We start from the raw sequence: 72,089 nt of genomic DNA, 5'->3' as shown, positions 1-72,089 counted from the left end.
CATTATTAGCTAATGTCATGGTCAACATACACTACATGACCAAAAGTATGTGGACACCTGCTTGTCAAACACCTCATTCCAAAATCATGGGCATTAATATGGAGTTGGTCCCCCCTTTGCTGCTATAACAGCCTCCACTCTTCTGGGTAGGCTTTCCACTAGATGTTGGAACATTACTGCGGGGACTTGCTTCTATTCAGCCACAAGAGCATTAGTGAGGTTGGGCAATTAGGCCTGGCTCAAAGACGCCGTTCCAATTCATCCCAAAGGTGTTCGATGGGGTTGAGGTCAGGGCTCTGTGCATGTCAGTCAAGTTCTTCCACACCGATCTAAAAAAAAATAGGTTTCTGTATGGACCTCGCCTTGTGCACCGGGGGGCATTGTCATGCTGAAACATGAAAGGGCCTTCCCCAAACTGTTGCCACAAAGTTGGAAGCACAGAATCATCTACAATGTCATTGTATGCTGTAGTGTTAAGATTTTCCTTCATTGGAACTGAGGGGCCTACCCCGAACCATGAAAAACAGCCCCAGACAATGATTTCTCCTCCATCAAACCTTACAGTTGGCACTATGCATTGGGGCAGTTAGCGTTCTCCTGGCATCCGCCATACCCAGATTCATCCGTTGGACTGCCAGATAGTGAAGCATGATTCATCACTCCAGAGAACGTGTTTCCACTGCTCCAGAGTCCAATGTTGGCAAGCTTTATACCACTCCAGCCAACATTTGGCATTGCGCATGGTGATCTTAGGCTTGTGTGCAGCTGCTCGGCCATGGAAACCCATTTAATGAAGCTCCCGACGAACAGTTCTTGTGCTGACGTTGCTTCCAGAGGAAGTTTGGAACTCGGTAGTGAGTGTTGCAACTGAGGACAGGTAAGGGCTGGAATTTATTCTGGATGCTCTAACAGCGACTTGTCTGTCTTGTTTGTTGATCTAGCTAATTAGCTAGCCAGCATGTGTACACTCACTGTAATGCACAGCCGATGCGCTACTTGCATGTGCATTGGCGGGGTTTAGATTCACCACAGCTAACTGTTTTCTTAGCAAGACAATTTTTTTATCAACTAGTTTGTGTTGTGAGAGACTGGTCTTGATTGAGGAAATGTAAGCTAGCTAGCAGTGTTTGTGCTGAAACTGACATCTGGCTGCACACGTAGCTATCTAGTCAGATTGAGAGTATCATGCCGGAGCAGCTAGATGAGCAATGCCCATTTAATTTGTATTTATTAGGGAACCCCATTAGCTGCTGCCTTCCTGGGGTCCAAACACATTAAGGCACTTACATCACAAATAAAACAGTACATCATATAACATTATTACACCGCTCCATATCTACAATACAAAATGTATAATACTGTACCACCTTTCAACATTATTACAACGTGCGTGTGCTAGCGTGTGTGTGTGTGTATCACTTCACAGTCCTCACTGTTCCATAAGGTTTATTTTTACCAGTTTTTTTTATCTGATTCTACTGCTTGCATCAGTTACCTGATGTAGAATAGAGTTCCACGTAGTCATGGCTTTATGTAGCACTGTGCGCCTCCCATAGTCTGTACTTGACTTGGGGATTGTGAAGAGGCCTCTAGTGGCATGTCTTGTGGGGTATGCATGGGTGTCCAAGCTATATGCTAGTAGTTTAAACAGACACCTTGGTTCATTCAGCATGTCAACACCTCTTCCAAAAACAAGTAGTGATAAAGTCAATCTCTCTTCCACTTTGAGCCATGAGAGACTTACATGCATATTATTCATGTTAGCTCTCCTTGTACATTTAAGGGCCAGACATGCTGCCCTGTTCTGAGCCAGTTGTAATTTTCCACGGTCCCTCTTTGTGGCACCTGACCACACGACTGAACAGTAGTCCAGGTGCAACAAAACTAGGGCCTGCAGGACCTGCGCTGTTGATAGTGTTGTTAACCTCTTTTAAGAAGGCACAGCAGAGCTTTATTATGGACAGACTTCTACCCATCTTAGCTACTGTGGTATCAACATGTTTAGACCATGACAGTTACTCCAAGCAGTTTAGTCACCTCAACTTGCTCAATTTGGACATTATTCATTACAAAATTTAGTTGAGGTTTAGGGTTTAGTGAATGATTTGTCTGAAATACAATACTTTTAGTTTAGGAAATATTTTGGACTAACTTATTCCTTGCCACCCATGCTGAAACGAACTGCAGCTCTTTGTTAAGTGTTTCAGTGATTTCCCTTGCTGTAGTAGCTGACGTGTATAGTGTTGAGTCATACGGACACAGACACACTGGCTTTACTCAAAGCCAGTGGCATGTCTTTAGTAAAAAATGCCCTGGGGAATTCCTGATTCTACCTGGATTATGTTGGAGATGCTTCCATTAAAGAACACCCTCTGTGTTCTGTTAGACAACTCTTTATCCACAATATAGCAGGGGGTATAGAGCCATAATACATATTTTGTCCAGCAGCAGACTATGATTGGTAATGTCAAAAGCCACACTGAAGTATAACAAAACAGCTCCCACAATCTATCAGCAATTTCTCTCAGCCAATCATCAGTAATTTGTGTAAGTGCCATGTTTGTTGAATATCCATCCTGTAAGAGTGCTGAAAGTCTGTTGTCAATTTGTTTACAATAAAATAGTATTGTGTCTGGTATAACACCATTTTTTCCAAAAGTTTACTAAGGGTTGGTAAAAGGCTGATTGGTCAACTATTTGAGCCAGTTATAAGGTTTTTACTATTCTTGGGTAGTGGAAAAACTTTTGCTTCCCTCCAGGCCTGGGGGTACACACGTACTAGTAGGCTTAGATTGCAGATATAGCAAATAGGAGTGGCAATATCGTCCTCTATTATCCTCAGTAATTTTCCATCCAAGTTGTCAGAACCTGTGTAGTGTCAGCGTTTGTTGCTGACATGTCATGCGTAAATTTGCTAATCTTGCCAAAGAAAAAGGAATTGGCAATATCGGCAAAGAGGACTTGGTCTCAAATATCGGAAGCACCCGGATGCCAGCCCTCCTAAATCCAGGGATCCGTCCTGGAAGCGGCATCGCGTGGACATCGGTGAAGTTATTGACATAGTGGACGATTCGCTATAAGTCCTCAGAGTTTGCTGGCAAGACAACCACCACACCTCTTCCTTGGAGCCACACCATGTTCCTTTTATAACTGCAGTCAACTTACAGTATCTGTAAAAATTCTGAAACAAGAACATTTATTTAAAACAAGCCTTTAATATGTGCTGAAAGGCACAATTTATCCTCAGTTTTATTGCAGCTTGATTCAAAATATATAGCTAGCTAGTTTGTAATTAATTCATGATTTCGGAATAGGGGAGGGTTTTGATAGCACAGATAAGATAGTGCCGCAAAAGTGATGTGTTACAAGCATCTTTTTTTTCATCTATACCAAACCGATGTGAAAGTGCTCTATTGCTATGTTTCATCGTACGTTTAAGATTGCTAGCCAGCTGAGAATCAATTTAACAAATATAGACAATTTATACACATTCATCATTGCTACCAAATCACAGAGAATGAGTTAGCTATATTATATTGACAATTCTATTTTTAGTGTTTTCTAGTCAAAGTTTGAGTAGTTGGCTACCAGATTGAGTTACTCCTATTTGCTAACGTTAGCTAGCGTTAGTCACAGAAACTGTAGCACGAACAAACATGTTCACTCTGCTGAAGGTAGCTACCAGTCTTGCAGTGACTGCCATGGCATAGGTGAAATTGATTGTCAGTTTGTAGCCAAAAGATAGCTAGCTAGCTGTATGATTTAGCTGATGTATTTTAGAGTTCAATACAGGACTGTAACGTTAGTTAGCTAGCTTGCTAGCCTAGGTAAGTTAGCTAATGTTACGTTACTTCTAATCGAGAATCTTCCGTTTTGTTGTGAAGAAAAAAAAGATGGTATAAGATAACTTCTCAGCTGTCGTCGAAATGGATTCCCCATCCATTCAGCCTGAAAATCCCTCTGATCTTTGGTCACAGTAAGCATCATTCTTAATAGCCGCAAGTCACTAGCAGCTTTGGGGCAAATCTCTGGTTGGTAGAACGGTGAAAGAGAACACGTTTTTACGATTGGTTGTAATCAGCACAGCCAGACACAGAACATCACACATGCATGATGACAAACGTTAGTGAAAAATATGTTTCAAAAATATGTGTGACTAGAGAAGTTCTAAGATTACTGTGTTGATTGTTCGAAGTAAACAACGCCATCAACCAATTCTTCTTCTGTGGATTTTATATGGCAGTTGGCAAGCAACTTTAAGGTGCCGCCACCAACTGTACCAGAGACAGAGAAGGTCTCAGAATTTAAGGTGGGGGTGACGAAAAGAGCAACGGATCATTTATCTGTTTACACAATGAAGTTGTTGGCCATACTATTGGCTGCAGAGTGGGTGGTAGTCATCTGCTCTGACTCCTGTGAAGCACTGATGAGCTTAAATTCACGTGTGTCTAAGAGCAGACAGGATGTATTGTATGAGGTTTTGCAGTGCTTGTATAGGGTGAAACTGATGCGGTATTTGTTATGTTCCTCTGGGTAGCAGCTCATGTGGGAGTAGAGGAGAATGAGGAAGTGGATATTATCGCCAAGCAGGCTCTTGAATATCCTAATGTTGAGATGGAATTGTCAATCAGTAAAGCAGAAGCCAAGGGGTTAATAAGAACAGTGGTTATTAATAAGTTGCAATAGTTGTGGAACAGGGAGAGAAAGGAAAGAAAATGTAGTCACAAGGCTGAGACTGGGACACACAAGGCGAAATAGTACATTGAAATTGATGGGGAAACATCCGACTGGGAGGTGTGATCATTGTCAGGAGGAGATGGAGACAGTGGATGTTCTATTTCAGTGCCAGAAATATGTGAGAGAAAGGGAGTGATTGTTATTAGATTTGAGGAGTAATGAGGGTTGAAGAGCCAGGATTAAGTCAACTGCTGGGGAAATCTTCAGGGAATGTAGAATTTAATTATATATTTTGTTTCCTTAGGGAAACAAGATTATTGGGTAGGACTTAGACCTTAAAAGCTGCTCCTGTCCTCTCTGTTTTAGGGTCCTTAGATCCATCTGTGAATATTTTCAAGAAATTGTATTGTGTTCTTAAATGTTCACTTACAACTGAATCTACTACTTCCACAACATATCTTACCCTCTTAAGCAACCTTAGATCTATCACTGGCTGAGGGAGAAACCAAGGTGGGATAGCAGGAAAACCACAGAGGGGCTAAACTCCCTCCCAAACAACCCCATCTCTCTCGCCAGGCAATTGCCTATCCACCCAAAGCTTGTATTATATGGAACGCCGTTTGGGTCTTTGAGTGTTAAAAATATACGCGTCAAATAACACTATTTGACGCATCAAATAACAATATGTTGGCCAATCACTATATGAAAAACTTCTCATTCATCATCACCAACAAACGACTAAGTCATGTCGAACCTTGAAAACATGAGAGACCGCTTTTTCAGTTTTGCCAGCCAAGTGCAACCACCTTTGAACCACCTCCTGGGGTGGTTGTAAAGGTAGGATTAATTCTGGTAGGTTAGGAGTACCTTTTTTGTAGGATGTGTAACCTTATGTCCTTGTAGATTTACCCAATATGTCATGTCTAGCTGTTGTCTTCTTAACTTTAACGGCATCTCTCCAAACTCTACCTGCATCGCTGCCACCGGGGAGGTCCCGATTGCTCCACAACAAATTCTTAGGGCTGAGGCCTGGATTACATCTAGTTATTTAAAAAATGTCTGAGCTGCTGATCCATATGCTATACTTCCATAATCCATTGATTACCTTAACAGTGCTATATATATCCTTTTCAACACCATTCTATCTGCCCCCCCCCCACTCCATTCCAGACAAGCAAAGCATCACATTCAATATTTTCTTTCCTTTCACAACTACTCTGTTAATATACCCCGCACATGTCATTCGAGTGTCAAACCCTCCCACCTTCTCCAGATTCCTTCCATACAACTTCAAGTATAATTCCTCCCCAACCTTCCTTCTAGAAAAAAACCGAAGGGACCACTGCTCTACTTCACTAATCGCTTCTTGAACTCTTCTGGATGTATGGGTAATATTTCTCCCTCTCTTCCACATCGGTCCATCATCCGCAAACAATGACCTCCCAGTATCAGGTCTAACCTGAGAGAATACATTGTCAATCATAATGGAGAACAACAAAGGACTAATGACCCTTCCCTGGGGGGGTACAATTATATACCTCAATGCTTTCTGACATAGAGCTCCCCACCCTCACTTGTATTGATCACCCAAAAAGAAAATCCTTTATCCAGTTAAAAACCCTTCCTCCAACCCCCATGTTATCCAGCTTGATAAGTAGGCCTTCCTTCCGCATCATAAGCCATCTCTACATCAAAGAAAACGGCTACCACCACCTCCTTATTTGCCTGTTCCTTCCGTATGACTGACTCAAGGCACAGTACAGGATCCATCATTCCCCTGACTTTCCTGAACCCACTTTGATCTGGTGACGTTAGTCCTCCACTCTCCAGGATGTACGTCAGTCTTTCCGCTATCATCCTTTCTATAAGTTTACATACGTGAGATGTCAACGCTATTGGCTTATAGCTTGAAGGACTAGTAGGGTCTTTCCCAGCTTTCCGTACTGGCACCACTACCGCCTGCTTCCAACTTCCAGGCAGTTTCCCTTCCTGCCACACCTTATTCTAAAGGCCCAATACTTTCCCCATTGCAGTGTCACTGAGATGAGCCATCGTGATGTAACACATCTCATCCTTCCCTGGAGATGTTACCCCAGCTATAGCTAAAGCTCTCTTCACCTCAGCCAACATAAAAGGGCATATTCAATGTATCCCCCACCATCTCTCTCTGATCCAGGACCCCCGGATGTTCTCATCTGACCCTCTCTTTCCCACGATGCCCCTCTTCTGTCAGATTATTTGAGCTGTGCACCTTCACAAATGCATGGGCTAACATCTCTGCCTTCTCCATATCTCTCACCGCAACGATCTCCCCACTTTTCAGCACAGGGAGATCCCAATCTCTTCTGTCCCCACTCATGCTCTTAATCATCCCCCATACCTCTCCCACAGGAGTGGTCCTGCATATGTTTCCATAGAACCGGCGCCAATACTTCCTCTTAGCTGTCCTAATGACTAAATCAGGTGTTGGTATTTATGGCCCCTTTTCAACATTCTGAAAGCCCTGTTGCTACTCTTCACTGCTTCTCTACACTATTCACTCCACCAGGGGACTGCGTTACTCTTTCTCCCCCCTATACCCATAGGAATCACCTGCCTTGTGCTCCTCTTATTCCATCCTTGACTTTCTATATCTGAATTAAGATCTACCTGAGACAGCTCCTGTTCACTCAACTCCTGAAACTGACCCCACTCCGCTTTCCCAAATATAACATCTCAATCCATTTCCTTCTGATTCTTCCTCCCTCATTCCTACAGTACACATGATAGAATAGTGATCACTAGCCACTGTAGATTCCTCCAAAACCTCCCAACTACATCTGCTTGCCATTGAACTTGAGATCAAAAGTAAGATCCAGAGCAGATTCATTTCCAGTTACTGGGTCAATCCTGGTTCCCTGGGCCATCATTAAGACTCACAAGCCCTTTCTCATTCAATAGCTCCTCCAACACTCCGTAACCCTCCCCAGAGCGTACTATGTGCATTAAAATCCCCACACCACATAACCCGTCTCCTAGCTTGACCTTCTACATTCCCAAGGGCCAGCAACTCCAGTCTCTTACACAGGTTGTAAAAGTTAACTATTACCATATTCCCCCTCCCAACCACACCTCTACCAGTACATACTCCTGTTCCACTCCCTCTCCCATACACCTATATGGGATCCCCCACTTTAAAAAGGTAGCACACCCTCCTCCTCCTCTCCCTGCCACCCTACATCTACGGAATGCAACATAACCTTGTAATACAACATCTAGAGTAGGTTTTACCATGTCTCCTGGAGACATATCACATCAGGTTTGGCTGGTAACTCCTCAAGAAACTGTTAACTCTTTCTCACGGACACGGAGCTACAGCAGGACGCGGTAATTAACCTCTCCAAAAAAGACCTTTCTGATGCTCAAGTCTCAGTCTTATCTAAGGGCCTCTCTTTTGTACCTACATGTACAGATGAACCATTTGATACGAAAGTAGATCGGTTTAAATTCTTTCGCAAGATTAAACTTAAGCATGTGTTTTCACAAAACACTCTTTCGGGCCTAGAAACACATCAACGAACCGGTACCCATTTTAAGCCCAAAAGCAAATTCTGTCCCATGGTTAACAACTCCTCGATTAGTCGAACAAGAAGCCATGTCAGTGTATACGAGACAAACAAACCACATTCAGAAAAATCTCACTAGAACAGAAGAATAGGCACTTAATGAATTAATGAAAGATTCATCTTTGGTTATTAAACCTGCAGACAAGGGGGTGCTGTGGTTGTTTTAGACTATGAAAAATATAAAGAAGAAATTCAGAGACAACTCAGTAATGAACGTTTCTATAGAAAACTGAGTGTTGATCCCACACAGGTGTTCCAAAGGGATATATGCTCTAATCTGGAGCAAGCCCTATTAAACCACTTATCTCAAAACCTGAATATGAAAATCTTTGCTGTAAATGTGCCATACGTCCATGCCTGTACATTTTACCGAAATTACACAAACCTAAAACACAAGGCAATTATCCAGGCAGACCAGTGGTTGCAGGAATAGGCTCAATGCTAGAGCCATTGTCGAACTTTGTACACGCTTTTATTAAAACTCATGTGCAAGCATTGCCATCATATGTAAAAGACTCTATAGACTTCATAAACAAGATCTCACCAATAACGGGTTTAAAATAAGACTGTATTCTGGTCACATTAGATGTCGAGAGTCTAAAAACCAGCATTCCCCATGTGGGGGGGCTGGCAGCACTAGCACACTATTTGGGAGACAGAGCTACTAATGAATATCCACCAACAAACTTTATTCTAGAGCTGGCAGAATATGTTTTGAAGTATAACTATGTTAGGTTTGATGATGAATACTACCTCCAAACGAATGGAACATCGATGGGCTCCACATTCGCTCCGAGCTATGCTAACCTTTATGTGGGTCTATTTGAAGAACATTTTGTCAATAATGAAAACGAAAACCCATTTTTGAATAAAATCCTGAAGTGGTATCGATATATTGACGCCATTTTTTGCATATGGGAAGGAACTGAACAAGAGCTGTCAGATTGTATGGCACTACTCAATGACATTGACCCCAATCTCAAATTCACTATTGAAAGTGACACTCAACGCGTTCATTACCTCAATGTGGATTGAGACATCAAATGGAACCCTGTTTACAATTCTGTATAGAAAAGAAACGGACAGAAATACTCTATTACAGGGGGACAGCTTCCATCCTGAGCCATTAAAAAGAGGACTTCCAAGAAGCCAATTTTTCAGACTGCGCCGTATATGCCACTCCACAGAGGATTATCTAGAAAAAGCAGCGGAGATGCGCATTAGGTTTCTAAGAAGAGGCTATTCGCCACAATGTGTGGATGAAGCTCTTAATTTGGCATTGGGAAAAACACGAGATGAATTGTTACAAAAAAGACCCGCTAAAGCAAAACACTCCGTAATGTTCACAACCACATATACTTTGAATTCGCGAAAAGTGAGAGGTGTGGTCAAGAAACACTGGCATATTTTATCATCGGACCCAGTTTTGCCTGCTGAATTTAAAAATTCACCACTTATTGTGAATAGGAGAGGTCGTAATTTTCGCGATAAATTGGTTCCTGCCAGCAACAAAACAAAATCAGCCAGGCTCTTTTACGCCCTCTACCAAATGGTAGCTATAAATGCAGAGGATGTGCACAGTGCAACAATATGATGAAGTGTGAATATTTCTGCCACCCCCACACAGGAAAACGGTTTCAAATAAATGATATCATTACGTGTACCACCACCCATGTTATTTACATTATTAAATGTCCATGTGGGCTGTGCTATGTCAGTAAAACCTCTCGTCCTCTCAAACAGAGAATTAGTGAACATAAAAGTTAAATCAGGAGAAACGACAGGGATTATCCAGTCGCAGTACATTGTAATGACCTAAAACATGACTATTCTACCTTTTACATTTTGTGGCATAGAGAAAGTCAAGATATCAGACAGGGGAGGTGATATTAATAATACTCTGAGCAAAAGAGAATGTTTTTGGATTTTCACCCTCCAGACATTATTTCCTAAAGGACTTAATGATGAAATGCCTATGTATGTTATGTTGTGAATTTGAACATGAATTATGTGCCTATTTAAGATCACTCTGATGTTTTTCATATGATGTACCCAATGATTCATGAAAACTTGCTATGTCCTCATTGTGGTTTTATGGACGTGTTCAATGCGTCTTATTTGTACACTTTTGTAGTGTTTGTGAAATGCATATTATGTTTGGTAGCACTTATTTATTATTCCTTTGCCTCCAACCCCTTTCCATGCGTGGAATGGATGTGGGTGGGGCTAGGTCTACATAGAGGTGCTGTTTTCAGAAAATTCACAAAAACTCTGACGAAGGCCGTGAGGCCGATACGTAAGATTATTAAATATCAGTGATACTATCAAGAGCAGTGTGCGGTTTCCTTTTTCCTTCATCCTGTTTCAACTGTTGCCATGCACCTACAATAAGATTGCTCAGATGTGCGAGTGCCTTTTGAATTTTGTAACTCTTTCTCATTAGCCATCAAACTTCTGGCAATCCATTGAAGGATTAACACCATAATGCAAATTAACCAATACATGATTCCTGGCTGGACTGATTTATTATACTTTTGTAAAAAAAATGTTTACCTTTATTTAGCTAGGCAAGTCAGTTAATTAAGAACAAATTCTTATTTACAATGACGGTCTACCAAAAGTCAAAAGGTCAGCTGAGGGGACGGGGGCTGGGATTAAAAATATAGGGCAAAACACACATCACGACAAGAGACACCACAACATGACATAAAGAGAGACCTAAGACAACAGCATAGCATGGCAGCCACACATGACAACACAGCATGGTAGCAACACAACATGACAACAACATGGTAGCAACACAATATGGCAGCAGCACATGATAGCAGCACAAAACATGGTACAAACATTATTTGGCAAGATTAACAGCATGAAGGGCAAGAAGGTAGACACAACAATACATCACACGAAGCAGCCACAACTGTCAGTAAGAGTGTCCATGATTGAGTCTTTGAATGAAGAGATGGAGATACAACTGTCCAGTTTGAGTTTTTGTTGCAGCTCGTTCCAGTCCATAGCTGCAGCGAACTGAAAAGGGGACTGATCCAGGGATGTGTGTGCTTTGGGGACCTTTAACAGAATGACTGGCAGAACGGTGTTGTATGTGGAGGATGAGGGCTGCAGTATGTATCTCAGATAGGGGGGAGTGAGGCCTAAGATGGCTTTATAAATAAGCATTAACCAGTGGGTCTTGTGACAGGTATACAGAGATGACCAGTTTACAGAGGAGTATAGAGTGCAGTGATGTGTCCTATAAGGAGCATTGGTGGCAAATCTGATGGCCAAATGGTAAAGAACATCTAGCCGCTCGAGAGCACCCTTACCTGCCGATCTATTTCTCTAAATCGAAATGTTCTTTTGCCTATTTCTCTTTTCTGTCTGGATAACGCATAGATGGTGGACAATCTATTCCTAGTATTAACGGAATGTCTGTCTCTTACCAAATGAATACCGTTGTGAATAGAACTTGGCCGTTTTAAATGATGTATATTATGAAATAAAAATAAGCATGTTTTTTCAATATTTTGTAACCAACCAAGAACATTGCGCATGACTGCAACAGAAGAACCATATCTCCACCTTAAAACAAGCCTTCCTCCTTTGTTCTGTGCATTCTGCAGCCTCCAGAAAAGAGAAATAGGCAAAAGAACATTTCGATTTAGAGCAATAAAGAAATTGAATAAATTAACTGAGCAAACCAGAAACCTTTCAATATATAAATAATTTAAATAATTTAAACATGATTTTAAAACGATTTAAATATAATACATAGAAAAGTTGTGGGACTATCGCAGATGAAGAATCAATATTTTTTAGATTGAGTATTTATTGGGTCATTATGTATGTTTGTAATTGTGTGTTATATGTGAAAATGTGTTCGTATTATAAATTGATGATGCATTTCCCCAGACCATAGAACAGTAGTTCACCTGACTCAAATAATGCTTGTGTTATTTGCTTAAGAATTTTTCCTGGTAAATATTTAGCTATCCTTCTGATTATGCATGCTGTTTTAATATATATATTTTTTTACATAGATTAGTTATTTGAGACGACCATGATAAGCAGTTGTCTAATAGTTTGGTTTCTGCCACTTCTTCAATTTGTACTCCTCCCATACTGAATTGTATCCCATGCTGTTTTGGCCTTTTCCTAGTGGAACAGACCAACATAACTTTGGTTTTCTTGGTGTTTAAAACAAGTTTGTTCTGGCAAACCCACTCCCTGATATTCTCCAAATCTCCTTGTAAAGCTTGCTGTACCTGTTGAAACGATTGTCTTGCTGCATACATTGTAGTATCATCTGCAAATATAGTAGCTTGAGTTTCAGCTAAGGCATAGGGAAGGTCGTTGGTATATATTAAATAAAGAAGTGGCCCAAGGCAGCTGCCCTGCGGTATTCCACAGTTTAACACGAGGGGAAGAAAATGAACCATTGATATAGATGGACTGTTTCCTGTCAGTTAGATATGACTGTACCCAATTCAATGCTACCTCCTTAAAACCATAATGCATTCATTTTGTCAAAATTATTTCATGATCCACTAAATCAAATGCTGCACTGAAATCTAAAAATAGTACACCCACAAACTTGCCATTATCCATAGCATTGAGCCACTGGTCAGTGGAATGCAGTGGAATGGTTTTTGCGATAAGCATGCTGATTGGCTGTAATCAGATCATTCTTTTCCATGTACTCCCATATTTGTCTACTCACAATACCCTCCAATATCTTACTGAGTGTAGGGAGTAGACTAATTGGTCGACTATTGGCAGGAGTAATGGGTTCTTTGCAGTCTTTCGGAAAGGACAGTTTCGCATGCTTCCATACATTTGCAAACATCCCCTTTTCCAGTGACCAATTAAATATGTATCTCAGTGGAACAGCACAGCAAAGCAAAAAAATTGTCCATAAGACCATAACCTGTAGATTTACCATCAGGTAATGACTTCAAAAGGTTTAACACCTCCTCCACTGACACTGTTTGCAGACCTTGTTGTTCTTAGCATGATCATAAATACATTGGACAATAGCTTGTTTGGAAGAAAGTATGTTTACATTGTTGCTCAGTAAATACATTTTCTTTGTAAAAAATCTGCAAAATGATTGGCAATATCAACTGGTTTTGTTATTATTCTCCCATCAACCTCCACACTAGATGGGCATGATGAGATAGATGTACCAAGTAAGCCCTTAACTGTGTTCCATACCTTTTTAGAATCATTTTTACAATCAATAAAAGCATTGTTCTAAAATACCTTTTTTCTTTCGATTCAATTTAACGGCATAATTACGTAATGTTCTATAATTCTGTTCATCAATTTCTAATTTTGACTTGGCTGCTAAGACTGTTGCCATATTTCTTTGAGAAAAAGCCTCACCCAGTTCATCATAAATCCATGGAGATGGACGAGCACCAACTGTACTCTTTCTTATAGGGGCATGATGGTCCATTACCTCAGTGAGCGGTTCACACCAGACATCCCAAGAACTGAACTGAAACAGTTTTATAAAGAGGAATGGTCCAAAATTCCTCTTGGCCGTTGTGCAGGTCTGATCCGCAACTACAGAAAACATTTGGTTGAGGTTATTGCTGTGTTGTCGTGAACACAGGACCAAAACGCAGCGGGAATATGAATGCTCATCTTGTTTAAGAAAAGTGAACACTTTTACAAAATAAACAAAACAATGACTACACAGTTCCATAAGGCAAAGTAGCTATACAGAAAACATCTACCCACAAAACCCAAAGGAAAAACAGGCTGCCTAAGTATGACTCCCAATCAGCAACAACGATATACAGCTGTTCCTGAATGAGAGCCATACCCGGCCGAAACAAAGAAATCCCAAACATAGAAACACGGACATAGAATTCCCACCCAAATCACACCCTGACCAAACCTAAATAGAGACTCAGGTCTCTCAGGTCTATGCACTGTATTGTGACGTTTTATTGATAAAGGCCTATGCAACAAACTAAGAAAAATATTTGTAATAAATCACTTGCACTGGTAGCATCTTGGCTCTGCAAGCATCTTCCTTCCTTTAAAAAAAAAAAATCTTCCTTCCTTTTTCCCCCCTGTTGGTAAAAACTACACGGCGAGCTCTGATTGGACGTGGAGCGGCACAGCCTGCAGAGAACCAATCAGCGTGGGCCACGGTAAGATTTTGTCGCCCTCTCGTCTAGCGCTGCGCGTGACAAGAAATTGGAGAGGTGCACAGAGAAGCATGACACTTTTACTTGGTAAGAAAGTCTAAACAGCTTGTGTTCAGATGTTTTTGTATTATAACTAGGTTAATATCATGGTGGCCATAATACGATGTGTGCAATATTGCTAACGTTAGCTAGCTATTGAATCAGGTTACATTTTGCTTCACTGTAGCTAACCATATGAATGTTCGTGGCCTTGTAAACTAACTAACAATGACAGCTACAGGATGGCTTAAAAGACGACCAGCAAAATGAATACCTGATGACGGCTCAAACAGCTCCTGTATTGTAAGCTAACTAGTTAAATAGGTATTTGCAGTTTGGCTTGATGTGCCAACTTTTGTAGCGCTAGCTACCTATGCTAACAAGCTAGCTAGATAGATACTTATTTTTTCTGCTGAACTGTAGACAATGGAATTGTTCTGTTGTGTTAATTTGCTTACGTATGCAACATGACATTGTGAACAGACGCATCTCACATTCAGCTCCTTTCCTATTTCCCACCAGCTCTGTTGGGGTGTTCCCTGGTCTTTATGGTCCAAGGCTTCTACTCTGCTAGCGATGATGTGGTTGAACTCAACCCCTCCAACTTCAACCAGGAGGTTCTTCAGAGCGACAGCCTATGGCTCATCGAATTTTACGCACCTTGGTGAGTGGTCGAATCTTCTCTAGGCCCAATGAGATACTGACAACTTGCTCGAGAGTGAAATTGCCACCAAGCAGTAGTTAGTGTTGTATGAAATCTCCTTATCCCAATAACCTGTCAAGGAGGGACACCCAACACTGTTTGTAGACCTGGGGCGCATTCAGGAGGGTGTAACATTACAAAATGTTTAGATAGAAATGTCTGGTGTAGAATGGATTACGTTGTCTGTCAGGCAGAATAGGGAGTTGTCAATTACATTTCTGCAGCTTTCTGATCACTTCACCTCACTGAATTACCCCCCAGTTTATAGGGGTCAATTATGACAATGATAAAGAAGTTGATATATTAGTAAACCCATATTCCCTTTGACATGATCTTGAAGCCACTGCATGCATCCTGTCTCAAAAAACATCTGTTGCAGGTCTTTGCAAAACCAGAATTACTCACTATCCTTCAGATTGTTATGAAAGTCTTTGATAGGATTTGTGTAGACCTCACTTTGCCGATTTGCGGCTGTGTGTAGTCTGGTGCCTCAGACTTAACTGTTTCTCTCCACAGGTGTGGCCACTGCCAGAGTCTGACTGCTGATTGGAAGAAAACAGCTACAGCCTTGAAGGTAAACTGCACATTTGTTATTGCAGTGTTATGACACTGTCTTTTGGTTTAATATCACCAAAATTAGTTAAACTTAAGATGTTTTATTACAGTGCTATGTCACTAGCGACATAGACTGCACATTACTACAGTGCATTCCACATACAGCGATCACAGCTGTGCAGGACAATTTGATCACTAACTGAATTCACAATAAGCGGAGTATACCTTTTCATGACAACTGACAACTTTGTGAGATTGCTATGGTGTGGGTTTATATCTTTCTAGTTTTGAGTACAAAACAAATAGAACTCACTAGCACTCTATGAGCTATACCAATGACAATAGCCTCTCACTGTTTTCTCTTCCCTCAGGGGATCGTTAAGGTCGGTGCGGTGGACGCCGACCAGCACAAATCGCTGGGTGGTCAGTACAGTGTCAGAGGCTTCCCCACCATCAAGATCTTCGGTGCCAATAAGAACAAGCCCGACGATTACCAAGGTACGTCTAGTAGCTTTTCAATTAATAAAAAATCTGCGTTTCTTATTGGTTCAGGTAGTCCCTCCCTGTTTCAGTCCCATTTTCTTCCGTTTCGTGCCTAATGAACACAACCCTGGGTTTGTATTCATTAGTGCACACCCATAGCAAAACATTTTGCAACGGAAAACAAAAACAAGCTCAGTTTATCCATCCCTATTTTGGTTCGTTTTATTTATTTTGGTGTCTAGTGCAGTGGTTTCCAAACTGTGGGGCGTTTAGGAAACAGTGGTGTTAATAATCTTTCTCCCTCCCTCAGGTGGGCGCAGTAGCCAGGCCATTGTGGACGGGGCCCTGAATGCTCTTCAAACTCTGGTGAAGGACAGGATGAGTGGCAGGTCGGGTGGCTCTGACTACAGTAGACAGGTAACTACTACTTACACCTAGGCTGGGTCATGTTCAGTAGGAAGAAAATGTTTAGAAATGGGGAGGTACTATCTGATCTCGTCCAATAATTACAGATTGTTGTTTTCCGTTACAAAACGTTTTGCTACGTTGTACCCTATTGCACATGACTCCAGTGTCCTACAACATGCATTTAGCCACCTGTTGAAAGAATTGTAAAATGACAGTGTGTGTTTTAAGAATCATGTCAAGTCTCTTTTTTGTTGAAACATACAGTGCCCTATGTAATTATTTGGACAGTGACACATTTGTTGTTTTGGCTCTGCACTTCAGATTTTAAAAGATACAATGACTATGAGGGTAAAGTGCAGAATGTCAGCTTTAATTTGAGGGTATTTTCATCCGTATCGGATGAACCGTATAGAAATTACAGCACTGTTTCCCCCCCCCCCCCATTTTTTTAGGGGACCAAAAGTATTGAGACAAATTCACTTATCTGTATTGTAGTAGTCCAATTTTGGTATTTGGTCCCATATTCCTAGCACGCAATGATTACAGCAAGCTTGTGACTCTACACACTTTTTTGTGCCCAATAGAAATTAATAGTAAATAATGTGTCCTTTTGGAGTCACTATTATTGTAAATAAGAATAGAAGATGTTTCTAAACACAACCAAAACAAACAGCAAATGCATTTAACAGGATTGTAGAGTCAGTCACAAGCTTGATGTAATTGTTGCGTGCTTGGAATATGGGACCAAATACTACACTTTTGATTACTTTACTTTAATACACATGTGAATTTGTCCCAGTTCTTTTGGTCCCCTAAAATTGGGGGATTATGTACAAAAAGTGCTGTAATTTCTAAATGGCTCACCTGTATATGGATGAAAATACCCTCACATTAAAGCTGACAGTCTGCACTTTAACCTCAGTCATTGTGTCAGTTGAAATCCAAAGTGCTGGAGTACAGAGCCAAAACAAGAACGTGTCCCTGTCCCAATAATTACAGAAGGCACTGTATATTTTGAGCAGAGTGTAAGCGGTACGTCTAAGTTAACGTATCTTCGTGGTTGTCTTTCTCTAGAGTGGAGGCGGTGGTGGTGGCGGCGGTAGTAAGAAAGATGTTGTGGAGCTGACCGACGACAACTTTGACCGGCTGGTTCTGAACAGTGATGAAGTGTGGCTAGTGGAGTTCTTTGCCCCCTGGTGTGGCCACTGCAAGAGCCTGGAGCCTGAGTGGGCGGCTGCAGCCTCGGCCGTCAAGGAGCAGACCAAGGACAAGGTCCACCTTGGAGCAGTGGATGCCACCGTGCACCAAGGTCTGGCCAGCCGCTACGGGGTGAGCAGGAAACACCCACCAAAACACCACACCAGTCAGATACTATCAGTGTAGCTTCACCACTGATGTCTGTCTGTTCATCTGTACACAACAGAAGAAAGTTTAGATGGAACGAAAGATCTAGAAATTAAGGAATCACGTCCGCCTATTCATGACATCTCTATCGGCAATGTTCCACCAAGTTTGCCAACTGAACGTGGCCATGGACTGAGGTTTGTCCTGTTTCTCTCTCTGTATCTGCAGATCCGTGGATTTCCCACCATTAAGATCTTCAAGAAGGGGGAGGAGCCTGAGGACTACCAGGGGGGGAGGACCCGAGGTGACATCATTGCCGGGGCTCTGGACCTGTTCTCCGACAATGCAGCTCCTCCGGAGTTGCTCGAGGTCCGTGTCTGCGAGTCCGTGTCTGCATGTACAATAAGATTATTTACTTTGATGGAGAGCATAAAAACAAATGTATATATATTTTTTTCTTTCCTCCACAATTTCGTGATTATGATCTTGTCTCATCGCTGCAACTCTCCAATGGGCTCAGGAGAGGCGAAGGTCGAGTCATGCGTCCTCCAAAAAAACATGACCCGCCAAACTGCTCTTTTTAATAACACCCGCTCGCTTAAAACCTCTCTGGGACATGTGGGACGCTGGCGTCCCGCGGTACAGCCAGTGAAATAGCAGGGCGGAAAATTCAAAACAACAAAAATCTCATAATTCAAATTTCTCAAACACACAAGTATTATACACCATTTTAAAGATAAGATGCTCCTTAATCCAACCACAGTGTCCGATTTCAAAAAGGCTTTATGGCGAAAGCATAACATTAGATTATGTTAGGACAGCGCCTAAACATGAAAAACCACACAGCCATTTTCCAAGCAAAGAGAGGCGTCACAAAAACCAGAAATACAGCTAAAATGAATCACTAACCTTTGATCTTCATCAGATGACACTCCCAGGACTCAATGTTACAAAATACATGTATGTTTTGTTCGATAAAGTTCATATTTATATCCATAAACCCCATTTTACATTGGCCCGTGATGTTCAGAAAATGTATTCCCACCAAAACTACCGGTGAATGAGCACATCAATTTACCAAAATACTCATCATAAACGTTGATAAAATTTACAACGGTTATTGAAAGAATTATAGATACACTTCTCCTTAATGCAACCGCTGTGTCAGATTTTAAAATCGCTTTACGGCGAAAGCACACTTTTCAATATTCTGAGTACAGAGCTCAGCCATCAAAGCAAGCTATACAGTTACCGGCCAAGTTCTGGAGTCAACTAAACTCAGAATTAATATTATGAATCTTCCCTTTGCTGATCTTTGTCGGAATGCACTCCCAGGACTCCCACTTCCACAAGAAATGTTATTTTTGTTCGAAATACTCCATATTTATGTCCAAATACCTCCTTTTGTTCGCACGTTCAGATCACTATCCAAAGGCATAACGCGCGAGCGTAAAACCAGAGACAAAAAGTCAAAATGTTCCATTACCGTTCGTAGAAACATGTCAAACGATGTTTACAATCAATCCTTAGGGTCTTTTTAACATAACTTCGATAATATTCCAACCGGACAATTGCGTATTTATTACAGAGGATAAAGAAGGAGCGGTGCGCCAACGTGCCGTGCAGTAAACAACTCACTGGTCCCAGGCAGTCCACTGATTGACTGAGCTCCTATTCTCTGCCCAGTAACAGTAGAAGGATGAAACAAGTTTCTAAAGGCTGTTGACAGCCAATGGAAGACTTAGGAAGTGCAAAATGACCCCACAGACACTGTAGTTTGAATAGGGATTAGATAGAAAAACTACAAGTCACTTCCTGGTTGGATTTTTTTTCTCTGTTTTTTTTCCTGCCATATGAGTTCTGTTATACTCACAAACATCATTCAAACAGTGTGTTTTCAATCCAAATCTGCTAATAATATGCATATCCTACCTTCTTGGCCCGAGAAGCAGGCAGTTTAATTTGGGCACGTATTCATCTGAATTTCTGAATACTGCCCCTATCCCAAAAAAGTTAACCCGGAAGCCAGCCACACCAATGTATCGGAGGAAACAACTGACAACTGAAGTCAACCTGCAGGCGCACTGCCCGCCACAAGGAGTCGCTAGAGTGCGATGAGCCAAGTAAAGCGCCTCCCCCCCAACTCGGACGACGCTGGGCCAATTGTGGGGCGCCCTATAAGAATTCCGGTGACGGCCGGTAATGACACAGCCTGGGATCGAACCCCAGGCTGTTGTGATGCCGCAACACTGCGATGCAGTGCCACTCGGGAGGCCCTAAGATATTGTTTTATTGGGCTCTAACGGTACACATTCATACCAAACCACGGTGCACACTGTGAATTCGAATGAATGCATATATACTGAACAAAAATATAAACGCAACATACAATTTCAGCCATTTTACTGAATTACAGTTCATATAAGGAAATCAGTCAATTGAAATTAATAAATTAGGTCCTAATCTACGGATTTCACATGACTGGGCAGGGGCGCAGCCATGTGGGGCCCACCCACTGGAATTCGTTTTCCCCCACAAAGGGGCTTTATTACAGCCCAAAATACTGTTTCATCAGCTGTCTGGGTGGTTTATCTCAGACGATCCCGCAGGTGAAGAAGCTGGATATGGAGGGCCTGGGCTGGCGTGGTTACACGTGGTCTGCGGTTGAGAACCTGGTTGGACGTACTGGCAAATTCTCTAAAACGACATTGGAGGTGGCTTATGGTAAAGAAATGAACGTTCAGTTCTCAGGAACAACTCTTGTGGACATTCCTGCATTCAGCATACCAATTGCACGCTCCCTCAAACCTTGAGATATCTGTGGCATTGTGTTGTGTAACAAAACTGCACATTTAGTGGCCTTTTATTGTCCCCAGCACCTGTCTAAGGATCATGCTTTTTAATCAGTTTCTTGATATACCACACCTGTCAGGTGGATGGATTATCTTGGCAAAGGAGAAATTCTCACTATGCTTTTTGTGCGTTCAGAACATTTCTGGGATCTTTAATTTCAGCTCATGAAACATGGGACCAACACTTTACATGTTGCATTGATATTATTGTTCAGTATATAAATCTAAACACCAGGCCTATAGCCTATGCCTACGCTGCGTTGTATGCCATTGCCTCATGAGTAAATTCTGCGCTGAAAACATTGTAGGGTGTTCTTTTAAAACAACTACAGCCTATGCGCACGTAATCAAAATTATAATCTTAATTGGTGATTTCAAACTATTCTTTTGTGAGGTGCAACCGAGACCAGTAGATGGTGGGATTGATAAACCAGAATTGGAGAGGATCCTACATCATTGTTTAAATCTCCATATTTGGGAACATATTTTTTTTTAGGGGGTAGATCAGCTTTAATATTGCAGATTGTGCCTTCCATTAATGTCATTGTCTGCATCGTTCCCAATCCCCCATATTTTTTCAAATAGATTGTCCTTTATTATTTTCCCCTAACCCTACCACCCGTTCGGGAACATTTTGGCTGCACAGTCGATTACAATGGCGATGGACAGAGTTCTAGATAAGTTAATAGTATGTTCTCCACTGCTCAACGAGAATAGCCTATGCAGCTTGTTGTTGTCGCCAATCACAAGTCATCAAAGTGCCATTACAGTCATTTTTTTATTTTATTTAACCATTTATTTAACCAGGTAGGTCAGTTGAGAATAAGTTCTCATTTACAACTGCGACCTGGCCAAGATAAAGCAAAGCAGTTCGACACATACAACAACAGAGTTACACATGGAATAAGCAAACATACAGTCAATAATACAGTAGAAAAAGTCTATATGCCGTGTGTGCAAATGATGTAGGATAAGGGAGGTAAGGAAATAAATAGGCCATGGTGGCGAAGTAATTACAATATAGCAATTAAACACTGGAATGGTAGATGTGCAGAAGATGAATGTGCAAGTAGAGATACTGGGGTGCAAAGGAGCAAGATAAATAAATACAGTATGGGGATGAGGTAGTTGGATGGGCTATTTACAGATGGGCTATGTACAGGTGCAGTGATCTGTGAGCTGCTCTGACAGCTGGTGCTTAAAGCTAGTGCGGGAGATACGAGTCTCCAGCTTCAGTGATTTTTGCAGTTTGTTCCAGTCATTGGCAGCAGAGAACTGGAAGGAAAGGCGGCCAAAGGATGAATTGGCTTTGGGGGTGACCAGTGAGATACACCTGCTGGAGCGCGTGCTACGGGTGGGTGCTGCTATGGTGACCAGTGAGCTGAGATAAGGTGGGGCTTTACCTAGCATAGACTTGTAGATGACCTGGAGCCAGTGGGTTTGGCGACGAGTATGAAGCGAGGGCCAGCCAACAAGAGCGTACAGGTCGCAGTGGTGGGTAGTATATGGGGCTTTGGTGACAAAACGGATGGCACTGTGATAGACTGCATCCAATTTGTTGAGTAGAGTGTTGGAGGCTATTTTGTAAATGACATCACCGAAGTCAAGGATCGGTAGGATGGTCAGTTTTACAAGGGTATGTTTGGCAGCGTGAGTGAAGGATGCGTTGTTGTGAAATAGGAAGCCGATTCTAGATTTAATTTTGGATTGGAGATGTTTAATGTGAGTCTGGAAGGAGAGTTTACGGTTTAACCAGACACCTAGGTATTTGAAGTTGTCCACATATTCTAAGTCAGAACCTTCCAGAGTGGTGATGCGGGCTGGTGCGGGCAGCGATCGGTTGAAGAGCATGCATTTAGTTTTACTTGCATTTAAGAGCAGTTGGAGGCCACGAAAAAGAGTTGTATGGCATTGAAGCTCGTCTGGAGGTTAGTTAAGTGTCAAAAGAAGGGCCAGAGGTATACAGAATGGTGTCGTCTGCGTAGAGGTGGATCAGAGAATCACCAGCAGCAAGAGCGACATCATTGATGTGTAAAGAGAAGAGAGTCGGCCCAAGAATTGAACTTTGTGGCACCCCCATAGAGACTGCCAGAGGTGCGGACAACAGGCCCTCCGATTTTACACACTGATCTCTATCAGAGAAGTACTTGGTGAACCAGGCGAGGTAATCATTTGAGAAACCAAGGCTGTTGAGTCTGCCAATAAGAATGTGATGATTGACAGAGTCGACAGCTTTGGCCAGGTCGATGAATACGGCTGCACAGTAATGTCTCTTATCGGTGGCGGTTATGGCATCGTTTAGGACCTTGAGCGTGGCTGAGGTGTACCCATGACCAGCTTGGAAACCAGATTGCATAGCGGAGAAGGTACGGTGGGATTCAAAATGGTCGGTGATCTGTTTGTTAACTTGGCTTTCGAAGACCTTAAAAACGCAGGGTAGGATAGATATAGGTCTGTAGCAGTTTGGGTCTAGAGTTTCTCCCCCTTTGAAGAGGGGGATGACCGCGGCAGCTTTCCAATCTTTGGGAATCTCAGACGATACGAAAGAGAGGTTGAACAGGCTAGTATTAGGGGTTGCAACAATTTCGGCAGATAATTTTAGAGAGGGTCCAGATTGTGTAGCCCAGCTGATTTGTAAGGGCCCAGATTTTGCAGCTCTTTCAGAACATCGGCTATCTGGATTTGGGTGAAGGAGAAATGGGGGAGGCTTGGGCGAGTTGCTGTGGGGGGTGCAGGGCTGTTGACCGGGTTGGGGGTAGCCAGGTGGAACGCATGGCCAGCCGTAGAAAAATGCTTATTGAAATTCTCAATTTCAATCATAGAGCCTCCGTGTTTAGCAAAGCAAGTTAGGAGATGGAATTAAAAGTAAAATGAGAAGTATACGCTACAACAAACAATAGCCTACAGATAGGCTGCTATTTAGTAATTTGAATGTAGGTGTTATTTAACTGTAGGACAGGAAGAAAGTGCTTGAATATTAAATTAGCCCGGCTAGCTAACTTAACTAGCTGTTTTAGCCAACTAGCTTCTCTCGGTTTGTTGGAGTCAACCGGTACTACGTAAGCATATTGGATGATAGATAACCTAACTATGACAAGCTAGAAGTTAGTCTACTAGCGCAAGTCGGATCAGTTGGTTGCTGCCTCTACCTCCATCCTTGCTCTTGTTTCACTCGCTCACAGTACACACACCGCAAGGCCCCACTTCCGCCTGCTCTCCCTCGCGCTGTATCAGCTCTGGTTAATAAAGTAGCTCACAAATGGACTCTTCTGCTGCTTCCCTTACTCTGATCCAACCACGTTTATACGGAACTGGTCGTCCTCGGGCCTGTTCGGAACGTGTCTCTATATTGAAAAATGTATTAATGCATATTTGTTCTGGTGGGAAAGCCCGCCGTCCATTTCGGAAAGGGTCCAACTTTATAAACTTCAACAGAGACCCAATTTAACGACCCCTGTTACAACAGACCATGCCGGTGACTTCGTGAATGATGTCACAGAAACTGTACTTGGGCCACAAATAGGGTGCTTTTTTAATTTTGCCAAATAAACAACAATTAACTACAGTAACTGTTGGAATTTCATTTTTCCGCTGTACCACACCCGAACCGTGACCCCCAAAACATCAAAGTACTGAATCGTGGGTTTGGTGAACCGTTACACCCCTATTGTTTTATGCTCTGCAGCTGAAAGTTAATTAGAACAAAAACATATATTTTAAATAGAAGACATCTAACTTTGACGTTTAGTGTGTTTTTCAGATTCTGAATGTGTGTGTGTGTGTGACTCTCTCAGATCCTTAATGCAGATGTCCTGAAGAAGACCTGTGATGATTACCAGCTCTGTGTCATTGCTGTGCTTCCCCACATCCTGGACACAGGTTAGCTGGAACTACTCTCTTCAGTTAGTCCCCTGATCAAGTTCATGCTTATATTCTCAGGCTGTTTAATATGGCACGTGGAGTTGTACCTCATGATGCATTGATTTTGCCGTTTTGGATCTGTACAAGACTGACCTGTCCCTTTCTTGCCTCGTTGCAGGTGCAGCAGGCAGGAATGGCTACCTGGAGGTGATGATGAAGATGGCAGAGAAGTACAAGAAGAAGATGTGGGGGTCAGTATATAGAGGCCGCATTTGAACACATCACCGACTGAGCAGACAGACTGATATACAAGTTATTTTATCCTATATTACTACTCAATAGGATTTGTGGATTAGCCAATGCAATTGATCTCAAACGCACACAACTGTCTGTGTGAATGATTTTGATCTCTGACTGTGGATGAATTAATTTATCCAATATAACTTTGTTTGATTAGCAATGCAAGTCTTCTCTCTCTCTAGCTGGCTGTGGACTGAGGCTGGTGCTCAGATGGAGCTAGAGGCGTCGCTGGGCATCGGAGGGTTTGGCTACCCCGCCATGGCGGCCATCAACGCCCGCAAGATGAAGTTCGCCCTGCTCAAGGGCTCGTTCAGCGAGACTGGCATTCACGAGTTCCTCAGGTAGGGGCGCCCTCTCATTTAGTGTTTTACACAGTATAGTGGATGCGTCCTAAATGGCACCCTATTCCCTATATAATGCACTACTTTAATAGTGCCTATAAAGGGAATAGGGTGCCATTTGGGACGCTACCCTTACCCAACCCTCTTCCTGGAGAGCTACTGGGTCTAAAGGCTTTTGCTCCAACTTGATTTAGCTAATTACGGTCCTGGTGAGCAGCTAATCAGGTGTGGTACAGTATCATTCTAAGGAATCTTTTCTCTCTTATTTTTAGGGATCTGTCTGTAGGCCGCGGCTCCACTGCTACCGTTGGGGGTGGGGCTTTGCCTATTATCAACTCTGTCGAGGCCTGGGACGGCAAAGACGGAGAGGTGAGTGGGAGTGGTCATAGGGTGGATGAGATGCGGCGCTCCTCATACCATAATACAGTTTTGGCTGAACGAGGTAATTTGAGCTTTTCTTTTTAAATAGTGAAGAAGGGCTTTACCCAAGTCTTGCCTCGGGCCAGTTCATGATGATGTAACGTTACAGAACATCTAGATAGAAATAGTGTAGAACCGATATGATGGTATGTCCAACAGAATAGTTTCACCCCACTGAATACACCACAGGGTCGTATTCATTTGTGCACATCATTGGGAACATTTTTGCAACAGAATAAGTTGTGCGAAAAAGTTAACCCCTCCCCGTTTTGGTTCGCTTTCTTACGTTTTGTTTCTAATGAATATGTTATATTGTTTGTCTGCCCAGTCCTCAATCCTCTCTCTCTCCTCTTTTATCCCCAGCTTCCCGTGGAGGATGACTACGACCTGAGTGACGTGGACCTAGACGACAACTTTGGCAAGGACGAGTTGTAGGCCCAGCGTTCCGGTTTGACGACATCTTGTCTGTCTGGTCTACCTCGGCGTGGCCAGTCTCTCCTCTCCCGTGGAGCAAGTTGGAGACTGGGTCGCCCTGTTACTGAAATCCCCCAGGAGATGAAATAAATTTAAGAGAGCGTGTCCCTGTTGAGAAATGCATTCTTCCCTCTGTTTCCTTCAGGTTAACACAGATCTATAAGCGATTAGAGAGGTGTTAGGAAGCTTACCACCCATTTACTTCCATCAGTCCAACAAATTCAGATCTGTGAGACCTTCAAAGAAGGTTGGAAAGACGCAAGGATGCATTGCTGAAGTAATTGAACCACAGGAGGCTGCTGAGGGGTGGTTGGCTCATAATAATAGCTGTAACGTTACAACCATGTGTTTGAGTTCGATACCATTCGAATTATAACGTTCCAACCATTACTATGAACCCGTCCTTCCCAATTTAGATGCCACCAACCTCCTGTGAATTGAACAGGGTCAGAAAGACACCTGCAGCTTCTCGCATCGGTCGAGTTCTACTGCTTAGATATTGCCAGATCTTACAACGCCTGGATAGGTAAAATACCTATGAGCTATCGATGTCTGTAAGATTCCGCCTTTGTGGATTAGCCAATGAAGGGGTTTCTGAATATGGCTGTCCAGTTGGAACATTATTTTCTGCAACCGTCCCCTCTTCCTTGTTTCATCACTCTGACGTCAAGCTAATCAGACATGGTTGTATCCGATTTCACTTTCATGCCCGGCCAGATGTGACTATATATATTTTGGGGATTTAGTTGTATTTTTATTTTATTCTGTCGGTAAGAACGTCAGTGTCTGTGCAGGACAAAGGACAATACCGTGGGACTTCTTGTTTTTCTTACACAACTTTATTTAGATTGTGTGAAAACAAAATGACATTTTTGTTACAAAATAAAAAGAGAATACTGTTTCATCATTGTTCATGTATGTGTATTCTGTGTTGGGAAACGACAAGCTTTACTGTAAATGTAATTTTAGCTAGGAACACAAAATAAATCTTGAGTTTTTCACTTTAACAATGTACCATTGCTGTAGCACAGGTATTTTGAAAAATACATTTTTATTGCCCCCAACTGTACTGGCAGTTCCAGTGTATTAAAACCAGTATCTTGTAATCTTTTGCAGTTACTGGTTTGTTTAACTCCCACAGGGATAGAGGTCATTCACAGCCATGACCGTAGTGAATCTCTAACCCTGAAACTAGACTGCAAACGTTGCATATCCGTTTTTCCATCTTTAGTCGCCCGTAATGGACACGCTATCTACACAAACCATAGAAGCAGCATTTCACCGAGGCTTGTGTTGCATAATCTCTTTACATTACAAGTCTACTTCTAGCACAAAGACGTGTGTCTGAGAAGTGAACACAACTCAGTCGCTTATGTTCTTTTTTTCTCTTCTGATGCTTCTGGTGGAGCAAGCTAAAAACAACGCACACATTTGCAGTGTAGTCTTCGGGGTGCGTATCCCCAGTGTTTCCTTATTGAAAATGAGTTTATCCCCTGTAGAGTTAAACAAACCAGTGACTGCAAAAGATGACAATATACTGTTTTTAATACACTGGAACTGCCTGTACAGTTGGGGGCAATAAAAAGTGAATTTTCTAAATACCTGTACATTGAGAAACTCTTGTGTTCATAGCTAATATTACATTTACAGTAAAGGTTGCAATAATACTCGGGATGGTTAATATACAAAATATTAATTTTGGTTGATTTCTCCTTACCATAATACGTACAAGTGTAATACATTCATTACAAATATTAAGATATGGCACTTCACTTTGACTGAAGTAAGGCAAGTAAAAATAAAACCTTAAGCATTTAAACATTTGTACGAAAATGTAAGAGTATCAGTGGTACTGTGGATGTAGAATGGGATGTTTCATAACGGAAAACATTATTCGCTGTAGGAAGCATTTTTCAGACCGCTGCCTTGGGATATGGGAAACTGCTAGTCTGGTCCCAGATCTGTTTGTGCTGTCTTGTCAACTCCATGCAAACAGATCTGGGATCAGGCTAGGGAACTACTGCTAATGTAAACAATAATACATGGAATAAGGTATGGGTGTTGTAACGACAACTGAACCTCTTCCACCTCTTTCTCGTGTGAACTATGTGGTTGGATATGGGATGATACAGGGTCCATCTGTCTGCTTTCCTGTGTTCAGGACTGTGTGCGGTTGTCCATTTGTCTTAAGAACTAGCGAGAGGTTCCCTGGTCAGATTGCAGGAGCCGGACGATGGAAGGGTCATTCTTGGCACCTTTGATGAACTCCTCCAGAGAGAGTTTGCCTGCAGTCCAGAAGAGACCCCAAGTTAGCAACACACAATAGACTATGAACATCAATCTCATTTGGCATAGCAGCAGGCAAAAACTTTTGAACGAGGACACCAGAAATCCATACTGTTTCAAAACAGAAATGTCATATAAGAGCCCAAGTGAAATACCCATTCAAGACAATATAGGCTTGGGGTTATGACAGTGGACTCAAGTTTACACTGTAAATTCGGTGCCACTTTACGTTCCAGCTCGGGAATAATGGGTAATAACTATGTATTTACTAGGTAATTAATGTTCTTAAGTGGCTTAGTTACAGGATGCACCTGAGCTCCATTTCGAGTCTCATAGCTAAGGGTCTGAATACTTATGTAAATAAGCTATTTCTGTTTTTTATTTTTAATACATTTCCAAACATTTCTAAAAACCTGTTTTCGCTTTGTCATTATGGGGTGTTGTGTGTAGATTTATGAGGAAATACATTTTAGAATAAGGCTGTAACGTAACAAAAACTGGAAAAAGTGAAGGCGTCTGAATACTTTCCAAATGCACTGAATGTCTTTGTAAAATGACACAAAATTGCTATGGTGTGACAGTTGATAATATGGTTCTTTATTGACACAAAATACACTCCGTATACCAAACTTTAGGAACATCTTCCTAATATTAAGTTGCACCCACCCCTTTTGCCCTAAGAACAGCATCAATTGGTCAGGGCATGAACTCTACAAGATGTCAAAAGTGTTCCACAGGGTTGCTGGCCCATGTTGACTCCAATGTTTCTCACAGTTGGGTCAAGTTGGCTGGATGTCCTTTGGATGGTGGAACATTCTTGATATACACTGGAAACTGTTGAGTGTGAAAAACCCACCAATGTCAAACCGGTGCGCCTGGCACACTACCATACCCCATTCAAAGGCACTTAAATCTTTTGTCTTGAATGGCATAAATACACAGTCCATGTCTCAATTGTCTAAATTGTTCTTGAACCTGTCTGCTCCCCTTCATCTACACTGATTGAAGTGGATTTAACAAGTAACAATAAGGAATCATAACTTTCACCTGGTCAGTCTGTCATGGAAAGATAATGTGTTTACTGTATACTCAGTGTACACTACCGGTCAAAAGTAGTTCAAGGGTTTTTCTTTATTTTTACTATTTTCTACATTGTAAAATAATAGTGAAGACATCAAGACTATGAAATAACACATGTAGTAAGCAAAAAAGTGTTAAACAAATCAAAATATATTTTATATTTGAGATTCTTCAAATAGCAACCCTTTGCCTTGATGACAGCTTTGCACACTCTTGGCATTCTCTCAACCAGCTTCACCTGGAATTATTTTCCAACAGTCTTGAAGGAGTTCCCACATATGCTGAGCACTTGTTGGCTGCTTGTCCTTCACTCTGCGGTCTGACTCATCCAAACCATCTCAAATGAGTTGAGGTCGGGGATTGTGGAGAACAGGTAATCTGATCCAGCGCTCCATCACTCTCCTTCTTTGTAAAATAGCCCTTACACCGCCTGGAGGGGTGTTGGGTCATTGTCCTGTTGAAAAACAAATGATAGTCCCACTAAGCCCAAACCAGTTGGGATGGCGTTTCACTGCAGAATGCTGTGGTAGCCATGCTGGTTAAGTGTGCCTTGAATTATAAATAAATTACAGACAGTGTCACCAGCAAAGCATGCCCATACCATAACACCTCCTCATCCTCCATGCTTTACGGTGGGAAATACACATGCAGAGATCATCCGTTCATCCACACCGCGTCTCACAAAGACACGGCAGTTGGAACCAAAAATCTCTAATTTGGACTCCAGACCAAAGGACAAATTTCCAGTAGTGTATCTGCACAAGATATGACTAATGATGGATATGACAAGTCACATGATGTATTCCCCCCCCCGTGATATCAATGTTATAGTTAGAAAAAATTTGAGGCTATAAAGTATTTGTTTACATTTATTTTGTTTACAAACATTGGAGTAAAACAAGCTTATTTTGGTTTCTGATGGGATATGACACACTTGAACTAGGCTCATGAGGCATTTATAAGTTATATTCTTCAGGAATCAATTGGTACATATTAATTTATAAGCCAAAACATGACTGTAGCAACTGGATATTTCTCCTTTAAAAAATAAATAATGATAATTGGTACAAAACCTTCACCACAGTGTTCTCCACTCAATATAATATATGTTTATAGATGTGTTGTTGTTTATTTGATGTATTGCTAAAATAAAGGTTCAATATAGTAAGTAATAAACTTGAGTTTTTACTGATTTCTTTAGTGGTAAAGACTGACTTCAAAGAGGGCATGTTGTAAGTACAGTCATTGTAAATATGTGTACATTTTATTCTTTTTTTTTTTTTTTACTTTGTGTTTGTGGTGTGTTCACTTATGACATTAGATCAGTGTTGGCTGCTAACTTGGCCCTTATCTTAAATATTTCACTGTGTATGAAAACATTGGATTAGCATTATTGTCGGGTCTCCTGTTAGTACATTTTATGTAGGGAAGCTAATGACCCATAATGTTTGACATTCCTGGGAGTGTGTAAACTTGTATTTTTTATTAGCATAGTATTTTTGTATGTTTTCTATAGTTATGTTCTTGAAAATGTATCAATTTACCAATTCGGCCACTTAGGTACATTTGGGCAAATCGTGAAGGACACCTGGGTGATTTCATACTAAATTTAATGTAGCTTGCACATTCTTCAAGTTATCAGTCTGAAACTTTGCACATACACTGCTGCCCTCTTGTGGACACCATCCCAGACACACAGAGTCATTTCTAGACTTGTGACCTTTCACTTGAATTTTAGAGATGATGGTTCTACAAAAATACAAAAAAAAGGTTTTTTTTCTTTGTATTTTCTTCTACCAGATCTATTGTGTTATATTCTCCTACATTAAATTCTCATTTCCACAAACTTCAAAGTGTTTCTTTTCAAATGGTACCAAGAATATGCATATCCTTGTTTCAGGGCCTGAGCTACAGGCAGTTAGATTTGGGTATGTCATTTTAGGCAAAATTTGAAAAAACACGGCGCTATCCCTAAACATCTGTAACTTTCATTTCCTGAAACCAACAGACCCAAATTAAATAAGAAAGTTAGCTAACATGGCTAGTAACCTAATTGACAGTGTTTGATCCTCAAACTATTTGAGGTGGTCCCAATGACATCATCAAATTGTTCTAGGTTATGAGGTTAATGTTAATATCCTACAAATAGAAATTAAAAAGTCAGCAGTTTGGACACCTACTCATTCCAGGGTTTTTCTTTATTTTACTATTTTCTACATTGTAGAATAATAGTGAAGACATCAAAACTATGAAATAACACACATGGAATCGTGTAGTAACCAAAAAAGTGTAGTCCATGAGTTTGGTGACATTTGAAGGCAATTGGAGGGAGTTTTAATTGAGTGAAAAACTGGTTGGTATTTTCCCCATCGTAAGTAATGGAGGTTGGCTAGGTTGCTAATGGTTTACATGTAAAATAAGGGATTAAGATGGCCCCCAAACTTTTTTTCAACAACGTTTTAGCTCCTATTCATTTTATTTTCAATGAATGAAGGTTCAGTTTAGTTCAGGGAATATATGTAAATATGTGATGTGACGAGAAGATGTGTTAAATGTTGATATTTGTAAAAAATATATATATATATATATATATATGTATTTAACAGTTTGTTAGCTTTATGCTAACCAAATGTAGCTTTCCTAAGCATTAGCTAGCTCTAGGCTAGTGGGTTTCAGCTACTGTTAGCTTAGAAGGTTTAGAAGGTAATGGTTGTAGCATTGTTTAGCAAAGGCCTTCAGTCATTTGTAGCTTTTGAAAATTGACACTGCTAGTATAGTAAGTTATATATATAATTTAATGTAACCTCTTTTGATGGTTTTTACAATGCAAATATATTTTGTTGCTAGATGCGAAATACTACTGATTGAATAGCCTCAGATTATATGGAATATTGATTTGAACATTAGTTGGATCATGTTGTCAGGCATGGTTTGTCTGATAGAAATAACATCTATCTAAAATATTCTGTAACAAGTGTTGTTTTTGTGCTCAACGTTGTCTAGTGTTTCTGGGGTAGACTCTTCCAGGTAGCTGAGGAGAGCAGATGTATGGCGATAGTTTTTTGAACTTGTGACCTTTATTTTTCATACTGAAATGTGGAATGTAATGACATAATACTACATTGGAATTGTAATGTGTAATTGATTTTGACAACAAAAACACTTACAAAAGAGAACAATATTTTAATAAATCTTGGAGAAGGCCTACTATTGAACACCACTACCGTTTCTCCGTCTCGTAATTTTATCCTGTAATTCATGTTTATTATTTGCTGACCATGTCCGAGGAGTGTAACACTTGCTGACTGTACACTTTACAGCATGATTATAGCGGGTTTACTAATGTGTTAGCTCTAGTAGCTATGTTGACGATGACGTTAGCTAAATATGGCTGTGTGAAGTGTTCAGCGGTTATGATATGAAGGTTTTGCTTGGAATATTTTTTTTGCCTGGTCACAGACAACTGATGTGTAGTGCACTGAAGTCCACAAGCAAAGAGAAAAGGTGAGAGGAGCAGACCGCGTAGATGCGAGAAGGAATTATAGAACAAGAAAAGTGATCATGCTGTTTGTATGTGGCTGCCATGAAAGTGTGTTTGCGTATGATCACGGGTGTATTCATTCCACCAATTCTGTTAAAATGTTTATTAAATGGAAGCAAACAGAATGAAATGAGGATAAACATTAATTTGTCCAATAGAAACTCTCGTTTGCAACGTTTGTAATGATTACACCCTAGATGCAGGCAAGAGTGTGCAAGGTGGTATTGAATGGTGGTATTGAATGTGGCCCTACTCCAATTTTTCAATGGCTATAGTTATAACATGTTTTACGTTTAAGCTGCTTTTGAAAGCAAAAGTCGAATTGAAAACATTATTGGCATAGCTGAATTAAATGTTCATATTAGCAAGCTACGACTGAGGGTTTAATTAGCTAAACTAGCAAGTCGGTTTGTTTGGTTAACAAGGCAACTAGCTACTTGTCACGTCCTGGCCAGTATAAGGATTAATTGTTATTGTAGTTTGGTCAGGACGTGGCAGAGGGTGTTTGTTTTATGTGGCTCGGGGTGGTGTTTTTTCTAAAAGGGCATTTGATTTAGTATTCCAGGGTTTTTGGGCACTGTTCCTTGTCTACGTATTTCTATGTTGATCTAGTTGGTTGTCTGTCTATGTTTGGTTAATTGGGGTGGACTTCCAATTGAAGGCAGCTGTGTGGTGTTGCCTTTGATTGGAAGTCCTATATTAGTTGGGTGTGTTTGTCTGTGTATTTGTGGGAGATTGTTTCTTGTCTAGCATGTATGAGCCTGAGAAGACTGTCGGTATATCTTGAGTTCGTTTTGTTGCTTTTGTGTTCATTTTAATGTAATAAATGTTCAAAATGAACAAACACAGTCCTGCTGCATTTTGGTCCTCCTTCACCGACGACAACCGTGACACTACTGTTGCAATCAAGTAAACTTGCTAGCTACTTCAGTGGATGTTGAACACATTTCTAATGGAAAATGTGTTAAATTTTAGTCTGATATGAAAGAGAAACAACTCGGGCCTCTTGATGTTCTCTGGAAAATAATGCAGCTCTGTGGAAGGTAAGTTCCATGACGCGCTACACCCTTCCACGTTGTTCATTATTTTCCAGAGAACGCATAGCCCCTTGTTGATTATCCCTTACATAACCTCTAATTCGCTAAAATCACAACATTAGGAAAGGATTCATGAAATTTACATAAACGTGTTCTAGCGACACTGTTTAAAAAAAAATAAAACGAGCTCAAACTGGGAAACATCGTTTTGAACGGTCATCCAACTCGGAATTCCAAGGGCCCGGTTTCCCAAAAGCATCTTAAGGCAATGTTCATTGTTAACTATAAGATTATTTTGGGAAACCAGGCCATGGTTGTAAACTGTGCTTTGTTTATCATGTCATAGCAATTTTGTGTCACTTTACAAGGACATATATCACTGCTAAGTTATGTTTGTTATGGGGAAGGGATATAATGGTTTAACTATTTCCAGGTAACAACCATGGGCTGGTTGGGATATTTAAAGGGATATAACGGTAGAACTAAAGAGAAACAGGTAAAGTTGCATTTTCCAGCACTGTTCAGCGTTATTACATAGAACTACCATCTCTGTTTCCAGGTAACAACCATGGGCTGGTTGGGATGTCAGGAAAGAGGATTGGTTGAAACAACATGGTAACTACTAATGGTAATTACATAGTTCTTACCTGGTTATTACCGAGCTGGAATGTAAACTGGTACCGTAAATTCTTATGTCACTATGAAAAGTCGAATTAGAGGTTTAAAAACAAACAAGACTCACCATCATTGTCTACATCCATCTGTCTGAAGATCTTATCTGTCCGTTTCTCCGGTGTCGACTCATCTTCTGGCATCTTCATCACTGAGGACACCATCTTGTAAATCGCCTGCAGAAGGAAGAACAATATTGACCTTGGGTAAGAGAGTTGCACTAAGCTCATAAGGCATTTAGAAAAAACATTCTTCAATGTGTATACAATCTACCATTAATGACCATTAAACAACAAAGTAACTTCCAAATAGTGCCTTTAACAAATAATACAATATTCTCTGTCAGAATGGAACTATTCTCCTAGTTACCTATGCAGTCAGGTTACCACCTGGAAAATTCATCACGATTCTCTGGCTTTATAAAAAAACAAGGCATTTGAGCCTAACACCAATGAGACGGGAACTGAAATTTCCATCCCTAACTATAACATTTTCCGACAAGATAGAACTGCCAAAGGGGGCGGAGTTGCAATCTACTGCAGAAATAGCCTGCAGAGTTCTGTCATACTATCCAGGTCTGTGCCCAAACAATTCGAGCTTCTACTTATAAAAATCCACCTTTCCAGAAACCAGAAAGTCTCTCACCGTTGCCGCTTGTTATAGACCACCTTCTGCCCTCAGCTGTGCCCTGGACACCATATGTGAATTGATTTTCCCCCCCCATATATCTTCAGAGCTCGTACTGTTAGGTGACCTAAACTGGGACATGCTTAACACCCCGGCCGCCCTACAATCTAAGCTAGATGCCCTCAATCTTACACAAATGATCAATGAACCTACCAGATACAACCCCAAATACGTAAACACGGGCACCCTCATAGATATCATCCTGACCAAATTGCCCTCTAAATATACCTCTGCTGTCTTCAACCAGGATCTCAGCGATCACTGCCTCATTGCGTGAATCTGTAATGGGTCTGCGGTCCAACGACCACCCCTCATCACTGTCAAATGCTCCCTAAAACACTTCAGCGAGCAGGCCTTTCTAATCGACCTGGCCCAGGTATCCTGGAAGGATATTAACCTCATTCTGTCAGTAGAGGATGCCTGGTTATTCTTTAAAAGTGCTTTCCTCACCATCTTAAATAAGCATGCCCGATTCAAAAAATGTAGAACCAGGAACAGATGTAGCCCTTGGTTCACTCCAGACCTAACTGCCCTTGACCAGCACAAAAACATCCTGTGGCATACTGCATTAGCATTGAATAGCCACCGCGATATGCAACTTTTCAGGGAAGTTAGAAACCAATATACACAGGCAGTTAGAAAAGCAAAGGCTAGCTTTTTCAAACAGAAATTTGCATCCTGTAGCACAAACTCCAAAAAGTTCTGGGACACTGTAAAGTCCATGGAGAATAAGAGAACCTCCTCCCAGCTGCCCACTGCACTGAGGCTAGGAAACACTGTCACCACCGATAAATCCACAATAATTGAGAATTTCAATAAGAATTCTTCTACGGCTGGCCATGCTTTCCACCTGGCTACCCCTACCCCTACCCCGGTCAACAGCCCTGCACCCCCCACAGCAACTTGCCCAAGCCTCCCCCATTTCTCCTACACCCAAATCCAGATAGCTGATGTTCTGAAAGAGCTACAAAATCTGGACCCCTACAAATCAGCTGGGCTAAACAATCTGGACCCTGTCTTTCTAAAATTATCCGCCGCAATTGTTACAACCCCTATTATTAGCCTGTTCAACCTCTCTTTCGTATCGTCGCCTTTCTAAGGTCTTCGAATGCCAAGTTAACAAACAGATCACCGACCATTTCGAATCCCACTGTACCTTCTCCGCTATGCAATCTGGTTTCAGAGCTGGTCATGGGTGCACCTCAGCCACACTCAAGGTCCTAAACAATATCATAACCGCCATCGATAAAAGACAATACTGTGCAGCCATATTCATCGACCTGGCCAAGGCTGTTGACTCTGTCAATCACCACATTTATTGGCAGACTCAACAGCCTTGGTTTCTCAAATGACTGCCTCGCCTGGTTCACCAACTACTTCTCAGACAGAGTTCAGTGTGTCAAATCGGAGGGCTTGTTGTCCGCACCTCTGGCAGTCTCTATGGGGGTGCCACAGGGTTCAATTCTCAGGCCGACTCTTTTCTTTGTATACATCAAGGATGTCGCTCTTGCTGCTGGTGATTCTCTGATCCACCTCTATGCAGACCACACCATTCTGCATACTTCTGGCCCTTCTTTGGACACTGTGTTAATTAACCTCAAGATGAGCTTCAATGCCATACAACTCTCCTTCTGTGGCCTCCAACTGCTCTTAAATGCAAGTAAAACTAAATGCATGCTGTTCAACCAATCGCTGCCCACACCTGCCCGCCCGTCCAGCATCACTACTCTGGAAGGTTCTGACTTAGAATATGTGGACAATTACAAATACCTAGGTGTCTGGTTAGACTGTAAACTCTCCTTACAGACTCACATTAAGCATCTCCAATCCAAAATTAAATCTAGAATCGGCTTCCTATTTTGCAACATTGCATCCTTCACTCATGCTGCCAAACATACCCTCGTAAAACTGACTATCCTACCGATCCTTGACTTCGGCGATGTCATTTACAAAATAGCCTCCAACACTCTACTCAGCAAATTGGAAGCAGTCTATCACAGTGCCATCCGTTTTGTCACCAAGCCCCATATACTACCCACCACTGCGACCTGTATGCTCACGTTGGCTGGCCCTCGCTTCATATTCGTCGCCGAACCCACTGGCTCCAGGTCATCCAGGTCATCCAAGTCTTTGCTCGGTAAAGCCCCGCCGTATCTCAGTTCACTGGTCACCATAGCAGCACCCACCCATAGCACGTGCTCCAGCAAGTATATTTCACTGGTCACCCCCAAAGCCAATTCCTCCTTTCCTTCCAGTTCTCTGCTGCCAATGACTGGAACGAATTGCAAAAATCACTAAATCTGGAGACTCATATCTCCCTCAGTAACTTTAAGCATCAGCTGTCAGAGCAGCTCACAGATCATTGCACCTGTACATAGCTCATCTGTAAATAGCCCATCAAACTACCTCATCCCCATATTGTTATTTCTTTTTTTTGCTCCTTTGCACCCAGTATCTCTAATTGCACATGAATCTTCTGCATATCTATCACTCCAGTGTTTAATTGCTATATTGTAATTATTTCACCACTATGGCCTATTTATTGCTTTACCTCCCTAATCTTACCTCATTTGCACACACTGTATATAGAATTTTCTATTGTGTTATAGACTTTACGTTTGTTTATTCCATGTGTAACTCTGTGTTGTTGTTTGTGTCGCACTGCTTTGCTTTATCTTGGCCAGGTCACAGTTGTAAATGAGAACTTGTTCTCAACTGGCCTACCTGGTTAAATTAAGGTGAAATAAAAATAAATATAAAATGGTCTGAGGACTTTAACAAGAGAATGTGTTCACTTCTATCACCACCACACACAATCGCCTGAGTCAACACTGATACGGGACATGCTGCTCTGGCCACGGTGGTGGGGAGAGCAAATATGACCATGTTGATTAAGGGAAACAAAAATAGAATGAGCTGCAGCCAATGTCCATGCTGAAAATATGTTTACGATATCATGGACGTGAGTAATAAAGAACGTATCATTCATTAGATAAATCACAAAGACAAGTAAAAAATAGGACGCTGAAGTGAGCAGAGAACATATTGGAGGGTGTTCTGACTAAATCCACCAGTAAAATCCACCACAGGAAGTTAGCAAACACTTTTATCCAAAGCAACTGATACAATTGTAAACTATCCACAGTCAACATATTCATAGTATGTGGTCCATGCAGGAATCGAACCCCTGATGATACCTGCACCATGCTCAGTTTCTAATCCATTGAACCAACTCATTCTCATCTCAACTCACCTGTACGATCTCCAGCATCTCAGCCCGGCTGATGTAGCCATTCCCATCCAGGTCATACATGCTGAAGGCCCAGCGCAGCTTCTGCTCCAGGCCGCCGCGCGATGTGACACTCAGCGCGATGATGAATTCCCGGAAGTCGATGGTGGCATCGCCGTTGGTGTCGAACGTCCGGAAGACGTGCTCAGCAAACTTGGAAGCGTCGCCATACGGGAAGAAGTTGGCGTAGATCTTCTTGAACTCTTCGACTGTCAGGTGGCCCGTTGGGCAGTCTTTGAGGAAGCCTCGGTACCACTCCTGGAGCTCATGGTCGGAAAACTCTGTGTTTTCGCGCAGGTCGTTCAGCACTTCAGGCCGCAGTTTGCTGTTCTGTTTCCCCATGATGGCCCTCTGGAATGGGGTTTCAAACCTCAAAGGCCTTTTCTGGTTAAATGAAGGTGAAATGAAATGTGGAGCCTCTCCCACAGTCAGCTCTGCTATTAGTCTTGGAACCTTATCTCCACCACGCAGGACTGTAGGTCCCCTTCTGCTCTCCTTGCGATGTCTGTCTGCTGGCTGGCTTGCTGGCTGCTCAATCTGCGTCCTCTTCCTCTGTTCCTACGGGAGATTGAACACTCTTATTATGAACATCAAGTGAAACACTCAAGTGATAAATTGGTTTAATCCAAACCGCATCTGGATGTTGCGTTATACTGTAACTCAAGAGGTAGAAGAACCACCTCAAATAGCCCAATGTTGTTTCATACTGAATTATGGTTATTATAACGTTTGACTGTAGAGGCTTTAAACAGCCAATGAGCAGCGGCAGAGTGAAACTGATAAGATGACAACTGAGATGTTCTGAGTGCCACATGGGATGGTGAGGCCTGGTCTCCGTGGACACCATTTACATCCCCTCGCAGTGTGAGGATTTATTTATTGACCGTTCGCCAAGTGGTGGAGGGAGAGTGTCCGGGACCATTCTAGACTTCAATAAGTCAGTCTCTTGTCTCCAAAGGTCAGCATGGCACAAGAAGCTAAGGTTGTTACCTCAGAACTCAGATAACCATTAGAAAATCCAGGCAACTAGGTTAGGATGACACATGGGAGACAGTCACACACACAGGCATGGGTTTTCAGCTGTATGTGTATTAAATGTTACTGGAAAAGTAACACATAGGTGAGAAAACCATCATGCATGCACATGGCACACATTTAATGACACGATATACACTGCTCAAAAAAATAAAGGGAACACTAAAATAACACATCCTAGATCTGAATGAAATAATCTTATTAAATACTTTTTTATTTACATAGTTGAATGTGCTGACAACAAAATCACACAAAAATAATCAATGGAAATCCAATTTATCAACCCATGGAGGTCTGGATATGGAGTCACACTCAAAATTAAATTGGAAAACCACACTACAGGCTGATCCAACTTTGATGTAATGTCCTTAAAACAAGTCAAAATGAGGCTCAGTAGTGTGTGTGGCCTCCACGTGCCTGTATGAACGCCTGGGCATGCTCCTGATGAGGAGGCGGATGGTCTCCTGAGGGATCTCCTCCCAGACCTGGACTAAAGCATCCGCCAACTCCTGGACAGTCTGTGGTGCAACGTGGCGTTGGTGGATGGAGCGAGACATGATGTCCCAGATGTGCTCAATTGGATTCAGGTCTGGGGAACGGGCGGGCCAGTCCATAGCATCAATGCCTTCCTCTTGCAGGAACTGCTGACACACCCCAGCCACATGAGGTCTAGCATTGTCTTGCATTAGGAGGAACCCAGGGCCAACCACACCAGCATATGGTCTCACAAGGGGTCTGAGGATCTCATCTCGGTACCTAATGGCAGTCAGGCTACCTTTGGGGAGCACGTGGCCCCCCAAAGAAATGCCACCCCACACCATGACTGACCCACCGCCAAACCGGTCATGCTGGAGGATGTTGCAGGCAGCAGAACGTTCTCCACGGCGTCTCCAGACTCTGTCACGTCTGTCACATGTGCTCAGTGTGAACCTGCTTTCATCTGTGAAGAGCACAGGGCGCCAGTGGCAAATTTGCCAATCTTGGTGTTCTCTGGCAAATGCCAAACGTCCTGCACGGTGTTGGGCTGTAAGCACAACCCCCACCTGTGGACGTCGGGCCCTCATACCACCCTCATGGAGTCTGTTTCTGACCATTTGAGCAGACACATGCACATTTGTGGCCTGCTGGAGGTCATTTTGCAGGGCTCTGGCAGTGCTCCTCCTGCTCCTCCTTGCACAAAGGCGGAGGTAGCGGTCCTGCTGCTGGGTTGTTGCCCTCCTACGGCCTCCTCCACATCTCCTGATGTACTGGCCTGTCTCCTGGTAGCGCCTCCATGCTCTGGACACTACGCTGACAGACACAGCAAACCTTCTTGCCACAGCTCACATTGATGTGCCATCCTGGATGAGCTGCATTACCTGAGCCACTTGTGTGGGTTGTAGACTCCGTCTCATGCTACCACTAGAGTGAAAGCACCGCCAGCATTCAAAAGTGACCAAAACATCAGCCAGGAAGCATAGGAACTGAGAAGTGGTCTGTGGTCCCCACCTGCAGAACCACTCCTTTATTTGGGGTGTCTTGCTAATTGCCTATAAATTTCCACCTGTTGTCTATTCCATTTGCATAACAGCATGTGAAATGTATTGTCAATCAGTGTTGCTTCCTAAGTGGACAGTTTGATTTCACAGAAGTGTGATTGACTTGGAGTTACATTGTGTTGTTTAAGTGTTCCCTTTATTTTTTTGAGCAGTGTATAACACTTCCAGAGAGAGATAAAGTGAGAGAGAAAGAGGTAACGTAACCGTTTCTCTCTCTGGTCAATAAAAGCTTCTGTTTGCCTCTCTTTCTCTCTCGCTGAGATTATTGGCCCAGGACAGATTATATCAGAGACCGGAGCGGAGGACAAAGGAGAACAGCAACTAATTGTTGGTTTGTGTCTGTGCTCTAAGAGGTTTCTAGAAAGTTCTCATCTTGGAAAGAGTCATGTCCACACTCCAAAATCTTTAATGTCATTTCCTGCAGTTTCCTCGATCTGAGTTGCAATACAATGCAAGATGAGAGCTCTAAGGGGGAAAGTGGACTGGGAGTAGCCTGCACTCCCTCTGACACACCACCACCCCCCTTAGCTTGGTTTGCCAGACTTACAGGAGTGCACAGCTGGGAATGAGACAAAACACACACACATACACACACACATCCAGAACCTGACCGCACCCCCTAGGGTTTTTTACTGTACCCAACTTACGGCGTGCCATGTAAAGGCACGGGGACGAAGACCAAACAAACACTATACAAAACACAGGGTAGTAACCCAAAACAAAAGAGCGAGGAGTACCTTGAATAAATAACAAACTCGAACGATGATTAACACACGGGACGAGACCCGTAATCATCTGCGCAATCCACAAGGGCACGAAAGCCCAAAACACACAGAACAGGTACTCACACGTCCCAACGGACATTGTAACAATAATCGACCCCCAATGGAAACCAAAGGGCACATATATACTAATCAGTGGGAATAGGGGACAGGTGTGCGTGATGAAAGTTCCGGAGGGATCCGTGACATGTTTTTATAGCTGGAGCCTTAGCCTAATATTGGCAATTCCAATGAAGTATTCAGTGCAGTGAACAGCAGTTGACAGCAATCTAGCCCAGTTTTCTTGTGTATAGAAAGTATTTGGTCAGAATTCAAACAAACCATAATGTGCAAAAAATGGCACTGCACGTAACAAATAATTCAAGCTTGAGCAGACATCAACAGCTTTTACCACGAGAAATTGCCTTAAGTCAAGTTTAGTGCGACATCAGTCCAATGCGGTTTATTTGCATCCCAGTCTTTGTTAGAGAACGTGGGACTATAAGGTTCTATCTGTATTTTTGTTCTGTTAGACATAGCCTTGTTCTTTTCAATGTAGGACTCTATTTCGTGCAGACGTTTTTTTGCACTATCTGACGTAAGATTATGCTTTTCCCCTCAATTCAATGTTTTGTTTGGTTAGTGTGTGTTTTCATTTGTGGATAGAACCACACTTTGTATATGTTAGGAGGAAAAGAACAGGCCTTACTAAATTCACATATGACCTCCACTGAAATCCATTAGGCCTTTGTTTTGAGATTGTGAAACAGGTTATCCCTAATGAGCCTAGATTCCTTCCTCAGCCCTATGGGCCATGGTCAAAAGGAGTGCACTACATAGAGAATAGGATGCCATTTGGGACACAGGCAACATCTGCTTATCCCCTCAGTTACACTGCAACAGTCTTTCCCTTGTCGGTCTGACTCTGCCACTTACTGTAGTCTGTAGAAGCCGCCCTGCCCCCATCCCTCTCAACCCTTCCCCAATAACTATGGCTGTTATGGTTCCACTTTTTCCACTAGCTAATGAGAATGTTTCACACAGCTTCCAGATTCCACACACTCACACGACATGTGTTTCCCCTAAGGCCAATTGGGAGTCCTTGCCCTGTCCCACCTCTGACTCCCCGAAAGTTCCACTCTCAGGCATACAAACATAGTTTTTCCCTTGGATGCCACCAACAATAGGATCACACCAGGCAATCATTAGCCTTAATGTGTCCAAGCAGCCAGAGCTAATTTATCCATGCATCCAGGAAAACCCCATAAACCTAATTTTAGTTAAAAAGTGTGCATGTGTGCGTGCTTGTGTCCGCATCCTCCCACACTGACAGGTATATGACAAATCATCATGTCCAGTAAATGATACATAAAACATGACTCTAGTAACCCCTAACCTCAGTATCGGCGACCGTTGCCTTAGAGCTTGCTATGCTACACATATCCCCAGGCTACAGGTAGGCTTAGTGACATCATGACATGACAGGGGAGACCCTGACTAGTGTCAAATTATTCCCCCCCAACGTAAAGCACCATATTTCTCTAGCTCCATTCAACCAGTTAAAACAAACAGCAGGCTGCATACCCCCGGAATAGCATTGTTGGTAATGGCGCTCCATTTAATGATGTCTGTCAAGGGGGTCAACATGTACATTTCCCATCGCTGAATACTGCTGCCGAGATGGATTGAACTGAGAAAATATTTGGGCCGTCTGTATTTATGGTAGCATCTTGATAGGAACGCAAATGACGTAGTTTCATGTGATGTGCTTTGGGCAGAGAACCCAGCTTGACATAGCTAGAGACTGTTACTCAGACTAACATTCCAAAGAGACTGGCCTTTCAGCAATCTCAACGTTCAATATGCGCTGGATTTACAGTGGAGTTGCTCATTGGTTGTTGGAAATAACATTCATATTTTCCATGAAAACATGTGGAGCCTCAAAAAAAGGTTGGAATTGCAGTATGTATTTACTTTGAGAATTTAGACATGAGTTATCAACTTTTGACAGATTGGTTTCATCTAAACAAACAAAAAATGGTTGCTTAGCATACAGAGTTCAAATATTTGCATAATCGTTGTGATTGGAGAATAGCTGTAAAGGTGATCGAATCAGGATCAAATCCTCGATTCTGCTCGAGCTCATTAATTATATAATGTTCATACTTGAAGATGGCAGATAGGCCAGTCTTTTTGGCACATGACATGAAGTACAGGGAGTGGATTAGCTAAAGAGACTAGTACACAGGCTAAACTTGACAGCCTTCTGGCATTGAAAAGCTCATTACCATAGCGTGCTGTGAAGCTGACTGTGATTCAATGATGTAGGACTAGGATTTTATTGGTAATGTGTCGGCCTCTAGGGCCCGATTCCGACATAGGAAATTACGGCTTTCTTACACAAGCCTTTCCTACGCATTTCTCAGTAGTTGTATTCAGACTTACCTCATTAACATGTGTAATGGGCATTGCAGGCGTGGTTACCTTGCATGCACTGAATAAATGTAATTAAATCGCTTAAAACCCTCCCACTTGCTGACCAACAGATTTTCTCGTGGCGTTTTCATTCAATAGGGTTTTCAGTATATTTATCGACATCCCTTTAAATACAGTGTACATTTAATTGCAATTTTGTTGACAGATTAGAATACATTGAGAGAACAGGTTCAGAAAATAGGGATCAATGAAAGAATGCCATCTATGCATCTTCGTCTCCGTTTCAGCACCAACTGGTAGATTTAAAAAATACTCTGATCTTGTAGATTATTTAGGCAAGTTTTAGGGTTAGGAAAGTATATACTGTATGAATCATTAAAGATGCAGAAATTGCTCCCGCCATTTCCTGGTTGCTAAAATTCTAATAGTTTGCCTAATTTCAGTTTGTGACAAAACAAGCAAGTATAGTGTAGACAATCGTTGTACCATCTAAACCACTGAAATACATTTTCCATAACCAAAAATATTGTATTTTTTAGCTGTTTGAAGCTGGTGTACAAACCTGAAAGTAAAAGACACAAAAAGAACGGGAAGCATATAAATAGTGCACATATAACAAATCTACTGCTTCTTAGACTTGCTTTCGATGAGAATGACAGATCTATAACTCACATTTCTATGGCAATTTGGTCAGGTCGCCAAAAAAATTACACATTGCAGATAATAAAAAAACACGTTTGGAGAGCCTTTACATACAAAATATATGAATGAATAAATAAATAGTGCTTTGATTCATCCTGAAATTTGTCATATTCAATTTCAAGCCATGAAATATTGGAAGGTGGAAAAAAGTGTACAATAGGGGTTGAACAATAGTCCTATAAATCTACCCTAATTCTCACGAATCATGGAACTGTATGACAACGGTCCAGTCATCGTGAACCGTGCACCAGGCTCCAGGTTTAACCTGCCACGTGTGGTCTGAGATCCATAATGATTCAAATAGGCTACTTATCCCAAATTATTGCACAATGTTAGCCTAAAATGATCCACTAATTCTAGCGACCCTGAGGAACAACTTGCATGGACGTGACAGAAGAAAGAAAGATGAACGGAACGTAATGGAAGGATGCAAATTGAAGAAAAGTAATACTAAAGTGACAGTTCTAAATGTATGGGGGTATTACAGGCAGTAGCTCCCGATAGTGGCTAATAATTAACATGATTGTTTTACAAATTGTAAAAGAAAACGGAGAAAAGCCCGGGCATAGGCTATAAACATTCTAAAGCGCATACATCAACTCAGCAGGTTCAGCCATACATAAACCTAGAGCTTGGGTGTTCAAATTTCATCCATGCAAATTATGAAGGCACACAATTAAAATTCGGAAATAATGGCACAGCTATTTAGAGCCTATTTCACTGTGGAGAAGGGGCCGCAATACATGTCCTGTTGATATGATTTTCAGTTTGCTTCCATATGGCTGGTTTCACATTCGTCTCCAGTGATCATAAGGAAAAATAATCTAAAACATTGCTATGTTTTTACAATCCCCTTCTCAAATGGATTACTTATTTTCCTAGCTCTTTGAAATAGCTCTTATCCATTTATAAATTACACTGCATGGAGTATGCTGTTATTTCTATCAGAAAAAAATTTAGTAGAGTCTTTTTCCACTTGGAACCGGCAGGTTCGCTCGACCTTATTCATGGTTTGCTCACACATAAAGGTGGTGGAGTTATCAGGGAATTAAGTCAAGGTCAGAATAGACACACCTCCACCAAACCTTCATTTCTTCGATCTCCATCCTGAATGAATAGCGGGGTGAATAGCATGACGTTCCGCTAGCGGAACACCTGCTCCAATATCCAATGATAGGCGTGGCGCGAATTACAAATTCCTCAAAAAACCCAAAACTTCCATTTTTCAAACATATGACTATTTTACACCATTTTAAAGACAAGACTCTCGTTAATCTAACCACATTGTCCGATTTCAAAAAGGCTTTACAGCGAAAGCAAAACATTAGATTATGTCAGCAGAGTACCCAGCCAGAAATAATCAGACACCCATTTTTCAAGCTAGCATATAATGTCACAAAAAACAAAACCACAGCTAAATGCAGCACTAACCTTTGATGATCTTCATCAGATGACACGCCTAGGACATTATGTTATACAATACATGCATGTTTTGTTCAATCAAGTTCATATTTATATCAAAAACCAGCTTTTTACATTAGCATGTGACGTTCAGAACTAGCATTCCCACCGAACACTTCCGGTGAATTTACTAAATTACTCACGATAAACGTTCACAAAAAACATAACAATTATTTTAAGAATTATAGATACAGAACTCCTTTGTGCAATCGAGGTGTCCAATTTTAAAATAGCTTTTCGGTGAAAGCACATTTTGCAATATTCTGAGTAGATAGCCCAGCCATCACGGCTAGCTATTTTGACACCCACCAAGTTTGACCCTCACCAAACTCCGATTTACTATTAGAAAAGTTTGATTACCTTTGGTGTTCTTCGTCAGATTGCACTCCCAGGACTGCTACTTCAATAACAAATGTTGGTTTGGTTCAAAATAATCCATAGTTATATCCAAATAGCGGCGTTTTGTTCGTGCGTTCAAGACACTATCCGAGGGTGACGAAGGGTTACGCGCCCGATGCGTTTCGTGACAAAAAAATTCTAAATATTCCATTACCGTACTTCGAAGCATGTCAACCGCTGTTTAAAATACATTTTTATGCCATTTTTCTCGTAAAAAAGCGATAATATTCCGACCGGGAGTGGTGGTTTTTGTTCAAAGAGAGAGAAAGTAAACATGGAGTCTACTCGTGCACGAGCCTCAGTCTCATAGTACTCTGACCGGCCACTATCCAAACGCGCTAATGTTTTTCAGCCAGGGCCTGCAAAGCCACGATTCAGCTTTTTGCCGCCTTCTGAGAGCCCATGGGAGCCGTAGGAAGTGTCACGTAACAGCAGAGATCCCCTGTTTTGGATAGAGATAATCAAGAAGGCCAAGAAATGTTCAGACAGGGTACTTCCTGTACAGAATCTTCTCAGGTTTTGGCCTGCCAAAGGAGTTCTGTTATACTCACAGACGCCATTCAAACAGTTTTAGAAACTTTGGAGTGTTTTCTATCCAAAGCTAATAATTATATGCATATTCTAGTTTCTGGGCAGGAGTAATAATCAGATTAAATCGGGTACTTTTTTTATCCGGCCGTGAAAATACTGCCCCCTATCCATAACAGGTTAAGTTGTAGGTAAGAATATGCCTTGAGAGAAAAGTGCATAAAAATTTAATAATGTTCAATTTACATGCGCTTAACCAGGTCGGGATCGGGGCCTAATGAACTGTTTGTTATATGGAGCAAAGGAGGATGGTGGCACCTTAATTGGGGAGAACGGGCTCGTGGTAATGGCTGGAGTGGAATTTGTGGAATGGTATGAAATACATTAAACAAACTGTTTCCATGTGTTTAATGCTATTCCATTCCATTAGCGCCATTCTAGGCGTTATTATGAGCCGTTCTCCCCATGGCAGCCTCCACTGATATGTAGGACTAACTTCAAAGTGACTTGGTCACACCTCTCCATCAACGTTGACTGTGAGGCGACTTTTGAGAAAAACTAGGGAAGGAGGTGACCTAGTATTTGATTGAGAAGGAGAAAAGGCATTTCCAAATCGTTCTCACTTCCATCCGTGAGTGTGAGGTTTACTGAGGCAGTGTCAGAGAAAACCATAAACTGTATCGGTAGTAGCCTATAGTCCCTTGACACACCCGTCTCCACGGCAACACCAGCAGTGCTAAGGCTGGTTTATGCAAGGGTAAGTGGCAGTAACTACCCCACTGGGGCACATCTTCAACAGGGCACAGCGTTCAAATCATTGCAGACAGAAATGGAGCGTATAGAACCGCATACACACTTCCATATTCCACTTGTTAGATGTGTTATTTCTATAAGTTCTACCTGTTCTGTCTCCAAATGAATTATTGTGACTTGAAAAAAAACACTGTCGGATATGACACAATGTGACAATATCTGCTGGAATACGACACAAATCTTCATCAGTGAAGTGGTCAAAAAAATAGGTGGTTAAACTGATCACCGGTCGCGGATAAAAAAAAGTTACGCTCCCTATAGGCCTACTTTCAAAGCATTTTTCCCCAAAATGTGGATAAGCGGTAGGTCAAAAAAGTGTGTAAACTGCATTTACCCTCCACTACACCACTGACTTCATCCATAATCTTCCCACATTTTGGGATTATAAATCAGTTAAAAATTCTGTCACGTCCTGACCATAGTAAGATGTTATTTTCTATGGTAGAGTAGGTCAGGGTGTGACAGGGGGTGTTTTTCTATGGTTTGTATTTCTATGTTCATGTTCTAGTTTTGTATTTCTATGTTGGTTTTGTTTGGGATGATCGCCAATTAGAGGCAGCTGGTCCTCGTTGTCTCTAATTGGAGATCATACTTAAGTAGGGTTTTTTTTTCCACCTGGGTTTGTGGGAGATTAGTTTTGAGTAGTGTCTGTTTCACCTCTGCGTCACGGTTTGTTGTTTTTTTGTCATTCAAGTTTATTTATGTATTGCATAGTTTCACAGTATAAATAAAATGTGGAACGACACACACGCTGCACTTTGGTCGCTCATTCCTACGACAACCGTGACAAATTCCTGAAAAAACTATAACATAAATGTTGACCATTGCCACAACAGATAATATGCCATTCTATTTTCCTGGTCCATAACCCCATATGAGATTCTCTCTGCTCCAGGCAAAAACACCACTCTGCCAAGATAAGCTACATACGCATATCAGATACTGTTTCTAACCATGGCAAGAAAGTTTACATTTTAAACTAGTCTGAAGGACGCGTAATTACGCACGTAAATGCATCGCCAAATTAGTCATCTGATTGAACCAACATCGAGTACATAAACCGACAAAAATAGATATCGAACTGTCAACAAATTCAAAGTTTTATACTTAGTCCTGGCTTACGATGTTGTATTATCCTTTGAAGACGGTTAGGGCTATCCAGTCCTGTCGTTGTCATGATGCTGCTCAATAACGTTAACGTTTATTTCTAATGCTTCAATAGAAAACTCAACTTAAGCTATTGGCAAAAGTAAAGTAAGGTTACCCAATTACCTTGAGATGGTATAAGCAACCTTATACAACTATCTTTGAAGGAAGTTTTCAAATATATTCAGAGATCGGCATAAAATTCATTGTTCTTCATGCAGCGCAGTTTCATCATTTTAGAGATTCGACTACACGGCTGTTCGACTTTCACTGGACTCGCCCAGTTCTCTGGTGGGGGATGGCCGTTCCAACGAATTGCAGTCGTTTTTAGTTTAGCTGCCTTCGAGTGTCATTTGCTAGACTATAATAAACGAGCATTTTCCGTCAATGGAATCTGTGTATTTATGTACGGGCGTACAATAATAAATACTCGAATATGTATGTCCAATAGGCCACTCATGCTTGGATATAGAACAATCCACACTCATATACAGATACAGTAGTGGGAACGTAATTGTAACTGCTGGGTCAAATATGTGGTCAAATGGCAGGTTAGCTGATAGGTGTGGGTATTTAATTGCACATTCTGGATTTGTTTAAACTTCAGGTTTAGTCCTGCAACCGTAGCCAATTACACTCACTATTAATGTTATAAGAAGTTCGGAATACTTTACTATACTAAATAATTAAAGACATGCTCTGGGACTTTGGAAAATTGTGCTAAACTATGTCAGTGTTTTTTTAAACCTCCCGTTTTGGGCTGGGTGATTGTGTCAATGTGTATTTCATGCATGAGCAGATCTAAGAGCATAATTACTGGGGTGTTCTGCTGCCCAGGCCCTGAAACTTGCCAGATCTTACAATGCCTGGATAGGTACAGTGCATTCGGGAGAAAGTATTCAGACCCCTTGACTTTTTCCACATTTTGTTATGTTACAGCCTTATTCTAAAATGGATTAAATTGTCCCCGTACTTTGCTCCGTTCATATTGCCTCGATCCTGACTTGTCTCCCAGTCCCTGCTGCTGAAAAACATCCCCACAGCATGTTGCTGCCACCTCCATGCTTCACCTTAGGGATGGTGCCAGGTTTCCTCCATATGTAATGCTTGGCATTCAGGCCAAAGAGTTCAATCTTGGTTTTGTCAGACCAGGGAATCCTGTTTCTCATGGTCTGAGAGTCTTTAGATGCCTTTTGGCAAACTCCAACATAAAGGCCTGATTGGTGGAGTGGTGCAGTGATGGTTGTCCTTCTGGAAGGTTCTCCCATCTCAACAGAGAAACTTTAGAGCTCCATCAGAGTGACCATCGTGTTCTTCCTCTCCAAATGTCTGTCTCATCCTTTGCAAGAACTCTCGACCGTGCATCTCGGCCTAATAGAACACAGTAAATAAATGCATCAGTCTCAAGTCATGCATATTCATATAATTCATATAAAATCTGAACTGTACCCCTTCAAACCAGGGGCGAAAATCTGATATCAACTTTGGAGGGGACAATTACATTAAATTTTCTCGAGCAATTCCTGAGGGGGACACCAAAAGTAGTGCTGTAACACAAAGCCTACGTTTAATATGGTAAATGTATATTGAGGAACCAAAGAAATAAGGTGTTTGCCGTACTCCTAACTACCGGTACCCAAAACTACACAACTAATCACAACAGCAATACCATTGCCTTTAACAAATCTTAGTTCAGTCACCAGTTTAAGTTGAGAGTGGGTGTATCCATGGCATTTTCCAATTATGTTCCTATTTTACAAGTAAAAAAAATTGAGAACCTTTCATAATGTTGCCAAACAAAGACTCAACAAACTTACCTGAGACTCCCTGTCTCTGCCAGTCTGTCCCTGCATATCTGTCCCCAACTCTGCTGTCTGTGTGCCATCTGTTGCCTGCTCTGCCTAATGACATCATTGTGAAACATTCCATTAGCATTTCACTTCTTTATTATGAACATTTTATCAACTAGTCTGAGATATTAGGCTACTCGGGTTCTTACTTTGCGTTTTGGTGTACTGAAAAATACTCTGATGTCCGTCTTTTTTCTGCCATTTTTCTGCAATTTTTCTACCTGGTTGGCTACACACACACAGTATGTAGGTTATTTACAGTAGGAGATGGGCTTCTATCATCTTATCTTCTATCATTCTATATGGGCTTCGATCTAAAAGGTAGCTAGCAAATGTGAAACGGATTGCAGTGACAAGAGTTGACAGCTGTATGAGTTCACCATTTACACAACATACGCTGCAACCTTGTCACGTCCTGACCAGCAGATGGAGCTATTGTATTCGTTTTGGGGTCAGGACGTGGCAGTTTTTGTATGTGAATGATTGTGTTCTTGATTGGGACTTCCAATTGAAGGCAGGTGTGTTGAGTTGCCTTTGATTGGAAGTCCTATATAGGTATGTGTGTTTTTCTTTGGGGTTGTGGGTGGTTGTTTTTGCACTGCGTTTATAGCCTACAGAACTGTTGCTGTTGTCACCTTTATTGTTTTGTTAAGTGGATGCTTTACTCCTTATTTGAAATTAAATATGAGTATTCACATACCTGCTGCGCCTTGGTCTTCTCTCCATGACAACTTCTGTTACAAACCTTTTGTAATTTTAATCGTTTGTTTCATATTGGCTGGCTTCTAACAATAGCTGAATTTGCAAAGCTAGTGAGCACCAATTCAGTGGTGTTTGCTATAATCTTTGCTACCCGGGTTAAATAAAGGTGAAATAAAATATATAAATAAAAGTTCCCTTGCGACAATTTAGCTTTTGCAACGAGACCATTAAATATATTTAAAACAATGGTAGAAGAGAGTGTAGTTCTGTTCAGTTTATTGCTAACCTTATCACAGGGACTTTGAAGCACTAACTTACATGCATGCTGATCTTGGAATAAATTGACGATAGCAAAGATTCCATCTTTGACGATGCCACATAAATGGAATAGGTACTAGCTAGCTTAATAGTTAATATTTGCGCGCTAGCTCTGCATATTCAGCTAGTGTGTGTGCGCGATTGACTGGATTAACCTCACGTCAGTTACGTGCATTGAGTGCCTTTCAGACAGTAGATACGACCTCTACGTTACCTAGCAAGCTAAGGAACTGGCAGTGGATCAAACCATTGTGAGGCAAAGGGTGGGGGGGTCGCAATCTTTTGAAACTTAAAAACGCTCTATTAAGTGTCTATAATCAGCACAATTGCTTTCATTGTGTATTATTAATATTATTTAAATTTCATAGTTTTCCCAGGATGGGGGGGTCGTGTCCCCCCCGTCCCCCCTGGGATTTCCGCCCCTGCTTCAAACACGTAATAAGGCCATGTATGCACCAGGAGTAATACAGGAGTAATAAACCTAGTGTTACACAGAAACTACTTTTATAAAAAGGCTTACCCGCGTTCTTATTTGGCAACCCTTCTTTGCATTGTTTCCCAAAATAGTGTCTGTAAAAAGAGCATTAAGCCTTTGAGAGTATTACTCTTTTTCCATGTTTGAATGAACAGAGAAAATTAAGTAAAACATTAACATCTGGGGACGTGTTCGTTCACAAAGACACATTGTGTCGCTGTAGCACCTTCCACCTCAGATGCGGAAGGCCAACATAGGCAGATGTGGTGGATTGTGACACAGGCCATGCAAAAAACACATCTCCAGCTTAAATTGAATGATTTTGATGCAGATTTGTAACTTACGTTGATGTTTGGGTGCGTCAATAGACTATTTTTAACTGCTAATTGACTGACATGGTGGTATAGCAGGAAGATCTGAATGTCATGAACCAAGAGGTTGTGAGTTCAAATCCCAGGTGAAGACATGTTGAATCATAATTATTGTATAAATGAAAATGCACAATGTAATCATGTATGTCAAAGTGTGTAAAATATGTATGATGAAAGCACTGTGTGTAGGTATCCCTTACCTTGCCAATAGACAGGTTCACCAATCAGGTCCATGATGGGCTTGGCAACAGAAACGAGGCGTAATGTGAATTAGATTTTTTTGGTAGAATGTTTCTTTGGGACCATCAAGTGACGTCCTGACAACTGATACACAGAAGTGGTCGAGCAACGTTCCCATGAAACGTGTCTAGAACATTAATATCTTACATTCTGAGAGCATGGCAACCATGTTCTGTGTATGTTTGGTGGGATGTTGATGGAATATTCTCCTAACCCTTAGAAAACTGGACACATAAATGTTCTCACCACGTCCCATAAAATGCGTCCAGAACATTAATGTTGTATGTTGTAACCATGTTCTAGACAAGTTCTTCTTGACATTAATGAAATGTTCTCCTAATTTTAACACCAAAACATGCAAAACAGTTTCTCAGAATGTTTTTGCTAACATAGAATGTTCCCCCAACTAAAAGCACTATGGGTACATTACAGGTAACATTACAAAACGTTCTCTCTCCCTATAATTGTTAGCTGGGAGGTTCCAACTCATTTCCAATTAATCCAAAACCTCCAATAAAACAAATTGAGAGTTCTTGATTGCAGTTATTCACACATTTATTACTCACAAGGTCTAGTTTGTCACTCAGTTCTAAGGTTTGGGTAATGAAGACATTGATCGTAAGCAGGTTATTTGAAAAGATTCGAACGATAAATGATAAGAAAAAGCAAACTAAAAAACAGCACAAAATGACTCAACAAAAACGCTAAATGAAAACAAAACGTAAGATATGAAATAAAAAGGACACGGTTGAAAACGCGACCTCTGCTTGGCGTCTATGAAAGTCAGTTCCACCGGTTGCATTTACATGACTGCAGCTCTCTTCCCAGTTATCCCATTAAATGAGGTTCTAAGTTGTGGTAACATAAATGGCCAGCAGGTGGAACCATAACAAGGTTTCTATGAACAAACATATTTACTTTTAGCAAATAATAGTCTAAATACATTTCATTAAGAATTGTTAGACCTTTTATATAAAAAATGCTATTTACGGATCCATTCACAGCTCTTTGTCTGTTGGCAATGTTAGAGACACCCACACAAACAGTGCTTTTAACAACTTACATACTTTACACACTTTGACATACAGTTGAAGTCAGAAGTTTACGTACACTTAGGTTGGAGTCATTAAAACTCGTTTTTCAACCACTCCACAAATTTCTTGTTAACAAACTATAGTTTTGGCAAGTTGGTTAGGACATCTACTTTGTGCATGACACAAGTCATTTTCCAACAATTGTTTACAGACAGATTATTTCACTTATAATTCACTGTATCACAATTCCAGTGGATCAGAAGTTTACATGCACTAAGTTGACTGTGCCTTTAAACAGCTAGAAAAATTCCCGAAAATGATGTCATGGCTTTACAAGTTTGATAGGCTAATTGACATAATTTGAGTCAATTGAAGGTGTGCCTGTGGATGTATTTCAACGCCTACCTTCAAACTCAGTGCCTCTTTGCTTGACATAATGGGAAAATCAAAAGAAATCAGCCAAGACCTCAGAAAAAATTGTACACCTCAACAAGTCTAGTTCATCCTTGGGAGCAATTTCCAATCTCCTGAAGGTACCACGTTCATCTGTACAAACAATAGTACGCAAGTATGAACACCATGGAACCATGCAGCCATCATACCGCTCAGGAAGGAGACGCGTTCTGTCTCCTAGAGAGGAACGTACTCTGGTGCGAAAAGTTCAAATCAATCCCAGAACAACAGCAAAGGACCTTGTGAAGATGCTGGAGGAAACAGGTACAAAAGTATCTATATCCGTAGTAAAACGAGTCCTATATCGACATAACCTGAAAGGCTGCTCAGCAAGGAAGAAGCCACTGGTCCAAAACCGGCATAAAAAGCCAGACTACGGTTTGCAACTGCACATGGGGACAAAGATCGTACTATTTGGAGAAATGTCCTCTGGTCTGATGAAACAAAAATAGAACTGTTTGGTCATAATGACCATCGTTATGTTTGGAGGAAAAAGGGGGAGGCTTGAAAGCCGAAGTACACCATCCCAACTGTGAAGCACAGGGGTGGCAGCATCATGTTCTGGGGGTGCTTTGCAGCAGGAGGGACTGGTGAACTTCACAAAATAGATGGCAACATGAGGAAGGAAAATGATGTGGCTATATTGAAGCAACATCTCAAGACATCAGTCAGGAAGTTAAAGCTTGGTCGCAAATGGGTCTTCCGAATGGACAATGACCCCAAGCACACTTCCAAAGTTGTGGCAAAATGGCTTAAGAACAACAAAGTCAAGGTATTGGAGTGACCTCAAATACTAATTAAATTTTGTATTTAGTTTTCAGTAACAGTAGTTTTTTATACTATTTATACATTTGTATCACATAGTTTGTAAACATTTATAAACATTTTCAAGCATTTATAACATAGGTAATAATAATAATATATGAAATATTTATAAGCATTTATACATATAACCAAGTTTTCTAATGTACCTCTCACTGCTATGTTTTAACAGCAGGAAGTGTCCTTCATGCCCTCTGTGGGAGTGGAGTTCGTCACCCAGATGGGAGTCCACATCCCAGAGTTCGTCATCTCCGCTGTGGAGATTCACACTAACATGTACCACAAGAGCGCCGCCAATGCCAAGATCACCATGGAGCAGAACCAGATCAAGCTGAGAATTCCCGCTCCTCGGGGCTCCACCCAGCTCACCAGAGTCAGGCAAAAGAAAATGTAACTCAAAAAGTAAAACAAAAATTGCTTGTTTTCTATTGAGTAAATGTATCAAAAGTCATATGATTTGTCAGTGATTTTGTTCATCTGCACTTCTTCAACAACAGTAACAGAATGCTGACAGTGACCTCTGGTCAGGCTACTCTGATCCCCCCCCATGGATGAGGGCAGGACCAATGTCATGAATTGCAGCCCTCTCTTCTCTGGAGTGAAGTACTGCACCACCGTCCGTTACAACATCGCTGGTGACAACGCTGCCGCTCTCTATTTCCCTCTCAATGGAGAGACGAAGTAAGTACAACATTTGAGGGAGTTTGAATGTGTTTATCGAAGGTTATTGCTAATCTTCCATATTTGAAGGTCACACTAGCATCATACTAAACAACAGTCTCTCTCTTAGGTTTGCTGTTGACATCCAGCGCACTGGCAAGGTCTCGGAGTACACTGCCACCTTCGCCTATGAGCTCCTCAGCGAGGGCAAGGAGGGACGTCAAAAGGTTGACACTGTGATGATGATCCTGAGAAAAGAGGTTAGGAACATATCTGTCTAAGCACTACATTGTCCCTGGTTCATGCTTTGGTATTTATCAGCAATATATAGCAGTGGTATGAATCAGCTCACTTTGTGTGGTTAACACCTTTAGACGGAGCAAACCTAGAAAGAGCCTCGGCCCTTAAAACATAGCTAGCCGCCTGCTCACCTGAGCAGAGCAACTAGACCCTATCTTTAATTATGTCTTTAAGTTGTCACTCAGCCAGCAGAGGGTACCAAATCTATGGAAACAGTCTACTGTGATCGCAGTCGCCAAAAACAACCACCTAAAGGTTTTTAATGACTACAGACCAGTCACCTTGCCCTCCTCGGTCATGTCCTTTGAGAAACTGATTAAGAAGGAGATTTTGGATAAGGTGTTGTACCTTCTTAATCCGTTTCAGTTTGCATATAGGGCTAAACGGTGTGTACAGGATGCTACTGCCACACTACTTGACCTTCTATGCAAACATCTAGAGTTCTGCTTTTAACACCATTCAACACCACCTGTTAGTGAACCAACTCACTAATCATTTTGGTGTAGGCTCTCATGTAGTGGGCTGGATTCTTGACTTTCTAACCAACAGAATCCAGAGGGTAAGTGTGAATGGGTACTTGTCAGGGGAGCTGTCATGAACAGGCTCACCCCAGGGGTGTGTCCTCTCAGCATTCCTCTATATCTTATACACTGATGATTGTCCTAGCCAGTACGAGAACCGACACATACTGAAGTTGGATGACTAAAATGGACGACTGTAATAGTCAGTCTCCTTCATGCCGATGAAACTGCCCACGGACCTGTTGTTGATGATTTTGTACATTGTTGCATTCTTGCAGCTGTATTGATTTGAGGCATCAACCCCCTACCCCTCAGAACCCTATCATCAAGGGCCAGGTGGTAGACACTGTAGACAAATACAAGTATCTTGGCACAATGATTGATAATACATTGAACTTTGAGTGTAACACTGACATGTTGTGTAAGAGGGGCAATCAATGCCTTTTTTTGTCACAGGAAACTGGCAAAGTTCCAGGTAGACAGGACCTTGACGAATCTCTTTTATAAGTCATACATTAAGTCTGCCTTAACATTTTCTTTGATTTGCTGGTACGGCAACCTAGGTGTCAAAGAAAAAATGCACTAGCTAGAGGTGAAAGGAGTCCAGCAGAGTAGTCAGTCTGATCCGTACAACAGATAAGTGGTGAGGAAGGAAGAATCCATCCTGTTTGACTGTGCCCACCCCCTACACTATGACTTCCAGGACCTACACTCTGGCTTCCTGTTTAGATGACCCACTATTAAGACTAACAGATACAATAACTCCTTTAACCCCATGACCATTGCCATTTTGAATACAGGGAAGAGAAGAAGATAGGCTAGGGATTAGGATGATGTTGAGGATGACAATGGTAATATGTTGTTGTTGTTGATATTGATGATGATGATTTTTGTTTTAGTCAGCACATTGTTCATATGTTGTTGATGAGATTATCTAAGAATCAGTGGTGGAAAAAGTACCCAATCGTCGTACTTGAGTAAAAGTGAAGATACCTTAATAGAAAATGACTCAAGTAATTGTGAAAGTCACCAAGTAAAATCCTATTTGAGTAAAAGTCTAAAAGTATTTAGTTTTAAATTTACTTAAGGATCAAAAGTAAAAGTATAAATAATTTCAAATTTCTTATATTAAGCAAACCTGAAGGCACCATTTTCTTGTTTTATTAATTTATGGATAGCCAGGGGCAGGCTCCAACACTCACACTGTTTAGTGAGTCTGCCAGTTCAGAGGCAGTAGCGATGACCAGGGATGTTATCTTGATAAGTGTGTGAATTAGACAATTTTCCTGTCCTGCTAAAATTTCAAAAGGTAATGAGTACTTTTGCATGTCAGGGAAAATGCATGGAGTGTTACAGGCATCATATAGAGGAGACCAAGGCGCAGCATGTAGAGTGCTCATCGTTATATATTTGAATGGAAACGAACACTAGACAAAATAACAAAATGACAGCCAACAGTTCCATCAGGTTTACAAACTAAAGAGAAAGCAACTACCCACACAAACCAAGGGAAAAAGGCTGCCTAAGTATGGCTTCCAATCAGAGACAACGATAGACAGCTGCCTCTGATTGGAAACCATACCCGGCCAAAACATAGAAAACAAAAACCTAGAATGCCCACCCCCTATCACACCCTGACCTAACTAAACAGAGACTAAACAGCTCTCCTAGGTCAGAGCGTGACATGGAGTAAAAAGTACAAAATTGTCTTTAGGAATGTAGTGAAGTAAAAGTTGTCAAAAATATAAATAGTAAAGTACAGATACCGTGAAAAACTACTTAAGTAGTAATTTCAAGTATTTTTACTTAAGTACTTTACACCACTGCTAAGAATGCACAGAACACTTTAATTATTACGCAACTTTGGCTTGCTCTGCTTTTTTGCTGCTGCTAATGTCGATCACTAGTAGGCCTACTGTATATACATACACTATATATACAAAATTATGTGGACACCGCTAATTAGTGAATTTGGCAATTTCAGTCACACCCATTGCTGACATGTGTATGCAATCGAGCGCACAGCCATGCAATCTCCATAGACAAACATTGGCAGTAGAATGACCTTCTTGAAGACCTCAATGACTTTCAACATGGCACCGTCATAGGATGCCACCTTTCAAAAAAGTCAGTTAGGCAAATTTCTGCCCTGCTGTAGCTGCCTCGGTCAACTGTAAGTGCTGTTATTGTGAAGTGAAAACATCTAGGAGCAACAACGGCTCAGCCGCGAAGTGGTAGTCCACACAAGTTCCAAACTGCCTCTGGAAGCAACGTCACCACAAGAACTGTTCGTCGGGAGCTTCATGAAATGGGTTTCCATGACCAAGCAGCCGCACACAAGCCTAAGATCACCATGCACAATGGCAAGCGTCAGCTGTAGGGGTGTAAAGCTCGCCGCCATTGGACTCTGGAGCAGTGGAAATGTGTTCTCTTGAGTGATGAATCCCGCTTTCACCATCTGTCAGTCCGACGGACAAATCTGGATTTGGCAAATGTCAGGTGAACGCTACCTGCCCCCAATGCATAGTGCCAACTGTAAAGTTTGGTGGATGCGGTATAATGGTCTGGGGCTGTTTTTCATGGTTCGGGCTAGGCCCCTTAGTTCCAGAGAAGGGAAATCTTAACCCTACAGCATGAATTACATTCTATACGATTCTGTGCGATTCTGTGGGGAAGGCCCTTTCCTGTTTCAGCATGATAATGCCCCTGTTCACAAAGCGAGGTCCATACAGAAACGGTTTGTCGGGATTGGTGTGGAAGAACTTGACTGACTTGAACTTGTGTTTGCGTGGGTTGAACAGCTCTCCTCTATATCAATGTATTATTAATGTGTTACTCATTGCATTGTTTGGGTGATTTGTTACGGTTTCCTATTACGGTAAGATTTATTTTTGTTACGGTTTCCTATTACGGTAAGATTACGGTAAGATTTATTTTTGTTACGGTTTCCTATTACGGTAAGATTTATTTTTGTTACGGTTTCCTATTACGGTAAGATTTATTTCGTTTCGACAGCTCCAACGAGCTGTCAACGCTAAAGAATGGCGAAATCGCAGGACCGAAGCGAACGAGATATGAACACGCGAGCAAGAGTAGAAGGGGTGCAGGCTGAGCATTTCATCTGACCTCAACGCCATCGAAAACCTTCTGGGTTAATTAGAATGCCGACTGCGAGCCAAGCCTAATCGCCCAACATCAGTGCCTGACCTCACTAATGCTCTTGTGGCTGAATGGAAGCAAGTCCCTGCAGCAATGTTCCAACATCTAGTGGAATGCCTTCCCAGAAGACTGGAGGCTGTTATAGCAGCAAAGGGGGACCAACTCCGTATTAATGCCCATGATTTTGGAATGAGATGTTTGATGAGCAGGTCTCCACATACTTTTGGTCATGGTGTGTATTTGTATTGATGGCTGTCAGCCCTATGACTTGATATACTAGCTCATTGTATTCAGTATAACTGTGTGGCATTGTGATCCTCATGGATTTTTTATGTTCAATGTTGTTTTTTATGCTCCTTTGCGGCAAAACCAATTGCCCTCTGGGCTAAACACTCTCCTCCTCCTTGTTTCTTTAGGTGCTGATCCCACTGAGGCCACCACCACCATGAAGTACAACAGGAACAGGAACGTCCTGACCACAAACATCCAGATCCCCAACTACGATGTGGAGGCAGGAATCAGGGTTGATCTCACCGACAGCACAGCCAATGGAAAGTCCATCACCATTGACATCACCAACAAGAACATCCCTCAGCTGTCTCTGATTGGCCGCGCCAAGTAAGTAATCACAAAATCCCTCTCCATTAGCCACATTCATTGGTCCTTGTCTTCATAGATCAGCACACGTTGGAAATGAATTGAATCACTAAGAGATTCTGATGGTTTTCTTTCCTCCAGGCTTGAGACCATGACCGACAGTATGGTGCACATCCAGCTGGTTGTTCCTGCACCCAAGACTGACGCAGCTATAATTGCCACCATGAAGAGTGCAGAGGAACTCACCCTGGAGCTCAGGAGCGATGTCAAGCTCCCCGAGACCACCTGCATTCAGGGAGTCATTTTAAAATATGGTACGCTAATTCTACAAATTAGTAACACACCACTGTGTGGGGTGGAGGGCTGATCTTTATGTGATATGTTTATTTCACTTGTATGAATTCAACCAAGACAAAAGAAGCAAGACAACAAAATGGCTTCAAAGTTGAATGCACTAATAATACAGCATGTGTTCCTTTTAGATGAGAACAAGGTTCAGGTTCAGCTGGTGTCCAACATGGGCTCCGAGATCCAGAATCTCATCCCTTACACCGAAGCCCTTCAGGCTTGGCTGAAGCAGCTCTCTGAGGACATTCTGGACCAGCAGGTGGTCAGGACAGACATGAAACTGCGTCACATCTTCATCAAGTCTCTTGAGGTAAGACATAACACCTAAATCCTTTTCACACAGTCACCTCAATTCTTTTCATTTTTTATTCTTTCATAGAAGTTAAACCAATGGTGGCGGAGAAACACATAACAAAATGCAGAACATTTTTTAACAGGCCGGCAACAATTGGATGGACAAGATCACCATTGATGTTCCCATGGTTATGACACTGAAGGACAACATGCCAGAGCTGGCAATGCCCGCTATGCCCGAGAGACTGTACCTGAAATCGTAAGTACATCTGAAAGAAGTTAACTATTCTTTTGTCCAATTTCTTTTGCCTGGTAATCTATGTGATGTCATTGTCCAAAGAGTCCATCCATAGTAGACATCTCATTAATAGTAATAAACTATTTGCATTCTTTCAACAGTGAGAGCACATTCAAATACCAGTTCAACAAGGACCGTGTCATCATCACCATCCCCATGCCACTCGAATGTCATCTGAGGAGTTAAGGATCCCTGCCATGCTGATCACCCAAGTCTGTCTGTGCCCCAGGTCGGTCATGAGCTTGCCCCCAAGGATGTCCAGGTCCCCACCTTCTCCATCCCCTCCAACTATGACCTTTCTGTGCCACTCTTCGGAATGTTCGAAGTGTCTACTAAGGAAAAGAGCAACTACTACAACTGGGAGGGCATGGTCTCTGGTGGCAACAACTCTGGAGTACCCCAGCTACATTGCTCAGTTTAAGGTGGTCGCTGACAGTCCAATTGAACTCCTTGCTTTCACATCTGAAGGTAAACGTTTTCTCCTAACTTTTTTTAACCTTTTATATTTTTTTATAACCTTATCAAAAGCATATACAGTGGGGGACAAAAGTATTTGATCCCCTGCTGATTTTGTACGTTTGCCCACTGACAAAGAAAGAATCAGTCTATAATTTTAATGGTAGGTTTATTTGAACAGTGAGAGACAGAATAACAACAAAAATATCCAGAAAAACGCATGTCAAAAATGTTATAAATTGATTTGCATTTTAATGAGGGAAATAAGTATTTGACCCCCTCTCAATCAGAAAGATTTCTGGCTCCCAGGTGTCTTTTATACAGATAACGAGCTGAGATTAGGAGCAGACTCTTAAAGGGAGTGCTCCTAACCGCAGCTTGTTACCTGTAAAAAAGACACCTGTCCACAGAAGCAATCAATCAATCAGATTCCAAACTCTCCACCATGGCCAAGACCAAAGAGCTCTCCAAGGATGTCAGGGACAAGATTGTAGACCTACACAAGGCTGGAATGGGCTACAAGACCATCGCCAAGCAGCTTGGTGAGAAGGTGACAACAGTTGGTGTGATTATTCGCAAATGGAAGAAACACAAAAAAACTGTCAATATCCCTCGGTCTGGGGCTCCATGCAAGATCTCACCTCGTGGAGTTGGAATGATCATGAGAATGGTGAGGAATCAGCCCAGAACTACACGGGAGGATCTTGTCAATGATCTCAAGGCAGCTGGGACCATAGTCACCAAGAAAACAATTAGTAACACACTACGCCGTGAAGGACTGAAATCCTGCAGCGCCTCTACCACCCTCCTGCTGGAAAATGGAGACTCCGTCGAGACCAACCTGGACAACAAGATCACCAGTAGTCAGACTCCTCAGGAGCAGTATGCCTCAATAAAGATGACATCCAAACTGAAAAACCATGAATTCAACCAGGAACTTAGCGCCATGAACAATGCTGAAATTATGGGAATGGATATGACAGGAGCTGTCTTCACCACCATCTTGAACAAGGCCAGTGAAAACCAGGAATATGCCATCTCTGGCTCCCTGAAGTACAAGAAGAATAGTGACAGCCATTTCATTCAGCTGCCTTTTGTTGAGCATATGCCTGCAGTCATTTAACAAGTCAAAATTGCAATGATGATGATGACGATGGAGAAGAGCAAAGGCCTGCTGCTGGATATTGACACCAAGTATGAAATCAGAGCCAAGATCCAGGGAAAAGTGAGTGAACTGAAACAAGTTGTTGAGAGCTTCGACATCAACCTATTCATTCAGGACCTGAAGAACTTCATCAACTCCCTTGAAAGCCACATTCCTACACTGATGGCCAAAATTCCCACTGAATAAATCATGAGCGTCCTGAAGTTAATCAGGGACACCGTTGTGAGTTGGATCAAGAAAAATGACATCACTGGCAAGATGAATGCTATTTACACCAAAAATTGATGAGATCCTGTCCAATTATGAGGTTGAAAAGATGGTTTAGAACATCATGGATGAGGATGTGGAAATCATGAAGTCCCACCAGCTATGAGAACACATTCAGTCAGCAATCAATGATCTTAAGTCTATTGATATCCAAGCCCCGCTGAAGAAAATCATGGCACACGTGAACAAATTTGTAAATGAACTGAATGCCTTTTACTTCAAGCAAATGGTAAACGACATGAGTGTATATTTTGAGAAGATCACGTCTTTCAATTATAACACATTCGCAGAAGAGCTGAAACAGAAACTCATCGAACTGAGCAGGGTCCCCTGTTTCGGAAAACTCAACGGAGGGTTCAGTCACCTCACCTGACTACAGCATGAGCACCACTGTAGAGTTCCGAAACGGCACAACTGCCAAATGACGCCAGAGTTCTAATTTATCTTCAACTCTCAGGCCAATTCTAACTCTGATCTGCTTGACTACACCCTGGATGCCAAAGCTGACATTGCTCTGCCCAAAATGAGCCGCATGTCTCTCTCTGAGAACATCAAGTTTGTGCACACCGCTTTCTCCTTGGACCATCAGGGAACAGTTGCTTTCTACAGTGCACCAGCCCAGGCTTCATTCAAGACCAATGCCAAGGCCATCACTGAGCCCTACACTGCTGAGCTGGTTAATAGAGAATGGAGTCTCTACCACACTGGAGACTACCTACAACCACAAACCTGCCACTTCTCACCATCTTCAATGAGGCTGCCATGACTCAGAAGGCTGTTGCTCTCCTGGAAGCTGGCATTGTCACTCTGACACTCACCAATGAGGGCAACGGGAAATCTGTCATCCAGGATTACTCTGATGAAGGAACCCACAAGTACGTTATGCAGATTGTCATGAACCTCAACACTGTCAAACTTGACTTCACTGGGGCATCTGACACCAACAAGCTGAAACTGAAGCATAAAGTGAATGTTGAAACTGGCATTTTCAGTCACATCATCACTGAAGCCAACACTGAGACTGAAACTCCCTTCATCAAGAGCAGTGTTGCTGAGCTGAATGCAGAGGCTAATGTGCAGGATCTGCACATTAGAGCTTGTAGGTGAAGTTGAGGGAATTATTTCCAACTCAATCAACTTCGTCGCTACACCCTATGAGTTTGTGCTTGACACCAAGAACAAGGAAAACACCTAGGTTGCACTCCCCTCCAAACTGACTGGAAAGATTGATCTTCAGAATGACTTTGCCATTACTCTCAACTCTGGAGTGCAGCAGGCTAGCTGGACTGGACTGGCATGATTCAACCAATACAAATACTCCCATTACTTCACAATGGACAACGGTGAGCAGGAAATCCAAGTCTTCACCCAGATTAATGGAGAAGCAAATCTTGATGCATTGAGGGAGCCCATCACCATTCCTAGAAGGTCTGATAAATTCATCAGTAGGACTGAGTTCTCTCTGTGGGAGGACACTAGTCTGAGTGCGCTCTTGACCACACCACAGCAGACCTTTGACATGGATGCCAAGCTCACATATAAGAAGAACCCTGAGATTATCACCATTGACATGGAGCCAATTCTCAAAGCCATCAACAAGCACACCAAGAGTCTGAACAAGAACATGATCGTTGGAAGGGACAAGGCTGTTGCCCTCCTCTTTACCTCATTTGACCAGGCAAAGGCAGAGTACGAAAAATACAACATTGAGCTGCCCAAAACCCTCAATGTTCCGGCATACACAGTTCCAGTGCTAAATATTGAGGTGTCTGGATTCAACATTCCAGTGCCGGACTTCAGTCTCATCTCAATGCCTAATATGCACGTTTCATCTGCTCTGAGCAAGCTGACCCTGCCAAAAATCACTCTGCCCAAAATGCAGAGCAATATCATGATCCCTGTCTTCGGCGACCTGACCTACGAGTTCTCAATGAAGACAGCTGTGCTGACAGTGAAGGCAAATGCTGGCTTCCTCAATCAGGATGATATCATTGTCTGATTTGACGCTTCACCTCTGAGTTTGATGTTCTGAAGGCCAAGATTGATGGCATCAGCACCTTCAACAGGAGCAATGGAGTGAAACTGGCCTCTATCCTGAATTTGGAAGCCATGTGTGTTGAGGGCAGCCATGACAGCACCATCAGCCACAATGGGGAAGGTATGGATGCTTCCATCACAAATACAGCTAAGGTCAATGTCCCTACCCTCTGGACTCTGGAAGTCAACCAGGAGGTCTTTGGAGATGGCCAGGAGGGCCTCATCATCCTCTCTGTGTCCTCTCCAAATGCCGGAATCCTCGGAGTCCAGCTGCAGGCCAAAAAAACAGCCCAAGTGAGAGGAAGACTATACGGCAGATACCCGGTAAAACTCATGTATATTTCAAGGACTTGATAAGTACTATTGCAATGCGTTTATGACAACCATGTAGAGCATGTTACAGTCCTGTTTCAATCTCCTATTTCTGTTTCTGTTCGGTTTTCATTGTCTCATGCAGTCTGAACCCACCACTGATGTGGATATCTTGGCCCTGAAAATGTCTGTGATCAACTCTGAGAAGCGAAACCTTCAGACCACCTGGAATATGGAGGTTCCCACTGAGATGCTCCTGGTAGTGAAGGAGAATGTGCCTGAGATCATTTCAGCAGTTCCTATTCAAGGATATCCTGTCTGCTCCCCAGAAGATGGCCAACAAACTTGAGAGTAGCATGGATCAGGGCAAGGTCATGTACAAGAGGGCTGTGGAAAACATTGCAGTTATGGATGTTACCATGGTCACTGAAAAGCTCTCAGTCAGCGTGATGTTCATCCTCAGGCAGTACCAGAAGAACATTCAGGTTTGGCTCGATGCTGCCATCAAGTTCCTGAGAGAGACCCAGTTCCAGATACCTGGACTTGAGGGGAAAATGTCCGATCTTGAGGCCTACCAGAAACTGAGTGGATGCTTCACTGAATTGGTTGAGGAAGCTATCAGGAAGGTTCCAGAATTCTTCACCTCCTACGGTGCAGCTATCCTTGAACAGATCAGAAACATTGAATTCACTCTCCCCGGCTCCAGCAATCTTGTCAGCGGGAGAAAAATCTTGGATGACTTGATGGCCATCATGGAGATGATACAGGAGCAGTTGATCGTCATTGTGAAGAAAGTTTGAGATATCACTCTGGAAGATATCATATGCAGGCTGTCTGTATTCCTGCGCTTAACTGTGGAGAAAACCAAAGAGCTCATTGTCTCCCTGAAATCCCAGGATGTGGAGAAACTCACCATGTGGATGAGGGTCTACAGCGGCACCATCAACTCCTGTGCCATGTCTGATATCACACAGCAAATCAAGGAAGCCAAGAGAATCATCAGAGAATACTTCCACCCTGTCAAACTCAAGCTCGAAGACCTCTTTGCTGAAATGTCCATTGAGCAGCACAACGCTGATATCCAGTCCTGGATTGACTCCATAATTCACCTCATTAATGCCATCCACACCAAGGTCATTTCGGTTCCTTCAGCACATTACCATAAATGCTGAGTCTTTTGTCACAGTGAGTGACAAACACATGGAAATTGAAATTTGTATTCCATTCATTGCACAGCTTGACATGTAAAACATATATGCTCAGCATACAAACATAACTGTTATTCTCACATAGTGTAGCCTATTCATATTGTAATGCATTTCAATTTATTTTTTGTAAATTACTAATTTAGTTTATTATTCACAAGGAAAGACAGCCACCTTGACTGGTCTTACTTTGCTGCATTTGTATCTTATTCTATTTAAAAACGTAAAAGAAAAACATGAATAAAGACCTTTTGTACTGCAAATGACAAAATAAATGTTCTATATCACTCCCACGCCCATTCATATCCTTTCATCCATCTTCTTTGACCACTATCAATAACAGCAACCGCGTAAGCCTATGTCATCTTATCCTACACAGTAAATGGGACTGATGGGACTCTGATTTAGGTCAAATACCCTATGAAACAATGCTTTTAAATTAAATCAGGCGAAGTGGGGGGTGACATAACTTTGGGGGGTCTGGGGGTCCTCCATTTTTGGGGGCATCTAAAGCTAATTTGCTGCATTTCTACACAATCTAATATGACCCATGGCCCTTCTAGCCATCTCTAATTAGAACAACAAAGTAAGCAAAAATGCCGAGTCATCAAGCTAGATAAGAGATCATTCTTAAATTTAAGTGATTGTTAAGACTGAACTAGATCAATGATAATTCAATAATCAATATTGTGTTGCAACTTGCACCTTTAACCAATAGCCAAACAAATGAACAACTTACACATGAAGTACAAATACTTTTGATTGTCTTTATTAAGACACCCTCCATATCAAATTCGTGGGCCATGAGTCTAGCCAATAACTCAACTCTCTCCCTTTCAAACTTTTTTTTCTTTATGTCTCAAGGAAAGGTCTGGAAAACAAAACTTTTACAAAAACACAAACACCTACACATTAACACACAGAAAAAGTAACCCTCCATATAATTCATATAAAATCAAAGCAAAGTTTATTTGTCACATGTGCCGAATACAACCGGTGTAGACCTTACAGGGAAATGCTAACTTACAAGCCCTTAACCAACAATGCAGTTTAAAGAAAAAAAAAAGAAGTAAGAATAACAAATAATTAAAGAGCTGCAGTAAATAACAATAGCGAGTCTATATACAGGGGGTACCAGTACAGAGTCAATGTGCGGGGTCACCAGTTAGTCGAGGTAATTGATGTAATATGTATATGTAGAAAAGTGACTATGCATAGATAATAACAGAGAGTAGCAGCAGGGTGGGGGGGGGGGGAAATGCAAATAGTCTGGGTAGCCATTTGATTACCTGTTCAGGAATCTTATGGCTTGGGGTTGGAAGCTGTTTAGAAGCCTCTTGGACCTAGACTTGGAGCTCCGGTACTGCTTGCCGTGCGGTAGCAGAGAGAACAGTCTAATACTAGGGTGGCTGGAGTCTTTGACAATTTTTAGGGCCTTCCTCTGACACTGCCTGGTATAGAGGTCCTTGATTGCAGGAAGCTTGGCCCCAGTGATGTACTGGGCCGTACGCACTACCCTCTGTAGTGCCTTGCAGTCAGAGGCAGAGAAGTTGCCATACCAGGCAATGATGCAACCCGTCAGGATGCTCTCGATGGTGCAGCTGTAAAACCTTTTGAGGAGCTGAGGACCCATGCCAAATCTTTTCAGTCTCCTGAGGGGGAATAGATTTTGTCGTGCCCTCTTCACGACTGTCTTGGTGTGCTTGGACCATGTTAGTTTGTTGGTGATGTGGACACCAAGGAACTTGAAGCTCTCAACCTGCTCCATTATAGCCACGTCGATGAGAATGGGGGCGTGCTCGGTCCTCCTTTTCCTGTAGTCCACAATCATCTCCTTTGTCTTGAACACATTAGGAGAGAGAGGTTGTTGTCCTTGCACCACACGGTCAGGTCTCTGACCTCCCTATAGGCTGTCTCATCGTTGTCGGTGATCAGGCCTACCACTGTTGCGTCATCAGCAAACTTAATGATGGTGTTGGAGTCATGCCTAGCCGTGCAGTCATGAGCGAACAGGGAGTACAGGAGGGAACTGAGCACGCACCCCTGACGGGCCCCCATGTTGAGGATCAGCGTGGCGAATGTGTTGTTACCTACCCTTTCCACCTAAGGGTGGCCCGTCAGGAAGTCCAGGATCCAGTTGCAGAGGGAGGTGTTTAGTCCCAGGATCTTTAGCTTAGTGATGACATTTGAGGGCACTATGGTGTTGAATGCTGAGCTGTAGTCAATGAATAGCATTCTCACATAAGTGTTCCTTTTGTCCAGGTGGGAAAGGGCAGTGTGGAGTGCATCATCTGTGGATCTGTTTAGGCGGTATGCAAATTGGAGTGGGTCTAGGGTTTCTGCGATAATTGTGTTGTGAGCCATTACCAACCTTTCAAAGCACTTCATGGCTATGGACGTGAGTGCTACGGGTCTGTAGTCATTTAGCAAGGTTGCCTTTGTGTTCTTGGGCACAGGGACTATGGTGGTCTGCTTGAAACATGTTGGTATTACAGACTCAATCAGGGACATGTTGAAAATGTCAGTGAAGACACCTGCCAGTTGGTCAGCACATGCCCGGAGCACATGTCCTGGTAATCCGTCACTGGGCAGCTCGCGGCTGTGCTTTCCTTTGTAGTCTGTAATAGTTTGCAAGCCCTGCCACATAAGACAAGCATCTGAGCCGGTGTAGTATTATTCAATCTTAGCCCTGTATTGACGCTTTACCTGTTTGATGGTTCGTCACAGGGCATAGCAGGATTTCTTGTAAGCTTCTGGGTTAGAGTCCCGCACCTTGAAAGCGGCAGCTCTACCCTTTCGCTCAGTGCGAATGTTGCCTGTAATCCATGGCTTCTGGTTGGGGTATGAACATACAGTCACTGTGGGGACGATGTCCTCGATGCACTTATTGATAAAGCCAGTGACTGATGTGGTGTACTCCTCAATGCCATCGGAAGAATCCCAGAACATGTTCCAGTCTGTGATAGCAAAACAGTCCTGTAGTTTAGCATCTGCTTCATCTGACCACTTTTTTATAGACCGAGTCACTGGTGCTTCCCGCTTTCATTTTTGCTTGTAAGCAGGAATCAGGAGGATAGAGTTGTGGTCGGATTTACCAAATGGAAGGCGAGGGAGAGCTTTGTACGCGTCTCTGTGTGTGGAGTACAGGTGATCTAGAATTGTTTCCCCTCTGGTTGCACATTTAACATGTTGATAGAAATTTGGTAGAACTGATTTAAGTTTCCCTGCATTAAAGTCTCCGGCCACAAGGAGCGCCGCCTCTGGGTGAGTGGTTTCCTGTTTGCTTATTTCCTTATACAGCTGACTGAGTACGGTCTTAGTGCCAGCATCTGTCTGTGGTGGTAAATAAACAGCCACTAAAAGTATAGCTGAAAACTCTCTAGGCAAGTAGTGTGGCCTGCAATTTATCACAATATACTCTACTTCAGGCGAGCAAAATCTAGAGTTCCTTAGATTTCGTGCACCAGCTGTTTACAAATATGCACAGACCGCCCCCCCTCGTCTTACCATAGTGTGCTATTCTATCTTGCCGGTGCAGCGTATATCCCGCTAGCTGAATATCAATGTCGTCATTCAGCCACGATTCCGTGAAACATAGGATATTACAGTTTTTGATGTCCTGTTGGTAGGATATTCGTGATCGTACCTCATCTAATTTATTGTCCAATGATTGCACGTTGGCGAGTAGTATTGACGGTAACGGCAGCTTTCCCAGTCGCCTTCTCCGGGTCCTGACCAGGCACCCGGCTCTTTGTCCTCTGTACCTGTGTTGCTTCCTCTTGCAAATAACGGGGATGTCGGCCCTGTGGGGTGTTTGGAGAATGTCTTGTGCATTGTCCTTGTTGTAGAAAAAATCTTTGCCTAATCCGAGGTGAGTGATTGCTGTCCTGATATCCAGAAGCTCTTTTTTGCTGTAAGCTACGGTTGCAGAAACATTATGTACAAAATAAGTAACAAATAACGCGAAAAACCCCCCCCACATTTTAACACAATTGGTTGGGCGCCCGTAAAACTGCTGCCATTTCTAGGTTTGTAGGCCTCCTTGCTCGTACATGCTTTTTCAGTTCTACCCACACATTTTCTATAGGATTTAGGTCAGGGCTTTGTGATGGCCACTGCAATACCTTGACTTTGTTGTCCTTAAGGCATTTTGCCATATCTTTGGAAATATTCTTGGGGTCATTGTCCATTTGGAAGACCCATTTGCGACCAAACTTTAACTTCCTGACTGATGTCTTGAGATGTTGCTTCAATATATTGTGGCGTACAGCAGGTCAGCCACCAGGGGGAGACTCTTCGAGGCCTGGTAACAGATAGAGCCATCGCCTCGTGATGTATACTCCATCTGCTGGACGTGCTAGGTCTCGATGGGCTCCCCAGCCAGGACTAATTGGGGCTGATTGGGAGCTGGTGAGTAATCAAGGGCAGATTGCTCACCAGCTGTGCAAGGCCCATAAAGCTGCCATAAGGGCAGCACACAGGGAGATTGGGGGAAGAAAGGACTCCTGTGTTATTGTTGACGGTTGCAGAGGTAAGAAGAGGGAGTTCAGTTTTGTGCCCGACAGGATACAGCC

At 42.1% G+C, this 72,089-nt stretch overlaps 2 protein-coding genes and 1 pseudogene across 4 annotated transcripts; 2 read left to right on the top strand and 1 right to left on the bottom strand.

The window, feature by feature from the left end:
- The first annotated feature begins 14,337 nt into the window (after window positions 1-14,337).
- LOC106607563 (protein disulfide-isomerase A6) lies at window positions 14,338-27,129 on the top strand. The gene is made up of 12 exons (XM_014204615.2): window positions 14,338-14,527; window positions 15,002-15,143; window positions 15,699-15,756; window positions 16,109-16,235; window positions 16,531-16,637; window positions 17,703-17,957; window positions 18,201-18,341; window positions 24,619-24,703; window positions 24,864-24,936; window positions 25,168-25,326; window positions 25,599-25,695; window positions 26,110-27,129. The coding sequence occupies exons 1-12, from the start codon at window positions 14,512-14,514 to the stop codon at window positions 26,179-26,181; spliced, it is 1,332 nt and encodes a 443-aa protein (XP_014060090.1). The 5' UTR covers window positions 14,338-14,511; the 3' UTR covers window positions 26,182-27,129.
- Window positions 27,041-49,942, bottom strand: LOC106607564 (hippocalcin-like protein 1). 3 transcript variants are annotated; one of them, XM_014204616.2, is made up of 4 exons: window positions 49,758-49,942; window positions 38,777-39,370; window positions 34,907-35,012; window positions 27,041-28,505 (listed from the first exon to the last, which is right to left on the bottom strand). In XM_014204616.2, the coding sequence occupies exons 2-4, from the start codon at window positions 39,152-39,154 to the stop codon at window positions 28,414-28,416; spliced, it is 576 nt and encodes a 191-aa protein (XP_014060091.1). In that variant the 5' UTR covers window positions 39,155-39,370; window positions 49,758-49,942; the 3' UTR covers window positions 27,041-28,413. The 3 variants fall into 3 exon arrangements, with proteins under 3 accessions (XP_014060091.1, XP_014060092.1, XP_014060093.1); XM_014204617.2 differs by having other exon boundaries at window positions 49,608-49,941; XM_014204618.2 differs by having other exon boundaries at window positions 38,777-39,364; window positions 49,758-49,941.
- A 6,141-nt stretch (window positions 49,943-56,083) lies between these two features.
- On the top strand, window positions 56,084-67,482 carry LOC106607548 (apolipoprotein B-100-like; annotated as a pseudogene).
- The last annotated feature ends 4,607 nt before the right edge of the window (window positions 67,483-72,089 follow it).

Source organism: Salmo salar, chromosome ssa06, assembly GCF_905237065.1.
Source record: "Salmo salar chromosome ssa06, Ssal_v3.1, whole genome shotgun sequence".
Classification (NCBI taxonomy): domain Eukaryota; kingdom Metazoa; phylum Chordata; class Actinopteri; order Salmoniformes; family Salmonidae; genus Salmo; species Salmo salar.
The sequence above is the reverse complement of the archived record's forward strand: the minus strand, read 5'-3'. Positions and strand labels throughout refer to the sequence as shown.

Bases quoted from the DNA above. Each gene is read 5' to 3' on its own strand.
- LOC106607563 (XM_014204615.2), top strand. The intron at 18,342-24,618 runs GTCCGTGTCTGC...TGACTCTCTCAG, and splicing joins CTCCTCCGGAGTTGCTCGAG to ATCCTTAATGCAGATGTCCT. The intron at 24,704-24,863 runs GTTAGCTGGAAC...GCCTCGTTGCAG, and splicing joins TCCCCACATCCTGGACACAG to GTGCAGCAGGCAGGAATGGC.
- LOC106607564 (XM_014204616.2), bottom strand. From the start codon at position 39,154: ATGGGGAAACAGAACAGCAAACTGCGGCCTGAAGTGCTGAACGACCTG. The intron at 35,013-38,776 runs GTGAGTTGAGAT...TTCCTTCTGCAG, and splicing joins AGATGCTGGAGATCGTACAG to GCGATTTACAAGATGGTGTC. The intron at 28,506-34,906 runs GTGAGTCTTGTT...TCTGGACTGCAG, and splicing joins GATGGATGTAGACAATGATG to GCAAACTCTCTCTGGAGGAG.